This window comes from Pyrus communis, chromosome 4 (genome assembly GCF_041283825.1).
Source record: "Pyrus communis isolate YQ-2024b chromosome 4, ASM4128382v1, whole genome shotgun sequence".
In the NCBI taxonomy this organism is placed as follows: Eukaryota; Viridiplantae; Streptophyta; class Magnoliopsida; order Rosales; family Rosaceae; genus Pyrus; species Pyrus communis.
This window is the reverse complement of record NC_142568.1, coordinates 13,633,921-13,706,009: the sequence shown is the minus strand read 5'-3', so window position 1 is coordinate 13,706,009 and position 72,089 is coordinate 13,633,921. Positions and strand designations below refer to the sequence as shown.

Below are 72,089 nucleotides of genomic sequence, written 5' to 3'. Positions count from 1 at the left end.
TTAGTTGTTATACTGATTAATGGATGAGTCGTGAACATTCTAACGATGAATAGCAAACCCAAATAATTATTCTATAAACGAGAATGTCGTCAAAAGTATTATGATGATCGAACATCTTCAGGAAGTGTCATCCAAAGCAATTAGTCATTTAAGTATGAAGAGAGCAAGTCTTTCTCTAATTTTAGGAAAGATGAGAGCCTATTCCATTCTCACAAAAAAGTTCAAATAGGAAATCATCAGTTAAGATTATTATAGGAGATAGTTTATTACATTTTTGTTGAAAATGATGAGAGCAGGAACATGAGGGGAGCATTGAAGGTACTACCTATCATCATTAAAGCTCCTAAACATGAAATAAAGAAAGAGGAAGGAGGCACGTGGGGCTATGAGGCTAGGGTGTGAAGCTACTAAAGAAAATCTTCTATATACAAAGCCAATGGAAAAGGTGAATAGTGATTTTATTGTCACCAAGCTTCAACAAAAATATTTGGACAAAAATGCCCCCAAGACAAAAAACTTCAAACGCATCCCAAAATAATGCATCAAATAAGGTAGGGGCATTTTCATCATTTTAACAATATTTTTTTTGCTTGTTTCTTTTTTTTTTTTTTTTTTTTAGTTAGTACCTCACAATAAGCTAGCGATAATGTGATTCAATTTCACTATTTTTAAACATGTTCAAAATATCTTAAAAGGCGTGTAATGGTGGTTATAAAAAAGGTCATTCGCACACGGATAATAATGTGATTAAATTAGTTGTCAAATGATTTTTTTTTTTTTTTTACAAACGATATTATCTACACTAAGGGGAGAGGGGTGGGCTTAGGGCTGCTTTGGTATTGTTGTGCTTTGAAAAAAAAACTGCTTCTACTGTGTTGTGAGAATAAGCAACTATGAAATAAAGCAGCAGAGTGTTTGGTAAACTTTTTTGTAAAAGTGATTTAAAAAAAAACAGTATTATAGTGTTTGATACTTTTATGTAAAACAGATGTGAAAAAAAGCTAGTTTTTCAAAGCTGGGTTTTGCAGCTTTATGTTTTTGGCTGTTTTTCACCCAAAACTGTGAAAAAAAGCTGAAGCTAAATGTTTACCAAACATAAAAAAGCTCCCATCTTTTTTTGATAGCCACTTTTTTCAGAATCACCTAAGTGCCAAACTAGGGCTTAGCCTCACAATGGGCTAGTCATAATGTGATTCAATAAGTTGTTTATTAAATATTATTTTTTTTCTATTTTAAACACGTTCAAAACATCTTAAAAGGCGTGTAATGCTGGTTATAAAAAAAGTCTTTCGCACGAGCATAATAATGTGATTAAATTAGTTGCCAAATGATTGTTTTTGTTTTTTGTTTTTAACAAACGATATTATCTATACTAAGGGAAAGAAGGTGGGCTTATCCTTACAATGGGTTAGCAATAATGTGATTTAATCAGTTGTTTATTAAATATTATTTTCTCTATTTTTAAACACATCAAAACATCTTAAGAGGCATGTAATGCCGGTTATAAAAAAAAGTATTTCGCACGCGGATAATAATGTGATTAGATTACATTAAATTAGTTGTCAAATGATTGTTTTTATTTTATTTTTAACAGACGATATTATCTACACTAAAGGGGAGGGGGTGGGCTTAGCCTCACAATAGGCTAGCAATAATGTGATTCAATTAGTTTTTTATTAAATATTATTTTCTCTATTTTTAAATATGTTCAAAACATCTTAAGAAGCGTGTAATGCCGATTATAAAAAAGGTCTTTCACACGCGGATAATAATGTGATTAAATTAGTTGTCAAATGATTGTTTTTTCTTTTCCTTTTAACAAATAATATTATCTACACTAAGGGGGAGGTGGGGTGGGCTTAGCCTCACAATAGGTTAGCAATAATGTGATTCAATAAGTTGTTTATTAAATATTATTTTCTCTATTTTTAAACACATTCAAAATGTCACATCCCAGCCCAGGGCGGATCATTTCCCTGGGCCCACTCCACCACCGTAGGGCAATATTGTCTGCTTTGGGCTTACCATTCCCTCACAGTTTTGTTTTTGGGAACTCACGAGCAACTTCCCAGTAGGTCACCCATCATGGGATTGCTCTAGCCCCCTTCTCGCTTAACTTCGAAGTTCCTATGGAACCCAAAGCCACTGAGCTCCCAAAAGGCCTCATGCTAGGTAGGGACGAGAATATACATTTAAGGATCACTTCCCTGTGCGATGTGGGATGTCACAATCCACCCCCCTTAGGGGCCCGACGTCATCGTCAGCACACATGCGACCAGGGTTAGGCTCTGATACCAAATTGTCACATCCCAACCTGGGCCCCCACCACAACCCGAACCCGCTCCACCACCATAGCAAGATATTGTCCTCTTTGGGCCCCGACCCCGCCCTCAAGGTTTTGTTTTTGGGAACTTACACGAGAACTTCCCGATGGGTCACCCATCCTAGGAATGCTCTCGCGCGCTACTCGCTTAACTTCGGATTCCCATGGAACCCGAAGCCAGTGAACTCCCAAAAGGCCTCGTGCTAGGTAGGGATAGGAATATACATTTAAGGATCACTCCCCTGGGCGATGTGGGATGTCACAATATTTTAGAATACCTCATAATTTCAATATTCAAATTCAAATAATCATCTGTGAGGAGCCAGAGTAGTGATCCTTAAATGTATAGTCCCATCCCTACCTAGCACGAGGTCTTTTGGGAGCTCACTGGCTTCGGGTTCTGTAGGAACTCTGAAGTTAAGCGAAAAGGGGGCTAGAGGAATCCCATGATGGGTGACCTACTGGGAAGTTTCTCGTGAGTTCCCAAAAGCAAAACCTTGAGGGAATGGTAAGCCCAAAGCAGACAACATTGTGCTACGGTGGTGGAGTGGGCCTAGGGAAGTGATCCGCCCCGGGTCGGGATGTGACAATAAACATATGAAGAGGCGTGTAATGCCAGTTATAAAAAAGGTCTTTTGCACACAGATAATAATGTGATTAAATTAGTTGTCAAATGATTATTTTTTTAACAAACGATGTTATATACACTAAGGGGGAGGGGTGGGCTTAGCCTCACAATGGGCTAGCAATAATGTGATTCAATCAATTGTTTATTAAATATTGTTTTCTCTATTCTTAATGTAAATTCTATAGAGATTGATTTTATTATGTGAATTCAGCTACTTTAATTGGTTTATGAGGGGTTTCTTCTAGCATAATCTAAGATTATTCATTTACTTCAAATATTTGACTTTCCTTTTGTCCATTTACGCATATAAATACATTTAAAACATGTAAGTCATGTGTAGCATGCCGTGATTCAAAAAATGCCTTCTGCACGCGCATGAGCGCATGCATGAAGGCTAGTAATAATAAAAGGTGTGGGCTGTTGACACACCCTAACCTGGAATGTCCACTGGGACTCCAAATCGAGTTGTGTTGGCTAACACTTGGAAGGTGACGAAGCCATAAAGTGTAGTGATGTGGAAAATGTGAATAAATTTAAACATAAAAGTGCCTAAACATAAGAGTGCGCTATGAGCGGGAATGAACCCATTTCACACGTGATGATAGAGCATAAGTAAAGTACAGTAAGACATGATAAGGATTATACCCTCAAAGGTAGCCACCTATACTGAGACGTGCCAAGAATCCTCGTCGATACAAAAGTTTAGCTGCTAAATTCTGAAGGGGCGAAAAACAAGGGTAAGTGGCCCTGAAAATAAAGTTTTAATAAAAACCTTTGAAAATGTTATAACCCCTCGCTGTAAAACATGTATAGTTTCCAAAACATACATACTACGTATAGTATGAAAATACTTACCGTAGCATGCAAAAAGTAAATAAGGCATGACATCCCAAAATCACCAAATCTCAACAGTAATATAAGTAAAATCAGGTGCTCAACAACCTATGCTAGCACACCAGTCATAGTCGCCTAATGCGACCTGTACGACTGACGTATTGCTCACCAATCTATGCTAGCACACGAGTCATAGTCGCCTAATGCGACCTGTACGACTGACCTATTACTAATCCAGGCCTACGTAACAAATTCTTTTTCAAATGCATAATTGGAAACTATCAATCATATATATATATATATTATATATATATATATATATACACACACACTATAAAAAGGAAAATACCTGCTCACCTGAAGTCCGTGCTACAACTCCCTAGCATGAATATCGAGGCGTCATGAACGATTGTTGTCTAGAAACAATTTCAAATAACGTCTCAGAATTTTTAACAATAGAACATGTAAGTTACATAAAACACATCCCCAAGGACGTTTTAGAATGATTTGGAACCCATTGACCAAAAGTCAACCGCTGGTCAAAGGTCAACGTTAGGATCCACAACCCTACATAACTTGATCCGGAAGATCTGCACCTTAAATTTTCAATCCGCAACATCCCAAGAGTTTCAATAAGCTTCTAGACCAACATCCTAAAGTTTCAGAATGATCCAACAGTCGGATTTCCGCCAATTGCTAAAATTAAGTGGCTGCCGACGTTTTACTTTATGAATTTACAAATCTAATTCGGAAAGACCTGTACGTCGGATTCCTAATCTATAAGTTCTTATGGTCCTAAAATATTATGTACTATAACGTATTAAAGTTAGGTGGCGATCCAACGGTCGGATTGTTGATTCATTTAATATCCAAGTGGCAGTCTCTATCAAAACTCTAGTCTTACGACGAGATTTCGTCAATCAAACATCGCATATGAAATCAGAGTAAGCAAATTAATCTAGGAAAGGCAGGTGGGGTCTCAGCCCACGCGCCGCCGCATGTGGTGGTCGGCTACCCCGATTCATCGGAAAATTCAACTAATTCCAAAAATTCTCAAATTTTACAGAAATAAATATCTCAATGAGTAGAGTAAGTTTTATACCTATGACCAAGTTCAATTTATCTGGGAAAAAATTCAAATCGCGACGAACCCGCTAGAACCGTAGAATTGGTGTGCCTCGATTCGTCTAATCCAAAGCTCCATCGCCTCATCCAATGCTTAGGCCTTGTTCCTAGGGTTGTGGGAAGTCTATTAGGGGTGGTTGTTGATGGAAAACTCTTTGGAAATGGGCGGATTGCCATTGTGATACCCACGAACCCACCAGTGCAAATTCATGAACCCTAGACCTAAAATCCACCAATTAATGGATGAAAATGGAAAAGTGGAGGTCGTGTGATGGTTTCCAGGGGGTGGTTTGGCTTAATTCGTCGGAAATTGGCCGGGAAACCATCGATTCCCATAGCTCCCGCTAGGTCAGGTTGCACGGGTCAAGGGAGACCCGGTTTGGGTTCCCTCCTCTTCTCCTTCTCTCTTTTCCCTCCTGTTCTCCCTCTTGATTGGTCAGACTCTCCTCCCTCTTCTCCTAATTTGTTCCTCATATCCCTTTCCTTTTCTCCGATTGGGCAGCTATGCCCAATCCCTTTTCCTTTGTTTCTCCTCTTCCCCAATTCCTTTCTTTTCCCCTCTCAACCACACACATGTGGCATAACAATTTAGTAGTATAAAATAGTATAATATAATTAAAATAGTGATTTCTTCAAAAATACTTTTAGATTCGTAGCTCCTTAAAACATTAACTGTAGCCCTAATTTCGATTCCGCTTGCGCCTATGAGTTTGTATCGTTGAGTACTGCAAGAATGTGCTAAAAGAATATTTTGTACATCTCAGTATACATTGGTCAACGAAAGTCAATACCCTCGCCTCTAGGGCATTTTTGTAAATTCACATTTTAAAAATTTATAAAATCGTAGAACTAGGGATGGGTTGTCACAATCTACCCACCTTAAAAAAATTTCGTCCCTAAAATTTGAAATCATTTATTGTTCAAAAATTGTGAAAAGACATCAGAAAATAAATATGTAGAAAAGATATCATGGTAGAGCGGTTGCATAATAGAGAATGCCTTTCCATCGCGATCGGAGTGCAGTGATTCCTCTTACATGACTCCAAACTCAAACTTTCCTTCTCTTTAGTACAATGCCAAAATATAATACTTTTATAAAAACATAGGGTCAAAAATAGACGTATAAAAGCATAATGTCCAAATACATATATGTAATAACGTAGAAATAGTTGTACTGAAATCGAAACTGAGCATAGAAAATTTTTATCTACGCACTTGTAGCATCACATACTCTGGAGGTATGTATACAGTATCTTTGGGCTCAGCCCAAACAATAAATAGGTAAATATATAATAAATAAATAAATAATTATACTAACGTAAACGGACCTGTCTATCCACTTGCTTAACGAACCCAACAAATAAGTTATCAATATTACAGTCTGCAACCTGCGATATCGACAACTCACCATTGTCACGATAAGCAAGTAAATAATTCCCGACGGTGCAATATTACCGTCTTGCCCCTCATTGGGAAAGACACCTACATCGTCTGATTAGCGCCTTGACTGCGCTCACATACTACCCTCTCGGGCCACATCGTCGATATTATACGATTTTCTATATCGTAATCTCTATCATTCAAAAACATGTTCGTAATATTTACCTATCAATCATGTACTGTGCGTAAAATCTCTATACCACGGCTCAAATAGTATTATAGTCAAACCAGAATAATAACTATCGTCGAACACAACATAAGTAGAGCTAGATGTCTACATAACTGGCTAAAACTATAAAACATACAAAAGCAATATGTTCTCTAAGGTCCGGATAGTTCGTTCAGACTAACTGTTAGTCTGAAGGTGGAATGTGGTATGTGACGAAACTCAATACACATGGCCTTCAAGAAAATTTCCTAATACTTAGAAGTAAAATATGCATCATGGTGAGGTACAATAGTGACAAATATACCATGCAGTCAAACAACATAGTTCACAATGTCTTAGCGAGCAGCTTCGTTATGAATCTCCACTCAGGTTTAGCGAAAAATTACACCGAAAAGGCTGAATGAACACTTAAGAATTTGAGAGTCAAATCAAGTCCATCTAATCTAGAATACAAGGTAACAGAAATTAAAGCATGACATCTTACTACAATGGTAGCTTTTGGAATATTCAATCACCCATAGTAAAGATTCGTTTAGCAGAGTGTTTGTTGGGTGATTGAGAAATTAATGGTCACAACTAAACTTTCAATGTCTGAATAATTCTTTTAGATGATCTGACTGTCCTATAAACAATACGAAGTGCAATAAGGTAGTCATGTACCTAAGGTTGACTGGAATGTCTTCCAGCACAAACGGGTGAATATGGAATCATCGTCAGAGTAGATAATGATCGAAATGCCAAAAAATCCGATAAATTCAAGAATGGGTAATTTTACCAAGTGATCAAGAATGTAGTCTCCCTAGACTAATAGAAGGTAAGCTGACTTGTCAAGTCGGTCGATAATCACCCAAAACATCACCATAATCTAGACATGTGCAAGATACCTCGTACCTAGAGTCTATGGTGATATTTCCATAGTTGCATTTGGATATAGGAAGTGATTATAACCACTTGAACGATTTCTTGATGATTTGTAAGTAACGTTAAACCAATGCTCGTGAATTCTAACTAAAATGGAATAAGGCAAGTTGAAAGTATTTCAAGGGTAAATAATGTCTTTTTGCACAACCGAGGTGATACATGACAGTGCAATCGTAGACGTTAATTTGGTTCTTCCACTGGCACTGTAAAAAATTTAACCTATTTCAAATGAGGATGTATTTGAAATGTCTAAGATCGATAAAGGTCTTGGACATGTTTCTCCACCGAAAAATACCATTCGGTTTTCAAATGAAAAATGATACTGTTGACTCTTGATCATCAATAAGATGGTTCATTTCGAACAATTCTAACTGTTGAAAAATATAAGCGATACTCCATCATCATGGATTTCTAAGTGATCAATGTCATCGAAAGGTGTAAAACAGAGGTGAGGTGAGACAACAGTTCGGTTGTCATAAACTTTATTCATATTCAACATCTCAACTAAACTAACTTTCCTCGGTCGCGAGTGAGGTAAGACACTATAGTAAAAAAATCGCTAACCAAATGTCGATAAAATCGACAAGACCAAAGATATCTCGAATTTCACTGTACTTTGTGAGAATTTCAACCTTCTTCCACTAAACTCTTTTTGGGAAGAAGAAAAGAATATTGTTTACTGAGATCACGTCTCCCAAGAAAAGTACCAACTTAATCAAGGTTAACGGTTGAACAATTTGGTATAAAGCTGATTGTTGGTGATTAGGGAATTTAATCTTGTTACTAGAATAGGTGAGAAAGTCATTGATAAGACCATTATGAATTCAACAAGCTACAGGAGAAAACTCGAGTTCCAAAGGTGGTCGGGTAGACCATCAATCTGAAATATGGGTTAACGGTTTTAATCGTCACCCGATTAAGTTGCTAAAATTTATGTACGATCCTAAGATTCAATTTTTTGCCTTTGCAGATAAGTTTAAGGTTCCCAAGATAAAATATTTAGCCCTTGGTAGGTAAATTCCTAATTGGTAAACTTTGTAACTAAGTTTCGCAATGACATCAGAAACGTTCAATATGAAGTAAGGAAAATTGGTGTAATACTAGGAAGTTGGTTGATGATGTACTTCACTCCACCATTTGGTGATATTGCAGATAAAATTTTGGAATATGACGCCAGAGGTGTACGTTCTCAGACGTACCATACTACTTCCTTTCATTACAACGCGAACTAAAAGGTCCTCACAGATTTCTCTATACTCAATTCACTCTAACAGTGAAAAATTAACTCACACTTCGATTCTACTGTCGACCTATGAAAGTGATCGGAAAGGTGACTAGTCAGAGAGGTTAGGTTTACCTAGATAGGTGATAAGGTAAAAACAACTATGAGTTTACTGCCCTAATACAAAACTTGCTCCTCAATTTCCATGATTTAGTTTCTTCGGCTCAGGTAATCACTGTTAATCATTCTATCAGTCGCGCTGCTAATTAACACATATACGATATTTTTGATATTGTTTGTTACCCTGAAACTGTAAGCCAGCATTCTGGCATAGTCTGGTATCAAAAATCATACCGTCTGAATACTGGTTGACAGTTCCAAGATATTAGATAATAATCCCAATTAGTAGTGCCACCGTAGGCTAATTACAGATTAGAGCCCGCTCGAGTAAATGGTTTCGGACGATTAGTTAGGAAGTGACCCTATGAAGTGGTTTCATAATTTTAAGGAAAGTACTCACTACTTCGGGGATTTCTGCTAACCATAGGTGTAACAACTCGTACACCTGTACCTATGCTCATCGAAATGACGAGTACAACATCGAATAAACTCTAAGAACCAGTATTGGTTGAGATGCCCTAAGGCTGGAAAAAGAAATTGCTAATACGTACTTCAGAACATGTCTAAAGAGATTCGACCTTCCTCCTAGAGATCCGGAATTTGAACTAGTGTGTTTAAGGAGATTAATGCTATCAGGGACTAAAAGTGGCTATCCCCCAGGTGCTCCTCCACCGAGTGCTACCCTTTTAGCACCACAATGTCGCACAAGAAATTTCCAGAGATTTCGACGAAAAGTAAAGCTTCCTAAGAATTCTAAAAAGTGGTATACTAATGGGTACCATCAAGGAATCAAAACTATTTCTGGTTCTCATTCTCAAAAGGGTTGGAAGGAATGACTAGATGGGAATTGGTGACCAAATTTCCCATGATACACAACTACCGATATAGTTGCCCTGCTTTAGGGCCTATAACTTGTCACAAATATGCATCTTTCCTTGGCAGGGAAATTCTTCACTTAAAGTTTAGAGGTAGTTGCGAAAGTGATTTTCTCGAATGTCAATAAGTCGCCTAATCCACCCAAAACTTAGGAAAACCTAACACGGTTTTCGTAGTCGACGAGGTGGCAAAATTCGACATTTAGGCTCAAGAATCGAGAATGCTTACATCAAGTGTGTGATGAATGCAATACTGCCCAAACTTATGCTATGATACCAAATTGACACACCCCAACGCAGAATGTCCACTAGGACTCCGAATCGAGCTGTGCTAGCCGACACCTGGAAGGTGATGAAGCTATAAAATGTAGTGATGTGGAAAATGTGAATAAATTTAAACCTAAAAGTGCCTAAACATAAGAGTTCGCTGTGAGCGAGAATGAACCCATTTCATACGTGATGACAGAGCATAAGTAAGTATAGTAAGACAGGATAAGGATTATACCCTCAAAGGTAGCCACCTATACTGAGACTTGCCAATAATCTTCGTCGATACAAAAGTTCAGCTGCTAAAACCTGGAAGGGCAAAGAACAAGGGTAACCTTTGAAAACGTTATAACCCCTCGCCGTAAAACATGTATAGTTTCCGAAACATACATACTACGTATAGTATGAAAATACTTACCATAGCCTGCAAAACATAAATAAGGCATGACATCCCAAAATCACCAAATCTCAATAGTACTATAAGTAAAATCAGGTGCACAACAATCTATGCTAGCATACCAGTCGGAGTCACCTAATGTGACTTGTACAACTAACATATTGCTTATCAATCTATGCTAGCAGACGAGTCGGAGTCGCCTAATGCGACCTGTACGACAGGACTGGGTGTAATCATAATATACGCTCTATACTACGATCACGTGAAGACTAGCGATAATCGCGGTCACCTACGAGTCGGAGTCGCCTAATGCGACCTGTATGACAGGACTGGCACCTACTTGGATCCAAGGTAAGTGTGCGATGCGAGAGGTGAACATACACATGAAGGACTGGCCCTGGCTCGGGGCAAGCACTAACACCGGGGTGCCACAATGATGAGCAAACTACATGAATATAAGCATGCCATAATGATACAGTAATTCTAATCAACATAATAACATTCATAGCCGTAGATATAGTTATGGCATCAAAGATTATAAGCATACATGTGCATCCCGTAAGATGTAGCATGTTTCATAAATTGATCACCTTTAACCTTGATTGAGCCGTTATTGTCCGTTGCATGCACATAGGAATCTCGGTGTGCCTCAAGGGTAATTTGATCTTCTTAACCCAAAAATTCATGTGTTGTCTCCGTGATTTTCTTGATTATGTTTGACTCCACACAATTCTTAATCATTTTTATTAAGGTTCGATGACTGATTCCTTGTCAACATAGTCATTCCCATTTTTAGGCATCTTTTTTAAATTCCAAAATTACCCTACAAAGATAATTTCATTTAAGGCTCAAAACAATGTGCCCAAGTCACTAAGGTTCTCAAAGGTACTAGGCGGTAGTCGCAGTAGGTAGAGGCCTAGGCGACTTTTTATAATTTTAATTAAATTTATTATATAACATGTAAATAAATACATAATTGTATTGGAGTACATAAAGTACAAAATAGAATGACATATAAATTATAAAGTATTAGAATATGTTGAAAATATGAGACACAAGGATATAATGAGTGTCTATCCGAGTATTTAACAAGTCTCTTGGAATTTATTGAAAAACTAAAATCCCAAATAAAAGTTATCCATTTTATGTTTAGGTAAGAGTCGCAACGTAGACGGGTCTAGGTGGGCTAGCGAACCTCTAGGCAGACCTATAAGCGCTCTTTCTTAATTTTTAAACGTCTAGGAACAAATCGAAGTGTTGGCCAACCGCCTAACACCTAGGTGGACCTAGACAGTGCTAAGTGGAGATTTTTAGAATAGTGCAAGCCACCAATAGAGGGGAAAGCTAACACTGAGTCCAAATAACAACACAAACTGTGCTAGTTCAACCCACACATGAACTTAATTTTCATTCCAACCCCACATGTAGACGACGACGACGACGACGACAACAACAACGCTAGCTTTTAAGGTATATGGTAACCCAATTCACCCATCAACCAAATTCATTCGGCTTCAAAAATATGAAGGCTAAATCACTCAATTGACTATGTTTCAAAAATGCAAACACAACATTCATACGAAAAAATTTATAAAACGAATATCCCAAACCAAGGTGACCAACTAGTGACATACACATTAACTAGTGAGATCAACTGGAAATTAAATAGTGAGATCAACTTTATAAAGGGTTCTTCAAAACCAAGAGACCACCACACCAATATGTAGAGTGAGTGTAAGGAAAGCTAGTTATTTGTTCAAAGATGAATTGCAGCAAACCCAGTAGTGTGAGATACCATGCATTCTTCAGAAGGAAACACAAGAACTAGCCATCCACTTGTTCCCCTTCTTAACCATCATGACCAACAGTAGCTTCAGCAGCAGCCTCATCAGAGTCATCATGATCACAAGAAGCAAGAGGTGGCTTGAGGGCAAGTTTTCCCCTGCAGCCGCAACACAGATCAGTCAAAGTTATAAAAATATCAATTATATGAAATACTTAAAAAACCAAACTAACAACAAATTTGGTGGCAAGCCAGAGTTTACAGAACGGACACGCTTTGTAGTATTTCTTGTGAGATGTTTGGTGTATGAGGAAGCCACTCTTGGTGTGAAATTTCTTGTTACACATCGGGCAGTATATTTCTTGAAACTTATTGGCAAACTTCTTATGCTTTGCTCGGGTGTCAAGAGCAGATACAGGAATGAAGGAATTAAGTACATGATGTCGAGAATTAATGAATGGGCATAAAAAGGATGATGAAATAAGGAATGGCGGCCTAATTGGGTTTCTGTGATCATGCATGCATCTAATCAGAAAATTAGCAAATATAATGCTAGAGGGAATTAACATAGAGATTAGTGAAATCACTATAATTCCTAATAATAATAATAATATCTAATAAAATTAAAATTAAGAGATAAAATTAGGTCAACACGATTCTTTCCTTGTTAAATTTATGATAAAATGCCCTCAGACCCTCTCACGCATATATTTCTCATTTAATCCGATATTAGAAAATAATTACCAAAAAAGAGGAGAAGGAAGAGGAAAGAAAGAGTTAGGGTTTCCAATCCAAACATTGTCGTTCCAAAATGGATCAATCAATCAAGATGGGTATGAAATATTATTTTCTTTCTCCGTTTTTATAATTAAGATCCCTAACTCTCTATATATAATGTATATTTAATTAGCATTTTGATTACAAGATCCGATAATTAATTAGCATATCATTAATTATCTGATAATTACTCTTCAATTTGTCTAATCGCACTAAGAAATCAGTTGGCCTCATCTAATTGTTATGCAATTAAAGTATTTTTGCTAAATTCCCTAGATCCATGGCATGCAATTTCCTTTCTTAATATGTTAATTATTGATTATAGTTCTACCTCTTAATTTCTTGCTTAATTTTATCTCTTAATTTTAATTTTATTAATTATTATTATTATTAGGAATTATAGTGATTTCGCTAATCTCTATGTTAATAATAAGTAATAAAATTAAAATTAAGAGATAAAATTAAGCAAGAAATTAAGAGGTAGAACTATAATCATTAATTAACATATTAGGAAAGGAAATTGCATGACATGGATCTAGAGAATTTAGCGAAAATACCTTAATCGCATAGCAATTAGATTTAATGAGGTCAACTGATTTCGTAGTGCGACTAGACAAATTGAAAAGTAATTATCGGATAATTAATGTTATGCTAATTAATTATCGGATCTTGTAATCGAAATGCTAATTAAATATACATTATATATATAGAGTTAGGGATCTTAATTATAAAAACGGAGCAAGAAAATAATATTTCATACCCATCTTGATTGCTTGATCCATTTTGGGAAGGAGAATGTTTGGATTGGAAACCCTAACTCTTTCTTTCCTCTTCCTAGTTCTCCTTTTTTTTGGTAACTATTTTCTAATATCAAATTAAATGAGAAATATATACATGAGAAGGTCTGAGGGCACTGTGGTAGTGCTACTACTACTTGGTTACGTGGTAACTATTTTCTAATATCGAATTAAATGAGAAATATATACGTGAGAGGGCCTAAGTTAAGCAGAATTCATTCCAGAAAAAGGATTGTATTTACAGCTAAATGACTAGTGAGAGTCCTTGGACACAGATGAACATGCTGACCCTAGCACATCATTGTCTATCAGAACCAATAAAGGAGAAGAGAGAGATAAAACTTTGATGCAACATCAAAATCTGCAGTTATGAAATGCTTGAGAGGAAAAAGAATGAAGTTATGAAACATTACAAGAACTTTTGTATCAAGTCTTTTACTGAAATGAAAGGGACCAACTTTTGTAGATTCAACAATTTCTAGTTGACGGTAGCAGCATTGCCATCACCCTCCCCAAACGAACCCTTTATCTGTAAGGAAGACAAATGATTAATTGATATGCAGAGGAAAAACTCATTAGTTACATGCCAAGATTATGTCGTTCGACTAATCCATTCATTAACAAGTCCTTTAACTCAAGGATGCCCTTCCAAAGATTGAACCCAAACCCTCTTCAGCAGGGATATAGGGAAATAGAGTGATAGCACCCATACTTGGTTTTTCCAAGGTGGTTTTAATTGTCTTTTGATGCAGATTTCATTTTCAAAGACTAATCTTTCTTTGACAATCTCTACTGTTCTAAGCATGCAATAACAGAGTCCAAAATTCATACAGAAACTAATTTTCCACAATAATAAGTTTATATTAACTCCAATCAGATTATAGGAAAACAGATGATATGTACAGGGAAAATTTGCAGACAACTGACAACACCATTAAGAATGATCATGACAACTGCACATTTGTTTTGTTTAAACTACCCTTGAAATCCACTAAATTTTATTTTGGTACTAACAACAAACTACATCACAGATATCCCAAAGATACACTAAACACAAAAACCAGAAAAGACCAAATTAATCCGTTATTGCTCAAAAACCCATCTAATTGATGCCAGATTACTCAAAACCAAACCCATATCCAGATTCCTTACAAAAACTAGGACAGAATTAAAGACCATGTAAGTTACGCAGAATTCATACCAGAAAAAGGATGGTATTTACAGCTAAATGCCTAGTGAGAGTCCTTGGACACAGATGAATATGCTGACTCACGATTGGTGATCACTTCACTTCCCCAAGCATTTGCATTAAGTTACAAGTTACAAGTTACAACTAGAAGAATGATTAAAGGAAAACTACATTATACAATATGTTGCAACGACATGAGGCTTCTGGAGGAAATTAGCAAGATTCAAGTTTTTATAGGTATCAAGAGAGATAGAAACATACAGGGAAAGAGGTACTTAGAGAGAGTATGATTAGGCATGCATTGTGCCACCAACAGCCTCTCATTTCCCTCACCAATCTTCTGTGCCTAACCTTCCCAACCGTAGCCGCCTCCGCTTGCATCCAGATACAATACGAACAACTGCATCAGCTCAGAAACTCACAGAGGCATAAAATACACAAGCTCAGCGGCAATTGCAAACCCAAACAATCGGGGCCTTCCGCAATTCAAAACAATTCTGAAAATCTGAGCTCATTAATCTAAATATCATTTGCGTAATCTATACATACATGTGTGCGTAAATCAATGGACGGAGAGATTAAGGAGATGAGTGAGAGTAGTACCTGATGATAATTGAGAGCGGGTGAGACGGCAGAGGTTGTGACGGTTGGGGCGACGGAGCAATGGAAGAGGAGGATTCAGATTCAAACGAAAATGAGGGCGGCTCTGAGATAGCGGAGGCGGCGGCGGGTAGGGGGGAGATTCTGTTAACTGGTATTCTGTTACAAAACAGATAGTGGGGAATAATTGGCACCTCTGACAAACTCTGACGGGCTTGGTGGAAGAGAGAGAGAGAGACCGGAGAGAACAACGAGAGAAGTGGACGGAGTCCGTCCGAGCTAGAGAGAAAGATAGGGGGCAGAGAGAGAAGGGCCATTTCGACGCTTCAGTGTTGGAAAAAAATAAAAAACAAGGGTTTTTATAGTAACACCGGCAAAATGTTAAATGCACCTATATTAAAATTTAATATTAAATGAGTTATATACCCCATTATGCAATGACAATTTTAACCTTATTAAGTTTTAAAAAAATAAAAATTTATAAATACATCCCAAATCACTTTTAGCGTATTATTTATCTTGTTAACGATCAAAACCCTCCCATTCTGCATTGTTGAACAAAACCATAACCAATGAAACTACAAACATGTTGATTGAGAAAAATTATTTTCGACGAATGGAACATGAAATCAATGTTTCGGAAACTTCACATGAGGTAAGACTTCATATTTTTCATTGTTTTAGTGATTTCGATGACATCAATAATTATTTAATCTTGCTTTTGTTGCCTTATTTAAACTTCTATATTCATATTCATTTTTTAGGATTCATATTAATCTTGCGTACCCAGTAACATCAGTCGTATTAGTGCTAGAGTCATATACAACTTTTACAAATTGAGGATAACCATTCTCCACAGGAACTCCTACTCTCAATCTTTTGCCATTTGTCGGGATGTCCCATCCCTTAGGAACTGAGGCAGAATCTCCAGGCCATATAATAGGTCCAACATTGTATTTAGAAGTTGAATAAGGATCACTTGTGTTTTTCGAATTAGCATGCGTTAATAAGATGATTTCAATCTATGCTAAGATGATTTCAAAGCATTATTTTGAAATCATTCGGCAAACTAAACTTTCAGATGATTTGAAATCTTTCGGCAAACTAAACGTTCAAATGGTTAGATTCAATTCATGAAAATTAAAAATGAGTGTTATAAGATTTGAGAAATGTGGGGTGTAAAGAAAATGTGGGGTGTATGTACAAAATATAAGATGTATATTGAGAATGTGGGGTGTGGGGGTATTATGGGAAAGTAAGTGGAGTGTATTAAGATAATTTTTAAGTGAAAAAGCAAATGTGGGGTGTATTAAGTATGTAAGGTTTATTTAACAATTTGTGGAGTGTTAATATAATAAGCCAAAAACAAAGAGCATGGAAATTAATTAAATAACGAAAAATGTGGAAAACTAGCCAAAATTTGAACCATGAATAGAATTTTAACCAACCTTTATAATTTATTATAATTCTAACCAAAATTTGACATGAAAATACTACAACACCTTTTCTTAAGTAAAATAATTACAAAACTATATCTTCTCTTTTGTTTAGTTTCCCTAAAAATACTTTCACGCCTAAATTAATAACAACCTCTTTAAGTAGCACAGATTCAAGGAAAGGCCTAGTGGCCTCATCTGGTTTCAATGCAAAGCTATGATTTTCTTCCTTCTTCTCAACGGCGAGTACCCATTTGAAAATTTCAAGCTCCAATTTTGGTTTCTGGAGGAGGACCTATTTGTGCTGACAGGTTTTAAAGCCGTTTTAGTGAGAGAAGCTGCAGAGCAGTGTAAGAGTAACCCAATTGAAGCAGTTTTGGAGCTTCTGATGCAAGTGCCTACGAGTGAAGGTATTTTTCTAAGGGAAAAAACTTCATAGTTTTGCAATTATTTTAGTTAAAAAGGGTATTTTAGTAGTTTTATGTCAAATTTTGGTTAGAATGATAATAAATTATGAAGGTTGGTTAAAATTCAATTCATGATTCAAAGTTTGGTTAGTTTTCAAAATTTGAATCATGAATAGAAGGAAGAAAGGGAAAAACAAAGCCACGTGGTAGAGATCATGATTGTATTGAGTGATGTATCTTGATGCTGACACGTGTTCAGCGCTCCAGTGGCACCTTAGACCATCTTCAACCGAAGGGCTAGATAGCTCGTGTTAGCCCTATAGCCCTCCAAGAAATTAATATTTTAACGAGCAGTGCATGGTCATATTTCTTACCATCTCCAACCGAGGGGTCAGAGGGCCATAGGCCAAACATAGTCATGTGATAAAAACCATCCCTAACCGAAGGGGCCATTGAGCCATAAGGCCAAACGTAATTTATTATTTAAATTTAAAAACTACAACTACAACAAATTAAATGTAATATAATTAAATATTTAAAATAAATTATGAAAACACTTACTTCGTCGTAGTAATTGGTGCCGTTTTCATGTCTACTTGCGACGATTAACAGTTGTATGTTAAATTAATTTTTTAATTTAAATGTCCAATTACTAGTACAACTTAGTTTGAGATAGTCCCACATCGGCCGTGGGAAAGAATTAAGCAAGCAAACAGGCCTATAAAAGGAACACCCTAACATTGAATTAATCATACCTTTCTCGGCCTATAAATATTGTTTTTTAAATTTTGGCCCCCAAAAAAAAAAAAATTAATTCAAATCCAACAGTAACTGACGTCAGCTAGCTGTTGGTTTCAAATTTATGGCCTGGCCCCGGGCTATCTAGTTGGCTCCTTTAGGCCAATCGGTTGGCCCTTATCTCCTTTTTTGGCCCAGTGGGGCCCACAACCCTTTGGCCTAGCCCTCAGTTGGAGACGGTTTTCATATCATTAAAGGTTATTTTCGGCCCTCTGGCGAGAACGGTTGGAGATGGCTTTACGTGCATACCAAGTAGTAGTAGCACTACCACAGTGCCCTCAAACCCTCTCACGTATATGTTTCTCATTTAATCCGATATTAGAAAATAGTTACCAAAAAAACCGAGAAGAATGAAGAGGAAAGAAAGAGTTAGGTTTCCAATCCAAACATTCTCCTTCCCAAAATGGATCAAGCAATCAAGGTGGGTATGAAATATTATTTTCTTGCTCCGTTTTTATAATTAAGATCCTTAACTCTACATATATGTATGTATGTATGTATTTAATTAGCATTTTGATTACAAGATCCGATAATTAATTGGCATATCATTAATTATCCGATAATTACTCTTCAATTTGTCTAATCACACTAAGAAATCAGTTGACCTCATTTAATTGCTATGCGATTAAGGTATTTTAAACAAGATAAATGTGCAGTTGTCATGATCATTCTTAATGGTGTTGTCAGTTGTCTGCAAATTTTCCCTGTACATATCATCCGTTTTCCTATAATCAGATTGGAGTTAATATAAACTTATTATTGTGGAAAATTAGTTTTCGTATGAATTTTGGACTGTGTCATTGCATGCTTAGAACAGTAAGGATTGTGAAAGAAAGAATAGTCTTTGAAAATGAAATCTGTATAGAAAGACAATTAAAACCACTTTGGAAAAACCAAGTATGGTGATGTGAAAATAGTTAAGCACACAAATTAACCCTCTTGTTGTCAAATTGTAGTAAGGATACAAGTAGGGATTGTTCTGGACCGGGGATTAGGAGGGCTTGCTAAAACCTCTAAACTGACTTAAAAACATAAAAACAAAGTTAAAAACGTTCACAAAGACTCAAAGGACTCAAAACAAGTTCAAAAGACTCAAAACTGCCTAAAAACACTAACTAGGCAGTTTCTGACATTGAACACAATTTTGGACGAATTTAAGATTATAGGTTGATTCAAAACACTTTAAAACACAAACTAAACATATTCTAAACACTATAGAACAAGAAAGTAAAGGGGGGTTTTGATTTGACGAAAATTGAAATAACAAAACAAGTTATAAAACTAGGCAGATTGTAAAACGAATTTTTGGAAACAAGATGATGGATGGATTAGTTAGAGGTCCATTCTCCACACATGACACATTTGTATATTAATCGATTTTCCAAGTGCTTTTCATTAACTATGATGCTCAACACCCCAAGTTAACCATGATGCACTAATTAACCCTCAAATTTCCTTATGTCATTGAATTGGATGATGCATGCGACAATTCAAATCATTCTCCAACGGTCCTCAACATGAATGCATAGAAGAGATACAGTGAGAGATCATTATGCTCCATGAAAATCATAAGTGTTGACGAGGCAATTGTAACTATGAATGCATGATACTCTTGCCAAGAATTCAATTAGTGCGGTTGTGACTAGCAACCTTCACTACTCATGTTTATAAACTTGTGACGATTAGGCGAAACTCGTTTATAAACTAGCATCAAGTTCATGCATGAAAACTAAGTATGCATCCTTAATCAACATACAAAAACAAGTTTTGAATAAAACAGATAATTGAATTGCAATCACAACTTAACAAATCACAATTGGAAGAAATCAATTCATATCTCAAACATGTTCATGGCTTCAAACTTTCCCCTAACTAATTAGGGGTTTAGCCACTCATGATTACAGCAAACTCAGAAAGTAATAACAAAGTAAACATTGAAAACAAGAACGAAGTACACCTAAGAACGCTCCAATCTGCAAGCATGAAACGTTCAAGGCCTCCTTCCTCTCCTAATTGCTGCGGCACAAGGGTTTTGGTGAGTTTAGGGGTTTATGGATGATGTAGAATGATGGATTTAGGTTTGGGATGGATGTAAGGGACGGCAAGGGTTGGTTTTGGGCAGAAAATATGGAGAATGGTGAAGTATGGATATGTTAGAGGGAAGGGATGAATTTCTGGCGTGAATGGTGAATGAATGAATAATTTGTGGCTGCAACAAGGAGGTTTATTAATAGGATTTCAGGAATTAAAACCCTAGGTTATTTAGGTAATCAGAATTTAAGTCAAAAGCTTTTAGAAATAGGAAATCAAATCAGAAAATTAAGGGAACCTCCCTAAAAGCTGCGGCAATGCATAAAACACAAAAGGAATGTGTTTTAATGCAAGGAAATAGGAAAGAACTATCTCCCTTGCACGGCAAGGAAGAGGAAAGGTCAAGGGAGGTGCACGGCAAGGCTTTTAAGAAATAAGTAAGTGTTTAATTCCCCAAATCAATTCTAAGAATCAGGAATTAAGTTAAATCCCTTTAGAATAGGTAGTTGAAATCAGGAATTAGGGGAAAAGGGCTAAGTCTTGCGGCAAAAGGGAGGAAAGGAAAGGGAAAGTGCAAAACTTGCAGATTTTGAGTGAAAGGGAATGTATAGGTGCAGCTAAGACTTTTAAGAAAGGGATTGTGACATAATCTTGCAGATTTTGGGAGAGAAAAGGAAGGTAAGGTGCGGCACAATTTAGGACATGTCTAGGGCTTCTAGAATATGTGATTTAGGCAACCAACATTATTTAGAAACTTGCACAATTGGAAACCTTTCAAAAATAGAAACTCCTCATAATGGAAACTGGTTTCCAATTCTTGATTCCTCCTTCTTCCTTCGATTCTAGGCTCACTTGGTCTTCAATTTCGTCCAACACTTTGGCTCCAAGCATAAGCTATCCATCATTAGCCCAAAAGTGTTCCAAAAGGCTCCAAAATGCACTTCTTTGCTCCTTTAGCCCTTAGAACCTGAAAACATACGAAAATGGCTTAAAAGACTTAAAGAACTAAGAAATAACAACGTAAATGCACAAGAACAAGCCAACTAAGTCGCCTAAATATGCTCCTATCAAATTCCCCCACACTTAGCTTTTGCTAGTCCTCGAGCAAAACAAAACAACCAAAAGAACACGAAACTAGACAAAACGAGCAAAACACAACCTAAACCTTCCAACATTTGCCTCAGGGATTTCCAATTCACATGACATGTTAAAATTCATTATCTCCACAGATTTTAGTCATCTTCCCACTTAAGGACATTCTTAATCATAGTCACCACATACTAGTTCACAATTAAGCATTTAAAACCATGTTTTGAATGTAGTAACATGCCTTAGAGAATTTGCTCAATTCCTTACAAGATATGCACTCAATTTTCACTCAGATTTTCTAACTACACACCCTCATCTAGTTATATGTGAGAAGATTGATGTAAACATGAAAATGAACACTCACATATATGTATCACAAAGAAAGCAATTTCTGGAGTTAATAAGCATGTTTAGATATGATCTCATGAATGGAATGCTACTATTTAGATGCGAGAACCAGTGACACCATATGCTCATACCAAGTTCAAACTCCACAAATTGAAACACATAACACTCAAGATTGAAGTCAAGGGTTGTAATGGGGCTTGGGGTGTTTGGCTAACAAAGAAGGGATATGGAAAACGAAGGTTCTTAAAGAAATAGTGAGCAAAGCATTTGAATCAACTTAGAATTCACTTTTGAATAAAAACTCAACGTTTGAACAAAAAGGGAGAATTTAGATAATTTAGAGCTAGATTTGGTGTTTTGGACCCTTTCTTCAACATTCAACACTTCATCGCTCATTCTTACATCTTTTCAAGCTCTTTTTCCTTTCTTTCTTTCTTTTCTTTTCTGTTTTTCTTTTTCATACGTTTTTCACAACTTTTTCTTTTCTTTTGAATCTCAAAACATACATATAAACTTAAGAACAAACATTCCCTCCCCCACACTCATTTTCTTGCATAATGTAACTCAAAAGGAATTCATTTAAGTCATGCTCACTATCTTTTAAGAACAAGGGTGTGGACTGTCCTAAACTAGGCTAGGTGAGGATAATGTGGGTTAACAAAGAATAAAGGCTAGACAAGGCTCAACGGGGTTAACTTAAACATATAATGAAGTAGGATACACGGCAATTTGGCTTTGGTGGTGGTCACTACACAACTTCTTCTTGAATATGTGTTATGTAAATCAATAACATGCTTCAAATGAAATGGGCATGAGTTCTAGCATTTGGAACTATATGATGAAACGCCTTCTAAGTAGTAACCAAGCAAAGAATAATGAGACCATGCAACGACTTTAGAAAACAATAATGCACAGATTTTAACTCTCCAAATAACGTTTAGGTTCAAGTCTCACAAGGTTGTAGCGTTTGTTTGAGTTCCTTCCTTCAAGCATGTTACAAAAACGAATTTTTCTTTTATGATTGCATGTGAAGTCATATATTATAACCATAACTAAGCATATACCAAGAGTAAATCAACTTCTCTCCATGTTTATAACTCTTTTTAACAGTCATGCAATTACAAACCAAATCTTCATCATTGTGTTGGAAGGTACCCTAAGACGCAAACACACAAAAACGACTCAAAACACTCTTTTTAGGCGTTTCAAAACATGTTTTTCAAATTTTTATGTGATTTTCGGAGTTATAAAACAAAACACACTAAAACACTCCAAAACAGCTTAAAAACACTTTAAAACAGCAAGGAACAACACTTGAAGTTATGGGTGATAAAATCCCACGAATTTGCATCAAATATACTTAGTTGACCCCCCACACTTAAATTAAACATTGTCCTCAATGTTTTAAACATAAATTCACACAAAACACAAGTAAACACACAAACAGCAACTAAACAACATAACATGGCAGATTAGAAACAACAACAAAGAGAAGGGTTGAGGAACGCAAATCTGGAATTTGGGGGATTCCTAGGGCTTCCTTTGTTGAATGGATGGGTTGCCTCCCACATAGTGCTTGCTTTAACGTCGTGCAGCCGGACGAACACCTCCATCAAGCATCAGGGGAAGCCAAGGCATGGAGGGGTGTTTCCTCCACGACATGCTCCTCAAACAAAGTGTAATAAGGCTTCAATCGATGCCCATTTACCTTGAACTCGTGGCCACTTTTTAAGCTTTGGACTTGGACTGCACCATGAGGAAAAACATTAGTAACAACAAGAGGTCCAATCCATTTAGAACGTAACTTACCAGGGAATAACCGAAGTCTTGAATCAAAAAGTAACACTTTTTGCCCTTTGGAGAACGTTTTGGTACGAAGCATCTTATCATGATAAACCTTCGTCTTGTCCTTGTAGATGCGAGCATTCTCGTAAACCTCGTTCCTAATCTCCTCAAGTTCATCTAATTGGAGCTTCCTATGAACTGCAGCAGCGTCTATGTCCAAATTGAAGGTTTTCACAGCCCAATGTGCCTTGTGCTCTAACTCAATGGGCAAATGACATGGCTTACCATATATAAGCCGAAAAGGTGACATGCCAAGGGGAGTTTTGTAAGCCGTACGATAGGCCCACAATGCATCGTCCAAGCGCAAACTCCAATCTCTTCTTGAGGGTCCCACGGTTTTCTCAAGGACTTGTTTGATCTCCCTATTTGAAACCTTAACTTGCCCATTAGTTTGAGGGTGATAAGGTGTTGAAACCTTATGTGTAACGTTGTACTTCTTGAGCAAAGCTTCAATGGTGAGGTTACAAAAGTGAGAACCCCCATAACTGATTAAAACTCGTGGCATCCCAAACCTAGCAAAAATATTAGATTTCACAAAATCTGCAACAACCTTAGAATCGTTAGTACGGGTGGCTTTGGCTTCCACCCATTTGGAAACATAATCGACAGCTAGCAAGATGTAAGTGAAACCAAAAGATGGAGGAAAAGGGCCCATGAAATCGATACCCCAAACATCAAAAATTTCCACAAAGGAAAGAGATTGATGCGGCATTTGGTCCTTAGGCCCTATGTTACCTGTTCTTTAACACTTATCACAAGCTAAACGAAAGGTTCTTGCATCTTTAAACAAAGTAGGCCAATAAAAACCACATTCAAGAACTTTTAAAGCTGTCATTTGGGTGCCAAAATGACCCCCACTAGCATATGTGTGACAAAAACTTAAAATTGAATGAAAATCTGATTCATGCACACATCTCCTTATAATCTGATCTGGGCAATGTTTCGACAAGTATGGGTTATCCCAAACATAAAATCTAGCATCCTTTTAAAGTTTATCATGTTGGAATTTGTTTAGGGTGCTAGGAACGTGCCTAGATACCAAATAATTGACCAAATCGGCATACTAAGGGGTACTTACCTGAATGGATAGAAGTTGCTCATCCGGAAACGTTTCTAAAATGGGGGTGGACTCTTCCTCATGCACCATTCTACTTAGGTGGTTAGCCACCACGTTTTCACACCCTTTCTTGTCTCGAATTTCAAGATCGAACTCTTGAAGTAGGAGCATCCAACGAATGAGTCTTGGCTTGGCCTCCTTTTTGGTGAGAAGATACTTCAAGGCTGCATGGTCAGTGAAAACAATTACTTTAGTACCAAGAAGATATGATCTAAACTTATCTAATGCAAATACAATAGCCAAGAGTTCTTTTTCGGTTGTGGAATAATTTAGTTGGGCATCATTCAACGTCCGTGAGGCATAGTAGATGACATGCGGCCTCTTGTCTTTCCTTTGCCCTAAAACAGCCCCTAGAGCATAATCAGATGCGTCACACATTAACTCAAAAGGAAGGCTCCAATCAGGTGGAACAATGATTGGTGCCGTGGTCAACAACTCATTGAGTTGATTGAATGAAGCCGTGCACTCCTTGGTGAATTCAAACGCCACTTCTTTTTGTAGGAGACGGCAAAGAGGTTGTGCAACTTTTGAGAAATCTTTGATAAACCTACGATAGAATCCTGCATGGCCAAGAAAAGAACGAACCTCTCTAACCGAAGTCGGAGAGGGTAAGTGACGTACAAGATCTATTTTGGATTTATCAACTTCAATGCCGTTCTCAGAGATAATATGACCTAATACTATGCCTTGTTTAACCATGAAATGACACTTTTCCCAATTAAGAACAAGGTTAGTTTCAACGCAACGTTTTAGAATCAAACTAAGATTATGCAAGCAACCATCAAAAGAATTACCAAAAACGCTGAAATCATCCATAAAAACTTCAATGATTTTCTCAACATAATCAGAAAATATGCTCATCATGCATTTTTGAAATGTGGCAGGTGCATTACATAAATCAAAAGGCATGCGAAGATATGCAAATGTACCAAAAGGGCATGTGAAAGTTGTTTTTTCTTGGTCCTCGGGTGCTATGACAATTTGATTATAACCAGAGTAAACATCAAGAAAACAATAGAAAGCATAACCCGCTAACCTTTCAAGCATTTGGTCAATGAACGACAATGGGAAGTGGTCATTCCTTGTGGTGGCATTTATCTTCCTATAGTCGATGCACACCCTCCAACCAGTTTGAATGTGCATAGGAACAAGCTCATTCTCGGCATTTGCAACCACAGTCACTCCGGATTTCTTAGGCACACATTGGATAGGTGAAACCCACTTACTATCCGAGATTGGATAGATGACTCCACAATCTAGAAGTTTGATTATCTCCTTTTTCACAACTTCCATCATCGGAGGGTTAAGACGGCGTTGAGCCTCTCTAGTTGGTTTGGCCCCCTCCTCAAGGAATATGTGATGCATGCACGTTGTAGGGCTTATACCTTTGATATCGGCCAATGTCCATCCTAGGGCAGATTTGAATTCTTTCAAAACGTGGACTAGTTTCTCCTCTTCTTGGGCCGTGAGGGATGAGGAGATAATGGCAGGTAGGGTCTCATTTTCTCCCAAGAAAATATACTTCAAATGGCTTGGTAATGGTTTTAGTTCGAGGACGGGTGCCTGAATGATGGACGGAAGCAACTTGTTAGTCAAAATAGGAATTGACTCACGATTAGGAAACTTACCATCATGCGTAGGCAACAACTCAAGGGCAGCAACCATCTCCCTAACTTCCTCACTATGAGGCACGGCATAGTGTGCTTTAGGTGTGTTGTGGGTTAGCCTAGGTGTTAACTCCTCGTTGTTGTGTTCCATGCCTCTTGTAATGGCTTTTTCAAGCGCATCATCATTCAAATCGTCAAGATATCCCTGTGCCAAAGAATCAATTATATCAATAGAGAAACATGAATGGTCCTCACTAGGGTACTTAATAGAATAAAAAAGATTGAAATTAATAACTTCCCCATCAAATTCCATGGACAAAGTTCCGTTAAACACGTCAATCTTGGTCCGGGCCGTTTTCATGAATGGCCTTCCAAGGAGGATGGGTAATGAAGTGGCATGATCCGATTCATCCATGTCAAGAACATAGAAATCCGCCGGGAAGATTAAATGATTAACCTGCACTAAAACATCTTCCAAAACTCCCTTTGGATAGGCGTTAGATCTATCGGCCAATTGTATGATTACACCATCATTTTTCAATGCTCCTAAGTTCATAGATGCATAAATTGAGTATGGCATAACATTTATAGAGGCACCTAAGTCTAGCATGGCAGATTCAAAATCGAATATTACCAATGACACAAGGAATTGTAAAACTACCTGGATTTTTGCATTTTGGGGGTAGTTTTCGTTGCAAGATGGCGAAGATATTTTCACTTACCTTAGCAACCTCCTTGGTCGAAATCCTCTTCCTAGTGGTGCACAACTCCTTCAAAAACTTGGCATAGCGTGGAACTTGCTTGATTGCATCCAAAAGGGGTATGTTAACTTGAACTTTCCTAAATGTCTCAAGAATGTCTTTTTCAGCTTCCTTCTTCTTCGTTTGCATGAACCTACTAGGAAAAGGAACATTCGAAGGAAAAACATTAGTAGGAACTGAATTTGACACATTCTTACCTTTATTAGACAGATTGGATGGTTTAGGGTCACTAGAAACTGGCGGCAAAGGGAGTTCCACCCTTGTCGTGGGTTTGGTTGCTTCCCCCTCTTCAAAGTGCAGTTTTTCATCCTCTTTGTGACCTGTTTTTGATGAAGAACCTGCCCCAACTTCTTTTCCACTTCTCAATACTATGGCTTTTGCACTTTCGAACCCTCCTTTTGGATTTGGAATGGTAGAACTAAGGAGTTGGCCTTGGTCTCGGAATTTCCCTACAAAATCTGCAATCTGCCCAATTTGTTTCTCCAAATGATCCACCCTTTTGTCATTGTTTTGCATTGCCTTGACTTGATTTTCTTGCCCCTGAGACAAGTTAGTTAGTAATTTAAGAAGTGTATCATTGTCTAAAGTGTTACCTGAACTTGTTTGGGCAGATTGTGGAGGTGCTTGTGTGGGTGTGTATGGCTTGTTGTAGACGCCCGGAGGTTGTTGCCTAAAGCCTCCTTGTGATTGGGGTTGTTGTGGCTCCCTCCACTTGAAGTTTGGGTGATCTCTCTAACCGGGATTGTAGGTGTTGGAATATGGATCGTTCCTTGGTTGATTTTGGCTTTGAAATCCAATTGCATTCGCGGCCTCCCATCCACCATTCTTAATAAGTTGAGGACACTTGTCAGAAACATGTCCTTGAATAGAACATACTCCACACACCATTGGTCCTTGGATCTTCATACCTTCGGCCATCTGAGACACAATAGAAGTAAGATTAGCTAATTGAAATTGAATATCGGATAAAGAACTTACCTCATTCACTTGTGGCCGTGGGTTATCCCTTTGTCCCACGCCTTCGTATTGTTGTGCATTTAATGCACGGGTTGCAATGAGTGCCTTGGCTGCCATGGGTGTTTTATCTACCAAAGCTCCTCCCGTCGAGGAATCTAGCATTTGACGTTCGATTGGTAGAAGGCCTTCATAGAAATATTGTAGGAGCAACTCTTCCTTCATTTGGTGCTGTGGACATGAAGCAACAAGTGATTTAAAACATTCATAATAAGATGGAAACGACTCACCTTGATTTTGTTGGATGCCACTAATTCATTTCCTCAAGAGAATGATCTTTGCAGTGGGAAAGAATTTCTCTAAGAATGCACGTTTCATACTTTCCCAAGAATTAACAGTTCCGGGGGCCAATTCATATAACCAATCTTTGGCCTTGTCCACGAGAGAAAATGGAAAGGCCTTCGTCTTCAAAATACTCCCATCCACGTTGATGGGTGTCATACTTGAGCAAACTACTTCAAATTCCTTAAGATGTTTGTTAGGATCTTCCATGGATAGCCCATGAAATTTAGGAATATGATGTAATAAACTAGACTTAAGTTCAAATTCGTCCGTCTTACCTTGAGCCGCCGCGGGGTATTGTATGCATAAAGGAACGACATTGTCTATACCTGAGGCAGAGAGCTCTTTGATGGTTCGATTGTCCATGACCATGGTTTGTACTTCCTCCACAAACTGTGTCGTGGCCTCTCCTTCCTTACCTCCTTCGTCAAACTCAGATGTAGAGCTAGGAGACGGTGGGTTAGGGTTTTGTTGATTCTTTTGCTTCCTCAAGGTCCGCTCAAAATCGTCGTCAAAGTCAAGGATGTGCTCACGAACAGGTTTTGAACTCTTAGTCATAAACTAGGACCTAGAAACAACAACAAAAATAAGGTCAGTAACTAAAACGAAAATATATGAAAAAAAAATAAAAGAATTAACGAGGGATTCGCAAAGTTGCTAATCCCCGGCAACGGCGCCAAAATTTGATGTGAAAATAGTTAAGCACACAAATTAACCCTCTTGTTGTCAAATTGTAGTAAGGATGCAAGTAGGGATCGTTCTGGACCGGGGATTAGGAGGGCTTGCTAAAGCCTCTAAACTGACTTAAAAACATAAAAACAAAGTTAAAAACGTTCACAAAGACTCAAAGGACTCAAAACAAGTTCAAAAGACTCAAAACTGCCTAAAAACACTAACTAGGCAGTTTCTGACCTTGAACACAATTTCGGACGAATTTAAGATTATAGGTTGATTCAAAACACTTTAAAACACAAACTAAACATATTCTAAACACTATAGAACAAGAAAGTAAAGGGGTGTTTTGATTTGACGAAAATTGAAATAACAAAACAAGTTATAAAACTAGGCAGATTGTAAAACGAATTTTTGGAAACAAGATGATGGATGGATTAGTTAGAGGTCCATTCTCCACACATGACACATTTGTATATGAATCGATTTTCCAATTGCTTTTCATTAACTATGATGCTCAACACCCCAAGTTAACCGTGATGCACTAATTAACCCTCAAATTTCCTTATGTCATTGAATTGGATGATGCATGCGACAATTCAAATCATTCTCCAACGGTCCTCAACATGAATGCATAGAAGAGATACAGTGAGAGATCATTATGCTCCATGAAAATCATAAGGGTTGACGAGGCAATTGTAACTATGAATGCATGATACTCTTGCCAAGAATTCAATTAACGCGGTTGTGACTAGCAACCTTCACTACTCATGTTTATAAACTTGTGACGATTAGGTGAAACTCGTTTATAAACTAGCATCAAGTTCATGCATGAAAACTAAGTATGCATCCTTAATCAACATACAAAAACAAGTTTTGAATAAAACAGATAATTGAATTGCAATCGCAACTTAACAAATCACAATTGGAAGAAATCAATTCATATCTCAAACATGTTCATGGCTTCAAACTTTCCCCTAACTAATTAGGGGTTTAGCCACTCATGATTACAGCAAACTCAGAAAGTAATAACAAAGTAAACATTGAAAACAAGAACGAAGTACACCTAAGAACGCTCCAATCTGCAAGCATGAAACGTTCAAGGCCTCCTTCCTCTCCTAATTGCTGCGGCACAAGGGTTTTGGTGAGTTTAGGGGTTTATGGATGATGTAGAATGATGGATTTAGGTTTGGGATGGATGTAAGGGACGCCAAGGGTTGGTTTTGGGCAGAAAATATGGAGAATGGTGAAGTATGGATGTGTTAGAGGGAAGGGATGAATTTCTGGCGTGAATGGTGAATGAATGAATAATTTGTGGCTGCAACAAGGAGGTTTATTAATAGGATTTCAGGAATTAAAACCCTAGGTTATTTAGGTAATCAGAATTTAAGTCAAAAGCTTTTAGAAATAGGAAATCAAATCAGAAAATTAAGGGAACCTCCCTAAAAGCTGCGGCAATGCATAAAACACAAAAGGAATGTGTTTTAATGCAAGGAAATAGGAAAGAACTATCTCCCTTGCACGGCAAGGAAGAGGAAAGGTCAAGGGAGGTGCACGGCAAGGCTTTTAAGAAATAAGTAAGTGTTTAATTCCCCAAATCAATTCTAAGAATCAGGAATTAAGTTAAATCCCTTTAGAATAGGTAGTTGAAATCAGGAATTAGGGGAAAAGGGCTAAGTCTTGCGGAAAAAGGGAGGAAAGGAAAGGGAAAGTGCAAAACTTGCAGATTTTGAGTGAAAGGGAATGTATAGGTGCGGCTAAGACTTTTAAGAAAGGGATTGTGACATAATCTTGCAGATTTTGGGAGAGAAAAGGAAGGTAAGGTGCGGCACAATTTAGGACATGTCTAGGGTGATAGGAGCATATTCATGCGACTTAAATGGCTTGTTCTCGTGCATTTACGTTATGTTTCTTTAGTTATTTTAGTACTTTAAGCTATTTTCGTGTGTTTGTAGGTCCAAAGGGCTAAAGGAGCAAAAAGATGCATTTTGGAGACTTTTGGAGCACTTTTGGGCTTAGGATGGATAGCTTATGCTTGGAGCCAAAGTGTTGGACGAAATTGAAGACCTAATTGAAGACCAAAGTGTTGGAACCTTGTTCCCTTTAGTTTTAGGACATTTAAACCTTTCCTATATCCTTAGCCGTGCATAACATTCCAACATTCCACTCATTCATTTCAGCCACACTCCCACTTATCATATCATTCACTTATCTTATCATCCACTTATCATATCATTCACTTATCTTATCATCCACTTATCATATCATTCACTTATCATATCATTCACTTATCATATCATACACTTATCATAACCATACACTTATCACTTATCACAACAACAACCTTGCACATGCACATTCATCCACATGCACCCATAATCATTCACTCATCTTTAATCCACATGCATCTTCCATAAATCAAATCAGCCACATCCACATGCACTTATTCCACTTCATCATTACACCACATTCTCTCTTTTTAATCCACATGCATTCACTCTTCATAAATAATTCACATGCATTCATCATCATCCCACCCTTTAATCACATGCATAAATCAGCACATGCATCTCCCATTCCCATCAGATTTCCATCATATTCACATGCATTCCATCCTTTAAAACATTGCACATGCACTCCCTTTAATTAATTAAGCCACATGCACTCCCATCCATTTCATCATTGCAGGCAACACATGCTTTCACATCTCATTTCCAAATTGTCCCCTTGCACATGCAGCCACTTATTCAAAGCACATGCATTTCCACCCTTTAATCACATGCATAAATCAGCCACATGCATCTCCCATCACCATTCCAGATTTCCACCACCCTCCTAGCTGTCATGTTCCCCCCATTTCACCTATAAATAACCCTTCATTGCAGCCACAAAGGGGGGGATCCATTCACCACAGAAATAAGGCCTTTGTGCCAGAAATTCACCCATTCCATACACTTCTTCCATTTTCAGAATGTAGACATCAAACACCCTTGCCGTGCTCTCCCTTACAATCCAAACACCATCCTTCCATTTTCACCACTCCCCAAACCATTCACACCATCAAACTATCCTTAGACCTTGTGCTACAACGAAGAGGAAGAGAAGAGTGCCTAAACGTTCATACAATTCAAGTTTGAGTTGTTGGAATGTTTAGGTGTTTCTTTGATTTCAATGTTTAATTTCAATACTCTTTGTTTTGTACGTATGAGGAATGGAAGAGAAGAGTGCCTAAACGTTCATACAATTCAAGTTTGAGTTGTTGGAATATTTAGGTGTTTCTTTGATTTCAAAGTTATGAGGAAATTCGAAATATATGTTTATGCTTACATTTTGATTTGATTACTTCTAATTGCGTTTCATAAGTTGTGATTCAATTTGTTTAACCGTTTGATTGATAACTTATTTATGTATGTTTATTGAGAGTGCACGCTTAATTTTCATGCATGAATATGACGCTAGAATATAAGTGAGTTTCACCTAATAGTTACGAACTTATATTCACAAGTAGTGGAGGTTGCTTATAAACAATCGCGTTAAACGAATTCTTGGCATAAGTTTCATGCGTATTCCATAGTAACGAATGCCTCGTCAACACTTATAATTTTCATAGAGCGTAATGATTCTTGCTTGTATCTCTATTATGCAATCATGTAGGGGACTTGTGGGGAATGTTTTGAATTGTTGTATGCGCTAACCCATCCAATTCAATAACGTTAGGAAGATTTGAAGGTTAATTAGTGCATCACGGTTAACTTGGGGTGTTGAGAATTCATGGTTTATTGAAATGCAATTGGAAATCATTTTATTATGCAAGTGTAACATGTGTGGAGAAGAACCTTCTAGCTAGCATTCATCCATTCATTTTCATCGCATTCATATTTACATTCTGTCTAGTTTATTAAACTTGTTTCGTTATTTCAATTTTCGTCAAATTAAAATCCCCCTTTACTTTATTGTCTAATTTAGTTAGAAAGTGTCTTAGTTTGTGTTTATAAGAGTTTTGAGTCATTTTGTTACACAAATTCGTCCAAATTTGTGTTTGTGCTCAAATCTGCCCAGAAAGTGGTTTTTAGGCAGATTTGAGTGTGTTTGTGTTGTTTTGAGTCTTTTGGTTTGTTTTAGTGTTTTAAAGTTTAGTTTTGCATTCTTTGAGTCTAGTATAGTGTTTTATATTGTTATTTTACGTTTGAATCAAGCCATAATCTTAAATTCGTCCAACATTGGGTTTAAGGTCAGAAACTGCCTAGTTAGTGTTTTTAGGCAGTTTTGAGTCTTTTGAACTTGTTTTGAGTCCTTTGAGTCTTTGTGAACGTTTTTAACTTTGTTTTTATGTTTTTTAGTCAAATCCAAGTGATTAACAATCCCTCCTAATCCCCGGTCCAGAACGATCCCTACTTATACTTATACTACAATTGTCAAAAAGAGGGTTTAATTTGTGTGCGTATAAAGCACGCATCATAGGGCTTCTAGAATATGTGATTTAGGCAACCAACATTATTTAGAAACTTGCACAATTGGAAACCTTTCAAAAATAGAAACTCCTCATAATGAAAACTGGTTTCCAATTCTTGATTCCTCCTTCTTCCTTCGATTCTAGGCTCACTTGGTCTTCAATTTCGTCCAACACTTTGGCTCCAAGCATAAGCTATCCATCCTTAGCCCAAAAGTTCTCCAAAAGGCTCCAAAATGCACTTCTTTGCTCCTTTAGCCCTTAGAACCTGAAAACATACGAAAATGACTTAAAAGACTTAAAGAACTAAGACATAACAACGTAAATGCACAAGAACAAGCCAACTAAGTCGCCTAAATATGCTCCTATCATATGGGTGCTATCACTCTATTTCCCTATATCCCTGCCGAATTGAGTTTGGGTCCAATCTTTAGAAGGGCATATGCTTGAGTTAAATGACATTTTAACGCATGGATCAGTCGAACAACATAATCCCAGCGTGTAACTAATAAGTTTCTGTGCCTGTCATGATCATCCCTCTGCATATCAATTAATCATTTGTCTTCCTAACAGATAAAAGGATGGTTTGGGGAGGATGATGGAAATGCTGCTACCGTCAACCAGTAATTGTTGAATCTACAAAAGGTGAACCCCTTCTTTTCAGTAAAAGACTTAATACAAAAGTTCTTTGTAATGTTTCATAACTTCATTCTTTTTCCTCTTAATTGTTTCATTACTGCAGATTTTGATGTTGCATCAAAGTTTTCTCTCTCACTCTTCCTCCTTTATTGGTTCTGATAGACAATGATGTGCTAGGGTAGTGTGTTTGAAGGTTCCCTTAGGTTTGAATCCTTCGTTTTCTGACAAGTCCTGAAAGTATTTTCCTGGAAAATATGGCCCTTCCTATTCTCTTTCTTTTATCTTGTGCGTGGTTATATCCCTTCCTATTTTCTGCAGCTTCTACGTGAATTGCATCACTCCCTAATTGGGCAAACTCGAATCTTTCCACCATTACTTTTCATCTCTTTTGCCAAATGCAAGTGGCCCTCTACCATAGTGGTGGAGAGGAGTGTTGCCCTTGCATCACGGCATGGGCTCGAACTGTTCCTATGATGCTGATTATTCTAGAATCACAAAATGGATCAGTCAACTAATATGAAATGTACTTATTCAGTCTTGGATGACATGATGTCTTGGTGTAGTAAGAAACAATGGATGGTAACACTATAAACTACAAAAGCATAATTTACAGCACTTATGGCACCTGAACAAAGTGCATGGTCGATGAGGTTGAATGATTATGCAGTGATAAATTTAATCAGTGGTCTGTTTAGCTATAGTTCAGAAAAGGACTTAACAGTTAAGACGCCAAGTTGTAAAACTACGATAGCAACTCAATACGACGAATAGAGCAAATGAAGAGAGAGGCACTCGCAAGGGGGAGTGTTCAGTCACCACCGGTCCACCACCTCTGTTTTTCTCAATTGATCAATAGACTTCTTTACCCTGTCATCTCCTTCTATAATTCTTCTCATGCTTATTTGAGTGACCGCCGCTCCTCTCAACCAATGACAGAAAACATAGAAGTATAAAAACGGACATGATTTTCTCTATATGTAGTAGTGTAGTTATAGAAAGCTCGATTAGCATTGGTTTACATGTATTCAAGACATGGCGACTAATTTCAAGGACGGAGATTATGCTAACGAATTTATAGTTGTCTAGTATGTTTTTAGCTTTCCATCTTTTTCTATTCCTGTTATCTGTAGGTGTGTTGTATGCTGTTTGCAACATGATTATTGTTGTTGTGCATTTCTTTTTCGTAATTTTTTTTATTGTTGAGTTTAGGGCAAGTCATTTTGATGAAAGGAGAGGACTAAAACGATACCTCCAACGAAGACATGGATAGGCGATGGAGATGGAGATGGAGATAGAGATGTTACTGGAAGACGGGAAATTAGAATGATTATATACTTTTAGTAATAATTCTGAATAGTATATAGGGCTAAGTCACAAAATAGTATATACAACCAACCAATATAAAAGTAAAATCAAATTCCAATTAGTGGAGTTGTATGTCTACAGCAACAAAATAAGAAAGCCAAAAAAAAAGCAGAGTCCTAAAAAGCTTCCAGTGATCCCTTCAGGAACATCCGATAAAATTGAAACGATATATAAAAAGCTTACAGTGGTCCTTTCGGGAACATCCGATAAAATTGGAACGATATATAAAAAGCTTCCAGTGATAGGGTAAGCAAAGCAATTTTTTTACAACTGCAAAGTTGGCACAATCCATATTGGAGGTTTTCGGCTGTTCTTTACAAAGGCCATAACATCTTTGGTGTATGACTTTGAAATATCTTGTCCTGTGATGATGTTATACACACCAGTCCATAAGGCCCGACATCAAGGCTCATACGATCAGTATCGTGATTGTAGTATATACAATTCGCTTGACATTCTGGAAGCTTTGAAGCCAACACACACATACTGAATAATTGTCACCCAAAAACAGTGCCTCATCACATAAGGTGTCCATCGCAATCCACTTACGTTTAGCGTAATCCAATTTGAAAACTTTAAATTTCGTCGTCTCGCGTGTTCCATCTTCAAAATCTCAAATATATCTTTGAACCATCAACAATTTTTCCTCATTTGAATTCACGAGATATGTCTTGAAGCAAGGATCCTCTGGTTTTTTGGGTGTTGCAATCACTTACCTTCATGTAGGACCGACGGGTAAGATGAAACGACAAGAATGTTCTTCTGTTAACAAGGTAAAACTTATCTTGGAAGCAAACAACGTCGTCTAACATTTTCCATCGCCTATCTACGTAAGTCTTGTTCGGGCGAAGGTTTCTCCGGAGAAGGTTCCTCGGCTCTCAGCACAGCTCCTCAAAGGATTGGCACTTTGGATGTGTAGTTGGGCTCTTGTTTGCTGATGTGCTGCAAGAAGAGGACATAGTTAGTTTTGAAAGGTGCATTTGTGGGGCCTTAGGTGTAGGCCTTGAGGCTCGCAATCAAAACTAACTAAGTGCTAGGCGTGCCACTGTTATCTCAGTATAGCAGATGTAGAACAAGATTGTGTTTAGTCAATTACTTGTGCCCCAAGTTACTCCGACTTCTTGTTATCAAATGATTGTTGTAGATGGGTTAAGTCCATATTAAGTTCTTTTTCTTGCCTTGTGACCAAGGACTTTTAGTTCATAGTCTTGTATATTTGAATGAGGGGAGTCCAGAGCCCTTAAGTCATCTGTTTGGTTTTTGATTGGTTTTAAATAAAAGCATATCCATTAAACTGACCAGATCCAGATACAAATAAGACTTTTAAAGTAGGAAAATAGGCGGATATGACTTGAATACATACTGGAGAATGCATTAAGTAATAGATCTACAAATTCAGACGGCAAACAAAGAGATTCGGGCAAGATTTCACCTTGTCTGGCAAGGTTGAACCTCTTGCAATCACTTTTCTTTGAGTTTATAGAGGTTTCCATGCTAAAAAGGGATGGATGGTAAACTAGTTTACACAAGGGAATCGATACTAGGCCACTAGGGGTGATAGCAGAGCTTCTAAGCAAGACAAAAGATAGCTTTTGTGAAGGAGATATCCTGGAAATGATTGAGATCTAGGCTAATTATAGCTTTTAGATGTAAATCTGGCTTGAAAGTAGAGTTTGTATGTTTGTTTGTTTGATTGGTTGAGTGTCCTTGTCTCTGGGGCTTATTCCTCATTTTATAGGCAAATTAGCTCGACTGCAGTGACTTTGCTTTTTCCCGAAAGCACTTGGAGGGTAGTAAGTCATCAACTTTTTACTTGTATTCCCACTGAAAAGTGATTTTTGACTGATTGTGAGTTAATCCCCATCACTTGACATTTAAATCATAGGCACATGGCTTATGCATTAATGGGAAGACGCCAATTTGTCTCTGGGCTTGATACTTGGGCTTCGGGCAACTCTCCCTTTAGTTGGTATCTCTTGGCTTCCACACACTTGCAACCCAATGTTCAAATATTAACTCAAACAGTGCCCCATTTAATCATTGTTAAGGTTGCAACCCAGGCGCTAATAATGATTAAATAGCCGTTGCACGCCTTCTCTCGGGACTTGCACCATTTAAGGCAACCGTTTGTTAACTAAGACCTTTGCATTAACCCACGAATTCCACCGTTAAATAACCACTTATTATATAATCCTCACTTAACCTCTTCAGCAAAGCACCTTAACCATTTCAAGCCTTCGAACTTCCAGAAATTCCAGTACGTTCTTGCCTTCTCAGTTCTTCAATTCTTGCCCCTTAATTCCAACGTTTCATCTAATCTTCTTCTCAAAGTCCTCAATGGCACCTAAAGTTACTCGAATCCAATCCTTATGCGAGAATGGTGAGGGGATTTCCGCTATGCGCTGTTTACTCAATGACCTTCATCACCCTTGGGCAGGCCTGCACACTGAACTCTTCTTCAAGGAGGGATGAGTGCACTTTTTGGGACCTACATGGATTTCTCAAGTTCCAATTGTTGTTGAAAGCAACATGCCCAAGGAAAAATCAACTTTTATAATATCCTCAGAAAGGTGCACTGCTTCTAGCTTCTGTTTTAGGACTTCAATGGCATTGAGAAGTAGCCGAGTAGCTTTAATCACACTAGTTGATTCTACTTGTGGATATAAAGCTATCTTCTCACACACGCGTGGGCGGCGCGTGTGGCCGTGCCTTGGCCGGCGCGTGGGGGCGCTTGCGGCGTCGAAAAATTATTTCAAAAATATGGGGATGTTCCTGAGGTTGAGTAGATCACGTTGGTGTGTTCATACACTCCATTTGAGTATTGTATGAGAAGTTATTTCATATGGTTGGTTATGTGCTTTAAAATTAACGTATTTATAGTTGTTTCGCATATAGGTGAGACCTATCCCGAGGACGAGCGCGATCACTCGAGGCAAGGGGGTTACGACCCTTCTACATACTAGTGAGTGGGCTTTTGGTTTTCTGTATATACCTATATACATATGTTTTTCCCAGAAAGTGAAATGAAACGTTTATACGTTTATATGCCATGCATTATGTTTGCCGTTTGTTTATGCATTATTAGTTGCATAAATATATATATATATGTGTGTGTGTGTGTTGGTGCTGTGGACATACAAGTAAGTGCCAGGTAAGTTATGGTTTATGTTTATGTTCAATAGTGATTTGAGATGCATAGAGAGCTCATAAACTGCACCCCCGGTGTTAGTGCTCCCGCCCAGAGTTGGGCATAATCCTTCACGTGATGTTCACCTCCCGCACCACACGCTCATCTTGGATCCAAGTTAGGTGTAAGTCCTGTTGTACAGACCACTTTAGGTGGTTCCGACTCGTAGGTGACCCGCGATTATTCGTCCAATCTTCACGTGATCGTAGCACTTGAGCGTACTTATTATACACCCAATCCTGTCGTACAGACCACTTTAGGTGGTTTCGACTCGTGTGTAGGTATAGTTAGTGAGTTGGAGATTTGAGCTTTAGATTCAGCCGTACAGGTCACGTTAGGTGACTCCGGCTGACAGATTACATGGCATTGTTTGGCATCACTTGAGTACTTGCATTTTATTTCGAGGCATTTGGCATGGCATATTTCTGAGCATGATTTATATATATATATATATATATATATATTCTATTTTCTGGGAAGTATACAGGTTTTACGGCGAGGGGTTAGAACTGTGTTTATGAAATGGTTTTTGAAAAGCTTTGTTTTTGCCCACTCACGCTTTCTGTTTTGCGCCCTTCCAGGTTCTAGTTGGCTAGCACTTGTGGTGGCTCCCCAGAGGACTTTCCCGGAATATCTGACAAATTATCACCAGTGTAGGACTACCTTTGGGTGTGTTTATGTAGTGTTGTTTCTCCCGGACTGCATTAGGTCTTCCGTGCTCTAAACTTTGTTTTTCACACTTCTGCTTGCACATGTATGTTCTTACTTTGTGTATAGCTGGTTTTTATTTATTCGTACTTTTATTATTATTATTATTATTTTATTTTATTTTATTTTTGCTTCCGCACTGTGCACATGGTTACGTCACTTCCACGTGACGGCCAGCATGCCCTGATCTCGGTCGGGGTGTGTCATTGTTACTATGGCATCCGGTCTAATTATATACAAGGTAATAATTAAATTTCTCTTCAAATACATTGCATCATTAAATAAAGATGTCATCTAATGGTGAACTTGTTCTATTTAAGTTACTCTCTTATTACTAGAGGGGAAAAATTATATTCATCACCCACGTGAGGCTAATGTAGCCTCTTACCCTTCTTACATTGAACCCTACTTATATTTACAAACAGTACTTTCGGTGTGGCATGCTCTAATCAACTTGTACCTTAAACTTTTGTGTACTTAAAAACTGTTTCTTAATTTTCAATATTCAATGAAAAATGCCAACACTCTATCTAAACGCAGAGTGAATAAACCACAATTTCAATTTTATTATGTACACTTAAATTATGCACCAAAGGCGAGTTTGATTTCATCCTTTCCCTAGTATCATTTGTATAGTTTTTTTTTTTTTTTTTTTATGAACAAACAACATTATCTAAACTATGGAGAGTCAGCTTATCTTTACAATAGATTAGCAATAATAAGGTTTAAATTCATTTTTAACGAAAATAAAATATAAATCTCTTACTTACAAGTAAAAATGATCATTAAACTGCGCGAATAAGAAAAATCCTAATTAAAAGTTTAGGCCGAAAGAAGAAGTAGCATAAAGTCGAATTTATGTTGTTGGATCCACTGTGAAGTAATTGAGGCCCGGGTTCTTAACCGACCCGTTAGATCGTCTTTGATGGCCGAAGCCTGTAGAGAAGTTGCAGAAGCTTGAGCAACTGAGAGAGAGAATAAAATTAAAAAAAAATGGGGGGTGGTAGTAGAGGGAGCAAGAAAATACTGGTGGGTTTGGTGCTGGTCATGTTTCTAGGAATCGCCGTCTACTTGCGGCTATGGACCATCGACTACTCCATTTCTTCCGATGAATCCGAGCTCCTCAGGTTTGCTGTTTGCTTCCCATCTCATCTTTTTCTACTGCAAATCTCAAATTTGTTCTCAAGGGTTCATAGTTTTGCGGATTCCATGAATGATGGAATGAATGAATGAATGAATGAATGAATGAATTCCCATTAGATATACCTCAATTAAATTAAGCCCAAGTTCTTAGATTTTACTTTCCATTAGTGATTGATGAGAAATTCCAACATTGTGTTTTGGCTCATATGGTTCATACTCGGTCTTATTGTTATATGATCTCACATGTACACTTTAATTTTCAGAGCTTCATATGGCACGAATGTTAATAATGTTTCCATGGAATGAACTGGGTTTATTTTTATTTCTATGGGATTTTGGGGTTTAGTTGTATGTGGGAGTTTACTTGTTATTTCTGTTTCTAATTTTGTTTTAGAGAGTTTGTCACTCAATTTTATATGCTCTTTCTATCGAAATCTTGTAGGCGGCAGTTTGACCTTGCGAATAGGGAAGCAATGGATGAATCTGCTGAGTGGAGGCTGAAATACGATGAAGAAGCCGAAAAGGCTACCAAGTGTATGAATCAACTCAAACAGGTTCGCGTCATATTCTTCCTTTCTTTAAATTTATTTGCATAACTCTTTCAACAATTAGAGTTTTCATTTGTGTGTTTAATGCTGGTATTGATTGTAAGTTGTCATTGTTATACACTAATCTGATTGGAGTTAATATAAACTCATTGTTGTGGGAAATTAGTTTTCGTATTATTTTTGGAGAGTGTGATTGCATGCTTAGAATAGTAAGGATTGTCAAAGCAAGATTAGTCTTTGAAAATGATCTCTGCATCGAAAGATAATTAAACCCACTTTGGAAAAACTAAACTATGGGTGCTATCACTCTATTTCCCTATATTCCTGTCAAAGTGGGTTTGGGTTCAATCTTTGAAAGGGCATCCTTGAGTTAAAATGATCAGTCGAACGACATAATCTTGGGATGTAACTAAGAAGTTTCTGTGCCTGTCATGATCATCCCTCTGCAGATCAATTAATTGTTTGTCTTCCTTACAGATAACGGGATCATTTGGGGAGGGTGATGGAAATGCCGCTACTGTCAACCAGAAATTGTTGAAACTACAAAAGGTGACCCCTTTCTTTTCAGTAAAAGACTTGTACAAAAGTTCTTGTAATGTTTCATAACTTCATTCTTTTTCCACCCAAACGTTTATCTTCTTTCAATGTCATCTACCTTTATGCACCCTTTAGTAAACCATGTTAAGGAGCTCATTAGAAACCATGCTGAGGATGGCTTGCTCGTATTATTAAATACCGATTGTTAGAAATCAAATATGATCTGAACCCAAATAATGTGTATTAACTGCGGATTTTAACGTTACATCAAAGTTTTGTCTCTCTCTTTTCCCTTATCAGTTCAGATGGACAATGATGTGCTGGTGTAGTGTGTTTGAAAGTTCCCTTAGGTTTGAATCCTTCCTTTTCTTAAAAGTCCTGAAAATATTTCCCAGGAAAATATGGCCTTAGTCGAACGGATGAAAGCCTTGAAACAGGAGCTTGAGGCTGAGAAGCTGAAGTGCAGCGTTCAATAGGTTATTATATCATCAAGGGTCAAATGATTCAAAATAATCAAAGTCACCGCATTTTTCGTTTTGTCCAATTCATGTACTCTCGGTCTCAACACACCCCTTAAGAACACCAGTTGGAAAGTTTTTAGCTTCAGTGGTTACTTAAACCATGAAACACATATTTTTGGACGAGATGCATGTGCCCCCTTACAGATCTTAATCCATGCTGCTTTCCAGGAAACTGAGGTATTCGGGTAATGACTGCGTTTCTTCTACTAAATATACAATGATTTTTCCAGTTTGCACCTTACTTATCTTTATGCTCAGGAACCATTGTAAATTGTTCAACCTCAAATGTACCATTTTCCTTTCCTCGTAAAATTCCTTCTTGTTATAGATCCCATGGTTTTTCAGAGCCTGTAATTCATTTGATTGAAAGCGTGAAATATCAGATGTCCGATTGTCTTTGTTCGTATGGCTTTTTATTTCAAATTTCTGTTATTGTTATATACTAATAGTAATTTTCCCATTTTTTTTGTTGGTAAAGAGAATAAAAACTGGATAAAGAGTTTGTGTGGACAGGCATTACAATTACTACTTAAGATAATCGTACCCCTCCTGCAATCTTTCCCTACAGGAAGAGAACTAGTTTCGATCGCCGGGGGTTGTGGAGCCGTCGGGTTCTGCAGGGTTAGTTCTCAGGTCATGGAGAAATCTTGTTATTGTCAGCACAAACACTTCATTGTCCTCCTGTTGACTTTCTGGGGCAGGAGCAGTTGTAGAATCTGTCATGTATAGCAAAGAGAAACAAGAATTTAATTGCATTGCAGATTTAGCATGCACATAATTAAGTAAGATTTAAACAATGAACTAATCGAAATTAGCTAATAAGTGATCTTGCTGGGGAGACCTTTCGTCGCTTAGACAGTCTGCTCCTGGTGTCCATCATCTGAATCAGTTCATCAAACCGAAAAACAGAGATTAAACTGAGTATTAAGGATGCTCGAAGCGGTAATTATCTGGCTAATACCGATTTACGAAGAAGGTTAAATATAGATTAGGGATTTAAGATGCGTTGCACACTCTTACCTGTTTTACTATTTTTCCATTAAGTCCTTGCACACTGAGATAGCCTTCTTTCCTCCTCAGCTTCCTTATTAGACATAGTGCTCCAACCCTCAAGCTCTCAAACCCTTACCTCTCTTTGGGACAAATTGTTCAAGAAAACAGCAAGGGTTGATACCTATATATAGCAATGGTCAAGGTGCTCGAAGAGCATGCTAGTCGTGGTTTCTCAAACCTTACACCGCCGTTACCAACTGTCATGATTATTGCTCTATGCCGCCATTCGCAAAAAAGGAGAAGATATATACCGTTATATTGCTTGCCACTTCTTCTCTCTTACACTTATAACACTATTCTCGTGTTAATCACACGCACAAATGGAGGTATAGTCTAACATAAGAGTTAAACGCTTACCAAAAAGAAGATATGAATCTTAGAAAAATGCACTCCATTACCGATTATAATTATATTCCTTAAACAACTCAATTTACGATGTTCTTATTCATCAACCATTGTCCATGAAATTTTTTCATTGCACAACTTACCGTATGGTGTCGAAATCTAATATATATGTTTGGGCTTAATTTACTTCTTTTAAGAATAATTGAGGAGATGGAAGCATAATTATTTGGTCACTTACCTAAAAATTGCTTCCATAAACCATGGAAAATTGGTTTCAACGTGGAATTCATGGATTGTGATTACTTTATCCCCTTGAAGAAAAAGCTACTGTTAGGATAAAATTGGCTATTCCTAAACAAAACGCCTGAGTCTGTAATCTTAGACTAGTGCTTGTTTTCAGTTGTAATTATTTTAGTCTAAGTTTGTCTCACATGCTCTCGATCACAAAATGATAAACGTTTTCAGAGACATTCACTCAGGTAAATTTGGCATGCATATTCATATAGTCTAAATTTGCATTCAATGGGCCATTTAGTTTAACTATGCTTTAGTTTAAGCCCATAATTTTAAGTCAGCTTAAAACCCTAGCATATATATGCATATATACCTTTGGGATCCTAGTCTTGCCGCATAACCTTGTTTTACTTTTAAGAATTTAACTTGATGTTAATGTCTCGGGTTTTGCATATATATCCCTTCACCTAGTTATCTCATTATATCTTAACTGGTAAGTGATTAGGTCTTATTAGGCTTGTGGCTCACGCGTATATGATAGGGATAAGAGAGTCTAGCTGCTGCACATATAAATAGAAGTCCTAGTTACCTGGTTGGGTGCTGCCGCATAACACAGACTGGTTAACTGAGCATCAGCACCAAGTGAATATGTTTTTATGTTTTGTTTGCCGCATGCATTAGATCAGTTTAGAGTTTTTCCTACTGCTGCTGCACATGCATTTAGGTTGTTTCCGTATGATATAAACACTAGCAGCAATGCATTAAACAGATAGAAAATTCATGTGACGCATGCCCTTGGGTTAAGTCGGTTTATATTTTCATCTTGATGAATCAGAGTGTTTTTTAGTTTGCTTTTAACACATGATATATCATTTGAAAGCAAACGTTTGTTAGCAGCCCTAAGTGCAATGAGAGTTATTTTTCGTTTCAGAAAAATCAGTTTATTGCCAAGTGTTTTTCAAAGAAAATATTAGTTTTTGTTCACTGATTTTTCATGCGCTTCAATTGAAATCAATTATGAAAATGTGCCTTGTGATTTTCATAATTGGTTGATTTCCAAAAATCATTTCATTACATACATTTTGCATGATTGAGTTAGTATCTTGCAAAGTTCGAGGAGACAGTGATTGACGGCTGCGTTAGTGTCATGCCACTTCTACTCGAAGACTGAAGAGAGATCGAGTAGCAAAGCGCGGAGACAAAACTGCCTACTAGTATGCGTGTTTAGCTGATGAGTTTTGTAAGTCTTTCTGTACTTATTTCTCTTAGTGTTTGTCCTGGCTTGGGAGCCCGAGGATTTTCCCAGTGGTGGGTTTTGCCTCCTTAAATCCTACATCCTTGTGCATTTTTTATTTATCGTTTTAATTGCATATGAGTATGATAGTTTGATATGTGATGTGAATGTGAATTTAATTTGAGAACTGAAAATTAAATTGAAAATTGAATTGGATTTTTAAGTTGGAACCTATTCACCCCCTCTAGGTTAAACTAGTACCATCCTAGAACTTTCAGCTACTGATTGTATTTTGCCAATCGACTGGTCTTTCTTTTCATTACCTATTGCATTTCAAACCACAATTCCTTGAGCAAAGACCAACCCTTTTGTCATTTTTTTAACACTAATCATAGATGCTTTACGGATTACATGATTATCCGCATCAAAACTCTTCCTAAAGTAGTTCTAAAGAAACTTTCATGTAAAGGAGATTATCCATTATCTGTGAGAAAAAGCAGAGGAAAGGACAAAAGGGGTATATCCGCGTCGCGGATAAGTTATTTTAGTTCTAGAGTTTAGCGTCAGCGTTTATGATAATAACACAGCAACTATGAGAGCAGTAACTATGGCACTTGAAGAAAGTAACATGAATGGCTATATCCTTTCATCTGCTATTTCTCACAAATAACGTATATCCTTGTTGTATGAATGTTTCTTTGGAACTACTTTAGTGAGAGTTTGATGCAGATAATTATGTATTCAGTTAAATCAATTAAAGCATTTATCATAATATTAAAAAATGAAAAATAGTTTTTTTTTTCATGGAATTGAGGGTTGAAATGTAATAGGTGTGAAAGAAGACAAGTCGATTGGCAAAATGCAACTATTCGCTTTTGTTTCAAAAGGATAAAGTAATCATAGCTCATGAATTCCATGTTAAAACCAATTTCCATTGTTTATGAAAGCATTTTCTAGGTTAATAGAGTACATGAAGCCCATACATATATATTTGATTTCTACACCGTGAGAATTAAGTTGTGCAATGAAAAAATGGTTGACAAATAATAAAGACGCACGTTAAGTCCAAAACATATAATTGTAACCGGCAACGAAGTGCATTTTTCTAAGAACATCTATATCGTTTTTTATTTTTTTTATTTTTTTATTTTTTATTTTTTTATTTGTAAGTGCTTAACTCTTATGCTAGCTTATATCTCCATTTTTAGGTGTGATTAACACAAGATTAACATTTGAAAATGGAAGAGAGAAGAAACGGCAGACCAAATAACGGTATATATCTTCACCCTTTTTGAGAATGGCGGCATCGAACAATAGTAAAGAGAGTTGATAACGGCCGTAGAAGATTTATGAAACCATGACTGACTGACCGAGAGTCCCTCAAATACTTCAAAAGCACTCGAAAGATCTTGATAATTCACACTAGGGATGTCATATTCCTTTTCTGGAACGAGAAGAACACAATATGTCTACAGGGATAAAAGCGAGGGTGTAACCCAACTACTTATAAGCTCACATAATATAAGATTCATTCTCAAACAGTTTTCATTCTTTCTCTAAGTTTGCCACTGATGAGTCCATATTATACCATATATTTTACCCTATTCTTAGTATTAATTTATTGGTTATACAGGTAGAATATATTTTAAACTATCTAAGTGTCTTAGTGATTCGCGACTATTAGGATATTTAGAAAAGTAATTTGATGCAATTTTGGTCTGAAGGTTCCCTGAAATTAGTGCTAGCTTCTTGTGGTTAATAATTGTAATTTCACTTAGGATGAACACCACGTCTTAAGGGTTGCATGATTTTTCAAATGATTTTCATAAAGCATAATAAGTCTTTCATGTTCATATTTGATCCGAAGGTCCGGACGGGTTGCATGTTAGATATACGTTATATGTTGGAGGTTCCAAGTAGGATATATATTTTGAAAGCGTAACCTTCAAAATATGCATGTGTAATTCATAAATAATTGGAAGAACTACGTAGGATTTCTAAGGTGAAGGATGAACCCTAGGGCTTTTACAAATTGATTTTCTTTAAATTAGTTTTTAGTTGACTTATTTAATTGTTTTTAGTTTAAATTCGTTTTTATTATTTTAAATTCTAAAATCAATATTTTTCAAACTTTGTTTTAAATAAATAATTAAGAGTTGGTTTTAAACACAAATTATTCATTCAATCATTGTGAAAAATGATGTTGCTTGAGCTACTATACTACGACAACTTTATACTCTTGCAAGTATTTTTAAGTGTTTTTATCCCTACTTTTATAGGCGGTAAAAATTCCTTTAAGCTACAATTACCAATTGATAGGGAAGTAGAATAATTTGGTCCTTAACCTGAAAAATGCTTTCATAAACCATGTAAATTCGGCTTCAACATGTAATTCATGAATTAGATTACGTTATCAATTGAAACAAAAGCTAATGATTGTATTTTGCCAACTTGACTTCTATCACACCTGTTGCATTTCAACCCTTAATTCCATGAGAAAACGTGAAAATAAAAACACTACCCTTAATAGCTAATTACATAATTATCCGCACAACTTTTATATAAAAATTTGGGTAATATTAGGGAGACTAAATTTGTAAACTAAATGACGTGTCACTAATAAGAATAAGTACGTTTATCAATATTTAAGTAATAAAACAATCATCAACTTCCATGTCCTTTAATTTGTAAAATTTTGTCTATAAATTTAGGAACTAGATCCTCTCCGGATCCCTTCCTCCTAATCCACTAAGTCTAGGGATCCGTGCTGTTGAAATTTGATCCAACGGCTACGAACATGTTCCTCTCAATTGATTTGCAATTTGGTTTAAAAAATTTGGCCTCCATAGCATTACTCTAAATTCTAAATTTAGCCTCCCTAACATTACCATAAATATTTCTAGAGAATCTTTCATGCAATCTAGATATAACCCTTCTCTTCCTTTCTCAGACATCAAAAATGAGGAGAAGAAGCGGGAAGGAAGAAAAGAGGTGTATCCCATTGCATGCGAGTCATTTTCGTTCATCATGGAATGCACCAGGGGATCTCGATCTTGCCCGCAGATTTTCTAATGTTGCTTTCAGTGCTTATATAGAGCCCTAGGAAGTTTTAAAGCAAGTTTAAGGTAAATGGATCACATAGGCAACATTTTGTATCTCTCAGGCACTTGCTAGGCAATGAGTGAAAGAATTGTATGTTTTATGGACTTTTACAAACCATACAATTGTAAAACGCATTGCAAGAAACCAACAATGCCGAAAAAAGATTTCATAGTAAAAAAAATATCCAAAATTTGTACACATCTCCATGTTAAAGGCTATTATCATCTCAATAATACTCTGCCAAAATATTTCTATGTACAAAATAAGGGCAATCCAACAATTAACCTGTAGAAGCACAATCATCGCTCTTTGGTTTGAATAAAAAGGCCTAAAAGCTTTCTGGTTTTTGGCAGAGATGTCTCCACACCAAAGAGGCCAAAAGTTGAGAACATCAGAAGGCTCTAATCACTGATGAATATTCTTCCCTATCAGTGTTTCACCGTGAAGCAAGCGACCAGAAGTTTAACGAAACGATGGTGACACAGCTAACCAGCTGATAAAAGCCATAGCTGTGGCAGTCTCATACCTTTTGCAATGGTTGAAACCACATTTGTTACGATCATTGGCAATGAGAATGGTAATTCCAGCAGAAGCTCACGCAGCAGCAGATGTAAGAGAAAATGTGATCGGTACGAAAAGAAACACCCGTATATTTGTAAGCTTGTGAATGGACAGATTTAGGTCTGGAACGATGGGACTCAATGCACTCTGATGCAATAAATATACTTTTCTACTTCCAAACATTTACACAGGTACATATTCACAAAGCATTTCGTGAACAAATGAATGAAAAACAGATATATATCTATCCTAGAAATGAAGGCAGCGTCTCAAATGGCAAAAAAGGACACTAATTTTTTTGTGCATAATGATAAGAGCATATTTATGCTACTTAGTTATGTTGTTTCCTTGCATTTAGTGACTTAATTACTATTTATTTTAGTGTTTTAAGCTATTTTCGTATGTTTTTAGGTCCTAATAGCAAAAGGAGCAAGAAAGGGCATTTTGAAGCTAAATGGAGCAGTTTTGGACATGGATTGGATAGCTTAACCATGGAGCAAAGAGGATGGACGAAATTGAAGTCAAGAAAGGGCTAGGAAAGGCTAAAAATCTGGAGAAAGGAGTCCAAATGCAAAGAAGATGAGGAAATAGCAAGAAATAAGGAACCTTATCCAACCTTATCTTATCATATCCTAACCAACCTTATCCTTTCCTAACTCTAACATTATCCTATCTTATCCTATCCAAATCAGGTTGTGCCTTAAATATAGCTATTTAGGAGGGATTAGTTATGCATTTAAACACTTAAACTCAGATTCTAGAAGCATAAACCCTTTGTATGCCGCATATAGGCCATTCCTTGGAGGTTTAGGAGTTGTAATCCCTTTCCTACACCTATGCCATGAGTCCTTATCCATTTAGGTCCAGAAATCTGCCCTTTATCCCTTCTCGAAGTCTAAATTTTGCCAAAAAATACATAGTTTCTAGAAGCCCTTAATTTCTGGCGAAAATTCCCTATCCCTTTCCCTTTTGGTTTCTACAAAGACTTAACCCTTTTCCCATTGGATTGTGCAATCCTTTTCCTTCAGAAATTGTGCATAAATTAGCCTATAAATAAAACCTTATGCCGCACCATTCAATCCATCTATTCACTCATTCATTCATTCATACTTTCAGCCATCAAACACCACAATTCACCCTACACCACCCTAGTGCCGCAAGCAAGGAAGGAAGGAGAAGAAGACTTGTGCAATCTGCCATCCAAGGAGGGTTCGAAATCTGCCATTGGAGTGTGGAGCGTGTCTAGGTGTATTCTATCCTTAGTTTTAGTTCAATGTTTATATTAATTTGGTTTTCAATTATGATGAACATGTGGAACTAATTTCTTTTTAGTTAGAGGTGAATTTGAAGCCATGATTATATGTTTTATATGAATTGATTATATCTAGTTATTGTTTCTTAAGGCATGAATGTGATTTGCTTACCTAAGTTATTAAAACTTGTTTATGTATGTGGGTTGGTGGTCGACACTTAATTTGCATGCATGAATTTGATGCTAGAGTATAAGGGGGGTCTCACGTAATAGGTATTCACTTATATTCACAAGTAGTGGAGGTTGCTAGTCACAATCGTGTTAAGTAAATCCTTTGTATGAGTCTCATGCGTTTCATAGTGATGAATGCCTTGTCAATGCTTATGGTTTTCACAAAACTTAATGACTTTTGATAGGTATCTTTATTATGTGTTTCATATAAAGGACTTGAGAAAGATAATTTGGTTGCGATGCGTATTCCATCTAATTCAATGAAATAAGGAAAATTTGATGGTTAGTTGTGCGATGCAACTAACTTGGGGCGTTGTCATTCATAGTCTCAAGGAATAATAACTGGAAATTAGTTTATATGCATATGTCATGTGTGGAGAATGACCCTCTAACTAGCCTTTCACCTATTTAATTCACCTAATTTCGTTTTTACAAAGTGTTTTCTACAAAGTTTTTGTTTTAAGTTTTAAATTCGTCAAAAACAATCCCCTTTCATTTAGTCTTGTTATTTTAGTCAAAATCTATTTTCTTTTAGTCTTTTGAGTCAAGTTGAGTCTTATTTTCGTCAAAATCACTTGTTGGGTCTAGAATTGAGTCTTTTTGAGTGTTTGTTGCTGTTTTAAGTGTCTAAAGTTAGTTTAGAGTCTATAGGGTCTAGTTTAGTGTTTTTGAGTCTTATTTGTATTGATTAGCATCCCTAGTTAATCCCCGGTCTAGAACGATCCCTACTTACATATCTACTACAATTGTCACAAATAGGGTTTAATTTGTGTGTCAAGTTAATTTTCACATCAAATTTTGGCGCCATTGCCGGGGATTAGTAAAATTGCTAATCCCTCTGTTTGTTTGTTTATTTTTCTTTTGATATTTGATTTAGTTTTATTTCTTTGATTTTAGGTACTAGAGAAGCAAGACATGGCAATTGCTAATCTTCAAGCTCAAATAGCGAATCTTACTTGTCAGTTATCACAGTATGCCGAAGGGTCCACAATGCAAAGTGTCCGTACATTTGTTGCTTCTTATAGTCAAGAATATCAAGCAAATCAATGTGCACAAAGAGATTGGAGTGATCATTCAAACTCTATGTGGTGGGAATTTTAACAAGTTGAACACAAAGGATATTGGCAGCTATACAAGGAGTTCTATTCAACGCCTATGCAGCCACCACAACCTCATATACAATATGCCCAACCAAACTCAGGTTCGTCAATAGATTATAATCAAATTCCTAATGAATTAATTTCTTTGGCGCATGGCTCACAAAATCAAGTCAAGGAGGCTTAACAAGGAGAATATTGGCAGCCATATGAGGAGTTATATACAACACCTATGCAGCCACCACAACATGCCCAAACAAATTCAGGTACGTCTTTGTATAATGATACGCTTATTAAGTTACTCACCAATTTGTCTCAGTGGCAAGAAAATCAAAATAAAGCAATGCAAAATCAAGACAAAAGGTTGGATGACTTGGAAAAGCAAATTGGGCAGATAGCAGAGTTCGTAGGACAATTTCGAGACCAAGGCAAACTCCCTAGTTCAACCATTGCAAATCTGAAGGGAGGATTTGAAACTGCCAAGGAAATCATCTTGAGAAGTAGCAAGGAGGTTGGAAAAAACCCTAAACCATCAAAATCAAATTACAAGGAATATGAAAGATTGCAATTTGAGGAAGAGGAACACACCCAACCCACGGCAAGGGTGGAAACACCTTTGCCGTAGGCACCTATTGCTCCTACGCCATCCAATTCAGGTAAGGTTGTTCCAAATTTAATTATTTCTAACCCCGTTCCTCCAAATGTCCCTATTCCTTGCAAGATCATGCAATCCAAGGAAGAAGAGGGTGAGAAAGTCATCTTCGAATCATTTCCAAAGAATCAAGAGCAAGAAGTGGCTGGGGAATGTCTAGAATTCATTAAAGAGGATATACTTGAGACAACAATTCCCAAAGAAGCTGGATTTTATGACACGGGACAAGTCATAACTCTCAAAACACCAAATCTAGTTGAATTTTCTAGTCCTACAACTTTCGAAGGGGTGTTTATTCTTGAGTTCATGTCGGAGCACACAGGTAAGCCACCTCCCCGAATTTCAATTTTGTTTTATACTAATATGTTGTTAATGATTCAGGCACCCACTCTAGAATTTAAACCATTACCGGATCATCTCAAGTATCACCTCCCATTCAAAGATCAATTCCATGCTGTGGGCCCAAATGAAGCTTAAGAGGAAGGATTGTCCGGCTGGAAGACGTTAAAGCAAGCGCTTCTTGGGAGGCGACCCATGCATTCAAATAAAGAAGACCTAGGAATCTCCAACACTCCATAACCAGATTTGCGTTCCTAAACCCTACTCTTTATTGCTTTTACTTTGCCATGATTGTCATGTTTGTTAGTTGTGTTATTTGTTTGTTTGTTTGTTTGTGAGTCTATGCTTAAAACATTGAGGACAATGTTTGGTTTAAGTGTGTGTGTGTGTGTGGGGGGGGGGGGGGGGGTAAACAAGCTATTTTGGCATGATTTTCATGGGATTTTATCACCTATCACTTCTAAAGTTGTTATTCACTGTTTTTAAGTGTTTTGAAGTATTTTTATGTGTCTTAAATAGAAAATCCGAAAATTTGAAAGAAAAAAAAATCGAAAAAGAGTGTTTTAAAACCCCAAAAAAGAGTTGTTTTTAGAGTCGTTTTTATTTTTATGTTTTTTTGTGTCTTAGGATACCTTCCAACACAATGATGAGGATTTGGTTTTTAATTGCATGACTATTAAAGAAAGTTACAAACATGGATGGAAGTTTGATATGCTCTTTGGTTTATGCTTAGTTGTAGTTGACATTTACAAATTCACATGTAATCATAAAGGAAAAAAATCAGTTTTTGTAACATGCTTGAAGGAAGAAACTCAAACTAACGCTACAACCCTGGGAGACTTGAGCCTAAACATTTTTTGGAGAGTTATTAATCTTGATTTCTTGTTTTCTAAAGTCGTTGCATGATCTCATCATTCTTTGCTTGGTTACTACTTAGAATGCGTTTCATCACTATAGTTCCAAATACTAGAACTCATGGCCATTTCATTCAAAGCATAAAATTGAGTGCGTAACATAAAACAAGATGAAGTTGTTTAGTTAAAACCAGAGCCAAAAAGCCTTACCCTTTGCATATGTATTGTATGTTAACCCCTTTGAGCCTTTGTTAGCCTATTGTCTTTGTTAGCCCACATAATCCTTACCTAGTCTAGATTAGGACTATCCATACCCTTGTTCTTAAAGGATAGGAAAGCATGACTTAGAGGGAATTCCTTTTGATCTACAATTTGCGGAAAAACAAGTGTGGGGGAAGGGATTTTCGTTGGGAATCCATGAAGTTGTATGGTTGGTGTGCCAAAGAAAAAGATTAGGGCACGGGGAAAAAAAAAACATGAAAAAGAAGAAAAAGAAGAAAAAAAGAAAGAAAAAAGAGTTGAAAATAAGTGAGAATGAACTCACAAGTGTTGATTGTTGAAGAAAGGGTCCAAAAGTTTGAATTTGACCCTAAGTTTTGTGTGAATCGTTCCTTTGGTGTTCAAAGTTGATTTCTGCATTCAAAAGTGAATTCTAAGTGTTTATTTCATTAATTTGCTTATTATTGCTTTAAGAACTTTTGTTTATCCTTACCTTTCTTTGCTAACCAATACCTTAGCCCAGTTACAACCCTAAGACTTCGATCTTGATTGTTATGTGTTTCAATATGTGGAGTTTAAAATTGGTTTGAGCATATGGTATCCCTGGTTCTTGTGTCTAAGTAGTGGCATTCCATTCATGAGATCATATACATGTTAATAATTCCGGAAATTGCCTTCTTTGTTATGACATATGTGAGTATTAGTTTACATATTTACAACAATCTTCTCACATATACCTAGTGTAGGGAGTGTAGTCAGAAAATCTATGTGAAAATAGAGTGTATCCAGTGAGGAATTGGGGGATTCTCTAAGGCATGTTACTACATTCAAAATCATGTTTTAATTGATTAAATGGGAGCTAGTGTGTGGTAACTATGGTTAAGTATATGCTCAAGGGTAGGGATAACTAAAATCTATGTATGTGGTGTTCTTTAATGTGTCATGTTCATTGGAAATCCCTAAGGTGCATATTGGAAGGTCTAGATTGTGTTTTGTTAGTTTTGTTTATTTCGTTTTGCTCGAGGACTAGCAAAAGCTAAGTGTGGGGGAATTTGATAGGAGCATATTTATGCTACTTAGTTATGTTGCTTCCTTGCATTTAGTGAGTTAATTACTATTTATTTTAGTCTTTTAAGCTATTTTCGTATGTTTTTAGGTCCTAATGGCAAAAGGAGCAAGAAAGGGCATTTTGAAGCTAAATGGAGCAGTTTTGGGCATGGATTGGATAACTTAACCATGGAGCAAAGAGGATGGACGAAATTGAAGTCAAGAAGGGCTAGGAAAGGCTAAAAATCTGGAGAAAGGAGTCCAAATGCAAATAAGATAAGGAAACAGCAAGAAATAAGGAACCTTATCCAACCTTATCTTATCCTATCCTAACCAACCTTATCCTTTCCTAACTCTAACATTATCCTATCTTATCCTATGCAAATCAGGCTGTGCCTTAAATATAGCTATTTAGGAGGGATTAGTTATGCATTTAAACACTTAAACTCAGATTCTAGAAGCATAAACCATTTGTATGCCGCATATAGGCCATTCCTTGGAGGTTTAGGAGTTGTAATCCCTTTCCTACACCTATGCCATGAGTCCTTATCCATTTAGGTCCAGAAATCTGCCCTTTATCCCTTCTAAAAGTCTAAATTCTGCCAAAAAATACCTAGTTTCTAGAAGCCCTTAATTTCTGGCGAAAATTCCCTATCCCTTTCCCTTTTGGTTTCTACAAAGACTTAACCCTTTTCCCATTGGATTGTGCAATCCTTTTCCTTCAGAAATTGTGCATAAATTAGCCTATAAATAAAACCCTATGCCGCACCATTCAATCCATCCATTCACTCATTCATTCATTCATACTTTCAGCCATCAAACACCACAATTCACCCTACACCACCCTAGTGCCGCAAGCAAGGAAGGAAGGAGAAGAAGACTTATGCAATCTGCCATCCAAGGAGGGTTCGAAATCTGCCATTGGAGTGTGGAGCGTTTTTAGGTGTATTCTATCCTTAGTTTTAGTTCAATGTTTATATTAATTTGGTTTTCAATTATGATGAACATGTGGAACTAATTTCTTTTTAGTTAGAGGTGAATTTGAAGCCATGATTATATGTTTTATATGAATTGATTATATCCCGTTATTGTTTCTTAAGGCATGAATGTGATTTGCTTATCTAAGTTATTAAAACTTGTTTATGTATGTGGGTTGGTGGTCGACACTTAATTTGCATGCATGAATTTGATGCTAGAGTATAAGGGGGTCTCACGTAATAGTTATTCACTTATATTCACAAGTAGTGGAGGTTGCTAGTCACAATCGTGTTAAGTAAATCCTTGGCATGAGTCTCATGCGTTTCATAGTGATGAATGCCTTGTCAATGCTTATGGTTTTCACAAAACTTAATGACTTTTGATTTGTATCTTTATTATGCGTTTCATATAAAGGACTTGAGAAAGATAATTTGGTTGCGATGCGTATTCCATCTAATTCAATGAAATAAGGAAAATTTGTTGGTTAGTTGTGCGACGCAACTAACTTGGGGCGTTGTCATTAATAGTCTAAAGGAATAATAACTAGAAATTGGTTTATATGCATATGTCATGTGTGGAGAAGGACCCTCTAACTAGCCTTTCACCCATTTAATTCACCTAATTTCGTTTTTACAAAGTTTTTGTTTTAAGTTTTAAATTCGTCAAAAACAATCCCCCTTTCATTTAGTTTTGTTATTTGAGTCAAAATTTGTTTTCTTTAGTCTTTTGAGTCAAGTTGAGTCTTATTTTCGTCAAAATCACTTGCTGGGTCTAGAATTGAGTCTTTTTGAGTGTTTGTTGTTGTTTTAAGTGTCTAAAGTTAGTTTAGAGTCTATAGAGTCTAGTTTAGTGTTTTTGAGTCTTATTTGTATTGATTAGCATCCCTTGTTAATCCCTGGTCTAGAATGATCCCTACTTACATAACTACTACAATTGTCACAAATAGGGTTTAATTTGTGTGTCAAGTTAATTTTCACATCACATAAAAATGAGTGTCCCTAGATAGGTGTCTTTTTTTGCATACATGTGTTATAGCGATGTATTTGAAGTGTGCGATTTCTCTAAATTTGTTGACCCACCACATGTTTTATACAAAATTTTGGTGTCAGAGGGCGGCAGGTAGGGATCGGTAAACCAGAGTCTCTGGTGTTAATGCACAAACTGAGGCTGTGAAACTTGTCTGGGATTAAGTTGGGGTGGTATCAAGAAGTTCCGCATCCAAAAGTATATCAAGTGATCCAGAAAGGTGAAGAATATCAAGTGATCCAAAATTATATCAACAGTTTCCATCATTTGAACTTCCCATACCTTTTTTTCTCTTTCTTTGACTAGTTACAAATTGGTTGCTTTGTTGGCTTTGCTGGTACCCACTGGAGAAACATCATTTTGCAACTCCAATATCACTTGGCTTTGCTCCTCTATCATTTCAGCAGGGGCCTCGACAACATTATTTGTAGCACGATCCTTTCTAAATATATATATGCAAATTTATCAGTGAAAAAAGTTTGCTTCTCCATCCCTCATCATCTTTATTTTTCTAAGATTATATCAAAATAGCAATATTAAAATTTAGCATATGTCAAAAATATCTCTACAAGAATATAACTAATTGGTAAATAATATAGGATATGAACATGCATATAAGTTTGCCATGCTTCATCACTGTCAACTTCAATGCACTTTTTGACATCATTCTATGCAAATCCACTTGTGTTCATCAAGTCAAGGACTAAACTATAAGTTTTTTCTCCATTTCTTCAACTTTGACTCAATATGTGAACTTGCATTTATATTCGCATTAGGATATAAAACATTGACAGCTTTCGCAACTTCACTCAACGTACCTTGTTTAAAAGCATAGGTTGTGTAACACCAGTGCTTCCTAGTAACAAAATCCTCAAGAACGGATAACAATGCTTCTTCCTCAAATACTTCCCATTTACACCTTTTTCCTTTCGACTCTTGAGCAATATTCAGATTATTGTCACTACCCATACCTAAACAACAAATATTTGAAAGTACTAAAGCACAATAATACGAATCAACTTGCATAAGGTCCAATCAATACAAACAAATTACATTCAATGATTTGTAATCCAATCATTTTGCATAATATTCAATCACTAAAATGAATTACGTTCAATATTTTGCAATCAAATCATTTTGCATAATATCAAGCATATGCATAAAAATAGGATAACTAAAATAAAAAGTTATCATTAACACATTTCCCAAGCCATGACATTCGTCTTTGCAATCCACTGGTCAGATGCTCCAACAGTACCAATATATTCACCTTTTTTCGTATTTTGGCCATCTTCTATTATTGGCAAATTCTCCATTAGATCTATAGACATCTGTTGCCTAATAAGATTGTGTAGTTGTTGACCCTAAAAACTACCAAGCCTACGTGGTGCGTAGGCCGAGTAACTAATGAGCTAACTACGTCTTTCAGTTGATGCGGGGCGTGCCAACTCGTTGGCCGAGCTCGGTCCAGGAGTAAAATGTGTTGATGTTGCGTTGAGTGCGTTGTTGACTTCTTGATCTTGCAACTGCAGCCGAGGAAGGAACACATCTTGGCCTTCAGGTTCTAGAGCTTGAAGACAAGGCTGCTAGTCTTGCGAAGTTCACATATCGTCGGCGCCAGGTTCGGTTACAGTGATTATATTCGTAAGAGTATAAGCACGCCAAACCGATACCAAACTATATAGACATAAGTACTCAAAAGAGATGTATGTCTTGATGGTGAATGTGGTTCGGCCATCAGAATGCCGAACTCTAAAACTTACTTGTGAATACCCAATCATAAAACAACTCAGCGTTCAATGTGCCGAGCCTAGTAATCTGTAACACCTCACTTCGCCGAGAAGGCTAATGAGATGACCTCCGCCAATAAGGATTCGAAAATCCTTCTCGACCGAGACTTGGATAGGTAATCAGTCGATCTCGACGCAGTACTGTTTATCCAAACTAAAGGTGCTTCACGGTCGACTGATTTTACGGCAACAGTGCCTTCACAGTGCTGTTTATCCAAACTGAAGATGTGTTGGCTAAAAAAGAAAACAAAAATCTCAAGGTTGTTGAGAGGTTTCACGTAAAGCAAAGGTTTGCGCAGGGCAATTTGTGTGTTGAATTGGAGAGCGCTCATGAGTCGTTCATGCTTCTATATTTATAGAACATATTTACCTTGGCACAGCTTGATGATTACGTAGAGTTCCTGTGCAACTCAAACTAGTGAAGCTGATCCATGCCATAGGCTAACGCCTATCCCTATATCCAAAACTTACTACGTCACCACAAGTTTATCTCCGTGCAATCACCTCATCAATCAAATCCATCATGTATATTTCTCCTGACGAATACTACATGCATGCATGATGATTCTTTCACCAACTTAAACCCTGAAAAGTAATTATAACTGATGAAATATAATCACCAAATCCCAAGACAAAGCCACGTGCCACAACCCCGTCCATTAATTCCAAGTCAATTTAAATTATACCACCCATTAATGAAACCGCATCATCTCAAACCTAGACTCCTATGTCTGCATGCAATTCCATCCCTTGACTCCATATTCTCATCTTTATTTTCCTTATTCCCTTATCTAACAAATATTCCACGTCTGCATGCAAATTGTTGTTTTGGTTAGATGAGAAAATAAAAATAATATTCTTTCATTCTTATTCTTATCTCTTCAACAACCGTCTGATCACACCCCATCGCCATTTCAATTATCTTCTAGAAAAATACGAAACCCGACAGTCTAGAACCCACTAATCTAACGGTCTCGATAGCTTGAGCCGATATTGTAAATTTGGGTCCAAACTATAGTATACAACAAGTTGTAGTTATTCGACCATGTGTCCTTATCGGATAGAAATAAAGACTCCTTAATGTCGCCCACCTTCCTTTTATCAAGCCAGCGTTAAATTACATTCCTCACCTTAGAATGCTTCATGTTAAAATACACTTTATTATTGGAAGGTGTTTGTCCCTTCCATTCAGATAAATGATAAGGTATTCCTCTATATGGTGCAAGGAATCCTTCACCATTTGTGTAACCACCATCTACAAGGTTATAAATTAATAATAACCTAATAACCAAAAGAAACAGACCCTATTAGTATTTTATAGTTCACAAACTAAACGAGACCTAACTTATAAATTTGAGACTAACTAATAGTCTTACCCGTTGGTATCTTTAACTCGTTGGGCCTAGTAATTGCATCATGTAGCACTCTAGGGTCTGATGTGAAGCCCTCCCACCCCGGAAACACATATATGAACTACATATCCACTCAACACACTTAACACATCAGTTGTGACTCGATCATTTCTTATTCGGTATCTTGGTTTGTCAATTTCAAGTACATGCACATCAACGTGCGTTCCATCTAGTGCTCCCAAGAAATTTTAAACAAAAAATAAGCTTTTGTTAATTTATACAAAGGGAACATCTAGTTAGAGTTTAGGGAAAATGAAAAAAATTATCAACTTACCTTAAAACATCGCCTCTTATGATCTGTAGAATCACTAGGCACAGGTTGAGGGGCTTTTGGTACAATACCTCGTAATCGCAAAATTCATTTTAACACACTATTGAAATACCTACTTATAGCCTCTTCCGACTTCTAAAATCAATATTACAATTCTTAATATGATGTGCTAGTATTTGTAAGGTCATACACACCTGCTCTTCCAAAAACACCAAACCATCCTTTTTAACTATCTCATCTTGACGAAGTAAGTCACATAATATACCAAAAGTCCTTCCATCCATTCTCAATTTGTTGACGCATTCAGTATCACTATATATCATTCAGATAACACAAACTAATCTCTCGTCTAGCAAGTGAACATTTAGTCAAAGCGGGTCTAGCATCATCAACACAAGAATCGTACAAATGCAAATTGTCTCTAAAAGAAGCATCTCTAACAATAAGATCAATAAGAGCTTCATTCGATCCATATCTATTCTAACTATTAAAAAATGGAAAGAAAAAAAAATGATGACATGATATATAATATATAATATCACTGTTATTAAGGGCATTGACAAAATAAGTAATTATGTTATAAAATGAACTAGATCAAAAGAATTCATGATATAAAGAGAACAAAAACATCAAACAGCAACAACAAAAATAAAACATTAAACAGTAGCAAGGAAAATAAAATAGAGTAGAGTTAAGTATCTTCATTTGTCAAGAACTCAGACCCATGGCCTTGAATGCTAACTTACATGCGGCATGCAACTCTATTTTTACATATCTCGTAAGGAAAAAATCATCAAGAAATGTATAGCAATTGGTATGTAACTTTTTATTGGAATTTTATGATTGGATTCTCAAATACTTGATTAAGAATCTGGTGCTTAGACTTGACATGATAATTAATGTTAGAGAGATCACTAAAAAGTCGTATTCTGATGTCAGATTTGTCCAAATGACAAAACATGATAGTGTCTCACTATTAAATATATCAATTTAATGTATTGTAAGTAAGAATGTTATTGTCATTGTTGTAGGCTTTATGTTGAGGGATGATTGAGCTATTAGTAGATTTGGCTTTGCTATTTGAGGGCTCCATTGAGCTAATCTAGTTGATTTCATTTATCAAGTTTTTTTTTTTTTTTTTTTTTTTTTTTTTTTTTTGTGTCAACTTCTACAGCTAACTTGTAGGTTATTCATTGACATTCATGGCTACTACTTAAACATATCTATTGTACTGCATTCATTGATTACAAATATGATCTCTTCATTTCTAAATTTTCTTTACACCTTGGTGTCATGGTCAGAAAATAAAGTAGGAAAGACAAAAATTAACAACTTCTCTCACTTTTTTTATTTTATTTTATTGTTTTAATAGGAAACAAGACCTGACTAGTAAAAGGAAGAAAACTAAAAATACAAACTAAAACCATCATTTTCCTTCACCAAGAGAACACCAAACACAATAAGAAGCAGTAGTGTGGATGCAAATTTCCACCTTCTTCTTCTTGGACGAAAATGCACCTGCAAAACAATTAACACCTAAGGTCAAGGACAAGAGCCTTATGCACCCACGATGAATGGGGAGGGGCTTTGGCCGAAGAACCTCTGATGCCAAATTTAGAATTTGAGAAAGTGTTTAGAGAATTTTAGGAGAAGAATGAACTTAGGTTTTGGAGAAAATGAGTGGCTATATATAGGGGTGTGGCCAACCCTATTAGGAGAATTGGGACCGGCCACATTTGGTTGATTTGTGGGATTGATTACAAGATATTATGTGAAATAATAGCGTGCAATCATTTTGGCAGTTAATCAATTAATTAGAAAATTAATCAATTGATTTTGACAATTAATCTTAATTTGAAAGGGATAATTGGGAGTTACCTTGTGGGTGAGGATTTGATGAGGGGTGATGAAAGGGTTTAAAAGAATACCATTTTGATCACCTTTGACCTCGATTGAGTTGTTATTGTCTATTGCACATGCGTGGGAATCCTGATGTGCCTCAAGGGGTAATTTTATCTTTTTACCCCAAAAGTCTACGTGTCGCCTCCATAATTTTCTTGATTATTTTTGGCTCCATAATTGCCCCCACACCTATTGGGCTGCTAGATCTTCTTTTGTTTTAGGAAACATAAGATTGTTTCCTATTTTGATGTAGGAAATTAGATCCTTCTAGGAAAGGGAAATAAATTAATTCTAAAGTCTATTTAAGTCTACCTTAAGTAGATGATTAAGTCAACTTTAAAGAGCAATTTATTCTACCCTACAAGAGAGAGAAAGCTAGACGATATTTGTTCCCCCTCCCCTAGCAATCTTCTACACTTGCCGTGCAAATCATCGTCTTTTGTTACTTTCTTTGTCTTCTCCATGCCGCACCAAGGTAAGAAAAATTGATTTTCCTTGTCATCTTGTTGGATAGTGCTGTCGCGAGGCAACCGTCGAGGTGGTGTGGCACGTCAGCTGGCAGGGGCCAAGAGTCGGCTCGGCATAGGCCGATGAGGTGTTGTGGCAAGGACCAATACTTAGGCTGCTCTGCTTGGCTAAAGCCAAGGGCAGCTATGCGGTTGGGGCCACAGATTGAGGCGTTGGGGCGCAATGCTAGACGAGTCGTATGGTTCATGTCCTTTGGGATCTTGGACCTGACGCGAGCCTGGTCGACAATTGAGAGAAATGAGGAGGTCACAGGCTTCATGGGCTACTGGAATATTGGGCATGCTAGCCTCCTACCTACTGGTCTAAGAGAAAAAAATAAGGGAAAAGCCATCATGGGTTGAACTCCCCTGCCGAGTACAGTGAATGGCGTTAGCTAGTGAGTCATTTTTGCCAGGAGAAAGGTGGGCTGCTCCTGAGAAATGAGATGAAGAGGATCAAGGCGGATGCATTAGCTTGTCTGATTGATTTCGTGGAACCTGCTCCAAATGAAGGTGGAAAAAAGAGATCTTCCCCACCTGCTCAAGAGATGCGGACTGAGAAAAAGCTAAATACTTCCTCTACTGCTCGTAAGGGGTTCGTTTGTTACTGATAAGCATGTGATTGACTTGACTTCTTCTAAGGGGGATCTAAGCCAGTGATGTCTGTCGTGCCAAAGGTGGCTAGTACGATTATTGATAGGACTCAGCGTAAAAGTTCCGTCGTGCCCCTAGTGCCGAAATTTGTGCCAAAACGTTCGTCGGGGGCTAAGTGTTGTTCACCTTTGGAGAGAAATTAGTTTACCTTCTCGTACTGGAGAGCAATTAGTTTATCCTCTTGCACTGAAGAGCATACCCAAATAGGTGTCGGGGAATTGGTTTACCCTATCGCACTGGAGAACATGGTTAGTCCCTAAGGGGTGCAATTCTTGGGAAAATTCCCTAAGAAGGGCGTGATCTTCTTTTGAAGTGCATGAGTGATTAGTTATTGTAAGCATGCAGTCGAGCCAAGTTGTAGATTACTTCTGAATTCCTTATTGAAAAATGAGTGAAACGAACAAAAACTTAGCTGTAAGGTAGGAACTACATAACAATTGGATAGTCGTCAGCTTGCGAGGTGATGCCCGTTGAGCTACCTGAGTCTTCGGGCTTTGATGTAGTGGGGTCATGCATAGTGCTTTCTCAGATTGTAGGTGTTTCACTAATTTTCGATCTTTTCGTCATTCAAGGTGGTGAAGGTGTAACTATGCTTACTGCCTACTATACTGATCTTGTACGGACCATCCCAAATAAGATCCATATTTTTGGAGCCTTCTTTACAGGCAGTGATGAAGGCTTTTCTGAGGACTAGATCTCCAAGTTAGAACTGCCGGATCTTAGCCATTTTGTTGTAGTTTGAGAGGAGCTGCTGCTGGTAGGTTGTGATGTGATGATGACTTTCTCGCATTTCTCCTCTGCCAGATCTAAGTTTGTGGCCATCTCCTTTTTGTTCTGCTCGATGCTTGGCAATAGAGTGCTAATACTTGGCACGATGACATTGGGATGAATGATTGCTTCTGAACCAAATACCAAAGAGAAAAGAGTCTCATCGGTTACTCGTCATTTGGTTGTGCGATACGCCCATAGACATCCGGGAAGTTCGTCTGGCCATTTTCCCTTCTTATCAGAGAGGAATTTCTTAAGGTAGTCGAGAATCGTCTTGTTAGATGCTTCTGCTTGCCCATTGCCTTGGGGATACCTTGGTGTGGACATGTACTGCTTGATGCCATATTTTTGGAAGAACATCACCAAATCTTTGCCTACAAATTAAGGGATGTTGTCTATGACGATGGATTGAGGGATGCCAAATCGATAAATGATGTTCCTCTATATGAAGCATTCTATGTCCATCTAAGTTTGATCATCATGCATTTGTCCCTAGTAGTGAGCGGCATTGGCCCTACCAAATCGATTGCCCACTACATGAATGGCCAAAGACTCGTCTGCAGGTGTAGTTCACTGGCATGTAGTGCTAGTATAGGCTTGTAGCATTGGCAGCAGTCGCACTTTTGTTCTAACTCGTTAACATCTTAATGCATAGTAGGCCAGTAGTAGCTTGCATTAAGAGCCTTCTACGTTAAGGATCGGCCTTCGGAATGATTTCCACAAACGCCTTCGTGGATTGAGCTTAGAACCTTTAGGTTGTCAGGATATGTTAGGCAGCGGAGATGTGGTCCAACGTAGGATCTTCGGACGAGAATGTCGTTCCACATGTAGTAGCGTGCTACTATTGTTTGAAGCTTTCTAGACTCCAATCTTTCCATAGAGAGTGTGCCATTGACCAAGTAGTCTATAATGGAATCTTGCCAGTTTGGAGTTATACTAACCTGTGACACCTTGGCTGTTGGCTCCACCTCTATGCTTGGCTTATCAAGATACTTCATTGTTAAAGAGCGTTTAAGTTAGTGATCAACGGAGAAGCCTAGGCCGGCTAGTGTGTCCGCATGGGCATTGTCTGCCAGCGAAACTTAAATGAGGGTGTAAGTCTGAAACGCCTCAATTTGCTTTTGTACCTTCTTTAAGTATTGCGCCATCTTCGGATGTTTTGTCGTGTACTCCTTAGTAGTCTGACTGGTGATTAGCTGGGAATCAAAATGGATTGTAAGCTTTTTCACCGCCAAGTTTTTTGCTATTCGATAGCCTGCTAGTAGGGCCCCGTGCTCTGCTTCATTGTTGGATGCTTTGAAGCCTTAAGTGATTACCTGCTCAAGTATCGAACCATCTGGGGTGACAAGAACCATGCCTGCTTCCGAGCCCTTGTAGATGGATGTGTCGTCAATGTGCAAATGCCAAAAGTTTCCATCGGGTGAAGCAGGAGTGGCTAAGACGTGCTTGGTTGCCTTCGAGGCGTCGTTAGGTCGCTCTATTGTGTCATTAGGCTAAGCGTGAAGGCGCAATAGGGAGTCATAGAGCTGGGGCTATGTTACACGTAGCAGGAGATGCTCAATTATCGGTATTGGGCCACTCTAGAGTTTATTTATGGAGTGAGGGTCGGTTGGGGCCATGTGATCGTAGCAAGAGGTGATGCTCAACTGCCGGTACATGTTGCTCTTATGTAGAATCTTTTGGGGTAACGAGGACAAAACTTGTTTCCAAGTGTGTCATTCTAGTGTTCGTCTGCCCTTGGCGCACCTTTTGGGCTGAGTTGTTGCATTCGTCAGAAAACTTTTTATCCGCCAGTGTCTGCGCCTTTATCATCGTGCGTTTGGTTTGGGCGGAGTAGTTCATCATGATGATGACTGCTTGAGTCTGAAGGTATAACTTAAGCTTATGTGTTGTAACAATTGTTGCCAAAGTTAGCTTTTGAATTTCTGGTAGCTGGTTTCCTCATCGAGAAGAGCTTTTTAATTGTGGAATACAGGTAGTCGGGCCTCTAGCTCTTCTCATATGAGGGTAGAGCTTATTGCTACTTCAAATACTATAAAGCATGTAAATAAGTCATCCGCTGCTTTCGATTTTGATAGTAGGGACGTGATGTTAGGTACTTCTTCAAGTCTTTGAATGTTTTCTCGCACTTGTCGTTATATTCGTCTTGTTGCACCTTTTTTTATTGAGTTGAAAAAAAGGCTCACGTTGATCGGTGAACTGCAAGGGTAAACGGTTGAGTATGGCTGCTCGCCTGGTCAGACCTTGAATCTCCTTCAGAGTAGTGGAAGACTTTATATTCAAGATCGCTCGAATTTGCCTTAACTGTGCATCGGCGAGCCTCGTCCCAAAGTGCATGCTTCTTTGCCAAAGCAAAATAGTTTGCCAAAGTAAGATCTTCTTTCATGATCAATTTTTCAAACAGCAGGTGGTCTGCTAGGAGTCATTTTTGGAAGACTATACTAGCTATCGAGTCGTTGCATCTGACTATCTTTGCCTTCTCTACTTTGAACCTCTTCACATAGTCTTGAAGCGACTCCTTTAGGTTCATCTTCATGTTGAACAAGTGGTCGAACTTCTACTATTGAGCGGTAGGATGAATACTCCTTGGTGAAAACCAAAGAAAGATTATTGAAACTCTAGATGGATTATGGCGGCAGGGTGTAGAATCAATCTTGCGCATCGCCTTGTAAAGTGGTGGTGAACATCTTGCACATAAGAGCATCTTGTTCCGATAAAGGACCATTATGCTTCGGTAGTGCTTCAAGTGTCTCTTTGGGTTTCAATCTCCTTTGAAGGATATGAAATATGGCATGATGAACTTGCATGGAGACTCTGCTTGCTCGATCTTATCCGTGAAGGGTGACATGCTTATGTTGGTCATGACCTGTCATAGTGCCTCGTCAATGACCTCGTTGCGTTGAAAATCGCACAATTGCTAGGTCAGAAACCTCTCTACTTCTTCCTGAATTTTCCTTTGTTGGGGTAGCGGATCTCTTGGCTACCCCCAGTCGTGACCTACTAGTCTAGGCTGCTCTTCTATGTGCTCGACTCGTCTATGTCGCGATGGCGGTGTATGTGGTTCGTTCCTAGCAGACAAGGAAATTCCTCGCAAACTACTGGTTGAACTTGAGCCAGACTGAGTAACTGCTTTTCTCCATCCGTTGTGCTGCCTGCTCCAATGTGAGGTGGATGATATTCCTTGCGGACCTAGCCGTAAATGAACACTTCGCTTGGAAGGTTACTCAAGTTGGTTATCAAAATATGGTCCCAACTGTGAGTGTATGCTCGTCCGTGGGCCTAACTGAAAGTGCACACTCCTCCACGCGTTAAGACGAGGATACACTGCCAGAAAGCTCGATTGGTGGTTGCTTGCTAAGACACTGTTTAAGAGGTTCTTTGTCTGCCCTTATCCTACTCCAAGACACCTCGTTTGGGGCACGTTACATCTCAGTGTGCTGCAAAACCTGATTCACCAAGGTCGTCCGCTGTGCAAGGGCGCTTGTCAACTCTATGACTTGTCGAGACAAATGTTGTTCTCCATTTGGGTTGGAAGAGCTTGGACGGAATGTGTATCCATGAGTAGTGGAATGGTAGTAGACTTCGGGTGCGAGATTTGAGTTGTGAAATGTCAAATCTACTAAGAAATAGGGTAAAAATACCCTTGGTTCAATTGTCAACCCATGAATTTGGAGTCGGGACAGTTGAACCGATCTTGGACTAGTTTGGGCTGCTTGGGACACCACGTGAGTGGGCTGGATCTCAAATTGGGTCGTGAGAGCGGGTCGGATCATTGGAGTGGGTCAGATAGCTGGCGTGGGTTGGGCCACGTGCGATGAGTGTAGGCGCTAGGCTTGCTTCCTTTTCATGAGTTGTAGGCTTGCCAAAGGTGGCCATGATGGTTGTTGCTGTGGTGGCCATCATGGTGGCTGCTACAGTGGTGCCCTATGGGGGTGGTGCCACTCCACTCGTCGTCACATTAAGCCTCGTGGATCGCCGTGGTCCAAATTCTTGAACGTTGGAACTTCCGTTCGTCGTGGTTTCTGAATTTATTGTCATTGTACTTTTCTTTTACGTTTATTTAAAGAATTTTTGTATAAAAAATTCTAGAAATAAGAAGGTACGAAAAATCTACGAATGAACAAAAAATTAGAAACCTTGAATGCGAGAGTCTTTTACAAGTGTGTAAATCAAGACTCTCATTGAAAGCACCAATTTGTCGATGCAAATTTCCGCCTTCTTCTTCTTAGACGAAAATGCACCTGCAAAAAAATTAACACCTAAGGTCAAGGCCAAGAGCCTCATGCGTCCACGATGAATAGGGAGGCTTTGGCCGAAAAACCTCCGATGCCAAAGTTAGAATTTGAGAGATAAGGTGTTTAGAGAATTTTAGGCGAAGAATGGACTTAGGTTTTGGAGAAAATGAATGGCTATATATAGGGGTGTGGCCGGCCCTATTAAGAGAATTGGGACCGACCACATTTGGTTGATTTGTGGGATTGATTACAAGATATTATGTGAAATAATATTAATCAATTAATTTTGGCAATTAATCCCAATTTGAAAAGGATAATTGGGAGTTACCTTGTGGGTGAGGATTTGATGAGGAGTGATGAGAGGGTTTAAAAGAATATCATTTTGATCACATTTGACCTTGATTAAGCTGTTATTGTCCGTTGCACGTGCGTGGGAATCTTGATGTGCCTCAAGGGTAATTTTGTCTTTTTACCCCAAATGTCCACATGTCGCCTCCATAATTTTCTTGATTATTTTTGGCTCTACAAGTAGCATTTCCAATTTGGAAAAAAAATGATAAAAAAACAACCACTATAGACTTAAGCTTTTAGAAAATAAAACGAGCCAGATGCAGAGGCAACAACAACAAAGAACCAATAAGAACATGCTCCATTAAAGCCAAGGAAAAGGAGAGAACATAGCATGACTATAAGCGAAGCTGAAGTCGAATATGAAACTCAACCCCACCTCAACCGATCAGGGAAAGTTAAGGGTGCAAGGGATCTCGTCTTTTGAAATTTATATCAAATCCACTTCATGACAAATATTAGAGACCATGAGGTAGACCTGTAAACGGGTCGGGTTTATTGGGTTTCGGTCGAGTTGAACTCGACCCGTTAATTTAACGGGTCACCCGAACCCAACCTGTTAAGCTAACGGATCACCTGAACCCAACCCGTTAAGCCTAATAAGTCACTCGTTAACAATTTTTTTTGTTTTTGTTTTTTTTTACATTTTGCATTCCAATACAAATTACACATCTTTTACCCAAAATTACAAACATTATATATATATATATATATATATATATATATATATATCTACGGGGATTGAAGTACATACACTCTGCAAATGTTTTGCACTACGACCTAAAACCAAGTAACCTGCTTCTCAATGCAAATTGTGACCTTAAGATTTGTGACTTTGGGCTGGCAAGAACTACATCAGAGACATATTTCATGACAGAATATGTTGTAACTCGTTGGTATCGAGCCCCAGAGTTACTACTTAACTGTTCAGAATACATCTCGGTAAAGACTATGTTCAGCAGTTGAGTCTCATAACTAAGGTATATACATCACCAAGATGCATTTTACATATACATACATACATATATATATATATATATATATATATATATATATATCTCAAACTACAATCAACTAATTAATAGAACTCCATAAGGGTTTTACAAAATGTGAAGCATAGCTATACGTCATGGGGCAATGCCGTATTCAACATCACCAAGATTTACTACACGAATCCATATGATTCAACAGGTTTTTCATCCCACAGTTACTATCACATATGTAAACTATCCCACAATTTTTACATTTCGCCTGTTGTTTATTATCAGGACCAATAGGCAATTCTTCAAACAAAGTCCAAACACGAGATCTCTTTTGACGTATCTTACCTACTCGTATACCTTTAGCCTTTCTCTTTGAAGGACTTGGTGCACTTGTTGTACCTTGCGTATCTGTTAGATTGAATGTTGACATTTCCATAACCTCAATGTTCTCTTCATCATTATCCATCTACATTAACCATAAACGAAAACCGATGATAAATAACAATAAGTATGAGAAAATGGGTTAAAAAGTAAGGAACACCCATACACGAACACCTCTCAACCTAGAGTGAATTAATGATTGACTTCACAGAAATATAGCACTAACACTTCCAAAAATTTCATACATTTCTAAACAATAAGCAATAAATAAAGGAACTAAAAAGGGAAAGCAAAAGAGAAAAGCAATGACCTTTTTTCCCCCTCTCAATGCCAAAACAGAACACGTATTTTAATCAAAACCCAATTCATTGAAAGGCTTGGCCGCCGCCTGCTTCTCCTCCTCAATCGCCATCAAACCCATGATAGAAGAATAATGTATGTATGTGTGTGTGTGTGTGTATGAATCGAGTGTGTGATGGGATGGAGAAGTGGGAAGATCTCTCTCTATCTAACTTACGAAGGAAGAGAACAAAAGCACAATCACACACAGAAGGCACCATTTGCACAACAAAAGCACAATCGCAATCGAAATCATCAAACACAAATCAACTAATTCCAAATTAATTCGAAGTTCATCTGAAGAGTACCACCTCAAACCAAACTCAAGCAAAAACTGAGAAAATTAAATGAAAAATATAATCTGCAAAAACGAAAAGTAATCGCCATGGAAGAAGAGGTGAAAGGGAATCGGAACTTACCGGAGAGGGTGGCAGAACTTAGTGAATGGCAGCCAACTTTGAGGAAGAATATGAGGGAGAGAACGGCAGCCACTCAGTCTGGGTTTGAACGTGAGAGAACAGAGAGAGCTAGGTTTTCTATTCCAACTATGAAATTACACAAAAGTCCTTCTTAACGGATGTTAACGGGTGCTAACAGGTTTCGCGAGTTGACCCAAAATGACCCGTTACTTAACGGGTGACTAACGGGTTAACCCATTAACAACCCAACCCGTTAAGCACTCACCCAAATACTAGTTTTAACGAGTCGGGTTCAAAATGCCAGCCCTACCAGGAGGTGTTGGTCATATGAAGAAACAATAGTTAGAATGCAGAAAAGTAGAAATTTGAAAACCCCAAATTCTAATCTCAATTTGAACCTAAAAATAAAAACCCTAATTTTTTCAAGTGCAGAGGTCTATTATTGAAAATTTCTCGAGCCCAAAACAACGAAATTGAACAAAGCCCAGTAATATTACGATTTGCAAAACAAAATCAAAGAAATAAATCATCGGATAAGAAATTTACCAGACGAGGAGCAGATGAGGGCGAGCAGAACGCAAATGAGGGTGAGGAGGACGATGATAAGGGAGCAGGGCAAGGAGCGAGCAGGGCGAGGAGCGAACAAGATGTGCTACAACACACACACACACACACACTCTCTCTCTCTCTCTCTCTCTCTCTCTCTCTCGCAAGATGAGCAACGATTCTCTCTCTCGCGGGAGGGTCTTAAGAGTGGTGAAATTTGGGGATTCTCGCTAAGAACTCCTAGCAAAGGAGATAATTCAAGCGAACTCTTTGTAATCTCATTAAACTTAATGCTTGTGATACCAAACATAGGACCACATTAGTAATTTAGCTCCATCCCACCTCCGAAGGTGAAACAAACGGCCCAAGAAAGACTAGGATTTGTAAAGAAAAGTAAACTCGTAGACTTTTGTTGTCGGCGAGGCATGAAGATAATAAAAAGAGCAAAAAGGCCCTGTAAGCAAATATCTATCAGAATCCCTCCGTTATTCACTGTAAGTCTCCCAAATTTCTCGCTGCACGATCGATCAGGGTTTTTGATTTGGGCAATCGATTGAAATTCGAAGAGTAGAAGATGATCGAGGTGGTACTAAACGACCGTCTGGGAAAGAAGGTGAAGGTGAAGTGCAACGAGGATGACACCATCGGCGACCTGAAGAAGCTGGTGGCGGCTCAGACGGGCACCCGCTCCGAAAAGATTCGGATCCAGAAGTGGTACAACGTCTACAAGGATCACATCACTCTCAAGGACTACGAGATTCATGACGGCATGGGCCTCGAGCTCTACTACAACTGAAGGTTGGGAATTGAAATCTCTCTGCAATTTCAGATATTTGGGGGAAATTGTGTTAGTTTTCACGGAGATTATGTTGGTTTTCACGGTTTGTGATTTGTTGGGTTAATTGGGTTAAGTTTTAGGGTTTATTATATGAGTTAGTTTCCTTGTCGAATTTCAATTATTAGAACTAAGGGCTTGGGTATAATCTTTGAAATTTCATCTTTTATTATGCTATAAGTTATTAATTTTACTCAATTTGGGGCAATTCGATTGTTTGTTAGGGTTTTAGAATTGTTGGATGAATTGAATTTTTTGAGTTTTAGGGGTTTCTTGTGTTGGTTAATATCCTCGTCGATTTTCAATTGGTACTAGTTTTTAACTTTCTATGACTCTGACATAGTGAAGTGATGCTCTGTAGGGGTTTTTTTTTTTATGAACTCTTAGCTAGTAGGACAAAGGCAATTAGGTTTGTGCCTCTTTAGGCATGACTAGCCCTGCAAGTCCAGTTCGTCCCTATATAAAACCAGCGGACAGACCTTAATAGGACCAAAGAGCGAGGCT

At 37.6% G+C, this 72,089-nt stretch overlaps 3 protein-coding genes and 1 long non-coding RNA gene across 18 annotated transcripts in view; 3 read left to right on the top strand and 1 right to left on the bottom strand.

The window, feature by feature from the left end:
* Positions 1–11,834: 11,834 nt before the first annotated feature.
* On the bottom strand, positions 11,835–15,803 carry LOC137723095 (uncharacterized). Of its 11 annotated transcripts, none has more exons than XR_015961596.1 (5): positions 15,471–15,803; positions 15,129–15,364; positions 14,880–14,963; positions 12,376–14,207; positions 11,835–12,263 (listed from the first exon to the last, which is right to left on the bottom strand). XR_015961596.1 is itself a non-coding variant. In XM_088692533.1 (4 exons), exons 1-4 carry the CDS (start codon positions 15,782–15,784, stop codon positions 12,170–12,172), a joined length of 663 nt encoding a protein of 220 aa, XP_088548659.1. In that variant the 5' UTR covers positions 15,785–15,803; the 3' UTR covers positions 11,895–12,169. The 11 variants fall into 11 exon arrangements, 2 of the variants coding, with proteins under 2 accessions (XP_088548659.1, XP_088548660.1); XR_015961598.1 differs by having other exon boundaries at positions 14,118–14,207; XR_015961600.1 differs by having other exon boundaries at positions 15,129–15,241.
* Positions 15,804–18,130: 2,327 nt separating this feature from the next.
* Positions 18,131–35,320, top strand: LOC148697490 (uncharacterized). Its single transcript, XR_015961243.1, has 3 exons — positions 18,131–18,529; positions 33,898–33,969; positions 35,173–35,320. It is a non-coding gene; the product is annotated as an uncharacterized LOC148697490 (long non-coding RNA).
* A 4,774-nt stretch (positions 35,321–40,094) lies between these two features.
* LOC137723520 (uncharacterized) lies at positions 40,095–56,050 on the top strand. 5 transcript variants are annotated; one of them, XM_088692530.1, is made up of 4 exons: positions 40,095–40,350; positions 40,809–40,920; positions 41,392–41,463; positions 50,882–56,050. In XM_088692530.1, the coding sequence occupies exons 1-4, from the start codon at positions 40,217–40,219 to the stop codon at positions 51,083–51,085; spliced, it is 522 nt and encodes a 173-aa protein (XP_088548656.1). In that variant the 5' UTR covers positions 40,095–40,216; the 3' UTR covers positions 51,086–56,050. The 5 variants fall into 5 exon arrangements, with proteins under 5 accessions (XP_088548656.1, XP_068318824.1, XP_088548658.1 ...); XM_068462723.2 differs by lacking the exon at positions 50,882–56,050 and adding an exon at positions 41,752–42,378 and having other exon boundaries at positions 40,097–40,350; XM_088692532.1 differs by lacking the exon at positions 50,882–56,050 and adding an exon at positions 42,541–42,732 and having other exon boundaries at positions 40,099–40,350.
* A 15,169-nt stretch (positions 56,051–71,219) lies between these two features.
* The window catches only part of LOC137723344 (ubiquitin-like protein 5), a 1,739-nt gene continuing 869 nt past the window's right edge, over positions 71,220–72,089 (top strand). Inside the window, exon 1 of the mRNA XM_068462513.2 lies at positions 71,220–71,548. Within this exon, the coding sequence (XP_068318614.1) occupies positions 71,325–71,546 (222 nt within the window). The 5' untranslated portion in view covers positions 71,220–71,324 and the 3' untranslated portion in view covers positions 71,547–71,548. The remainder of the gene's footprint in view (positions 71,549–72,089) is intronic.

Excerpts from the sequence above, each read along its gene's own strand:
- LOC137723520 (XM_088692530.1), top strand. The coding sequence starts at position 40,217 with ATGGGGGGTGGTAGTAGAGGGAGCAAGAAAATACTGGTGGGTTTGGTG. Across the intron at positions 40,921-41,391 it reads GTATGAATCAACTCAAACAG|ATAACGGGATCATTTGGGGA; the intron begins GTTCGCGTCATA and ends TCTTCCTTACAG. Across the intron at positions 41,464-50,881 it reads AATTGTTGAAACTACAAAAG|GTACTAGAGAAGCAAGACAT; the intron begins GTGACCCCTTTC and ends CTTTGATTTTAG.
- LOC137723095 (XM_088692533.1), bottom strand. The coding sequence starts at position 15,784 with ATGGCCCTTCTCTCTCTGCCCCCTATCTTTCTCTCTAGCTCGGACGGA. Across the intron at positions 15,268-15,470 it reads CCGCTCTCAATTATCATCAG|TTGTTCGTATTGTATCTGGA; the intron begins GTACTACTCTCA and ends GAGCTGATGCAG. Across the intron at positions 12,494-15,128 it reads CTCTAAGTACCTCTTTCCCT|CATAAGAAGTTTGCCAATAA; the intron begins GTATGTTTCTAT and ends ACCCGAGCAAAG.